The sequence below is a fragment of the Bos mutus genome, chromosome 12, assembly GCF_027580195.1.
Source record: "Bos mutus isolate GX-2022 chromosome 12, NWIPB_WYAK_1.1, whole genome shotgun sequence".
Lineage (NCBI taxonomy): Eukaryota > Metazoa > Chordata > Mammalia > Artiodactyla > Bovidae > Bos > Bos mutus.
The window spans coordinates 19,461,671-19,533,759 of NC_091628.1; the positions used below are offsets into that span (position 1 = coordinate 19,461,671).

At 38.9% G+C, this 72,089-nt stretch overlaps 1 long non-coding RNA gene across 3 annotated transcripts; it reads left to right on the forward strand.

The window, feature by feature from the left end:
* Window positions 1-18,144: 18,144 nt before the first annotated feature.
* On the forward strand, window positions 18,145-58,194 carry LOC138990189 (uncharacterized). Of its 3 annotated transcripts, none has more exons than XR_011466295.1 (4): window positions 18,145-18,484; window positions 35,943-36,064; window positions 36,793-36,893; window positions 58,035-58,194. It is a non-coding gene; the product is annotated as an uncharacterized lncRNA (long non-coding RNA). The 3 variants fall into 3 exon arrangements; XR_011466296.1 differs by lacking the exon at window positions 58,035-58,194 and adding an exon at window positions 48,112-48,241; XR_011466294.1 differs by lacking the exon at window positions 58,035-58,194 and adding an exon at window positions 46,393-46,582.
* The last annotated feature ends 13,895 nt before the right edge of the window (window positions 58,195-72,089 follow it).

Here is a 72,089-nt window from a genome sequence, read left to right on the forward strand (position 1 = left end):
CTTTTGAGGTATCAACTTTTCATTCTTACGATCTTCTAAGAAAAAAAAGTCATTTTGAAAGGTGAGGTAAAATAAATGTCTCGCTTAAGTCAATCTGAAAATGAATCTGAGTAAATGGAAATATTTACATAACTTAAATTAGCTTTCTTTTAATATTAGATAACAGACAACAAGAATTTCAAAAGAACAAAAATTATGCATTTTAACATAAGTTAATGATTTTTCCCCCCTCACCTCTCATATTTTGTTTTCATTAATATTTTTGCTTAGGTACATTTACTTTCTGACACTGCTCTAAATTCAATTCATATAGTTTTTACATAAAGCATTATTGTATTTAACAAAGATATTAAAAAGTTCTAAACATATCTCCTAAACTCTTAAATCATCCTGCAGTAGAAGTCACTGGTCAATTTCTACATTTCTAACTTTATCAATGAAATGAGCAATTTCATTGATAAAGTTAGAAGTAATTTATTGAGGCAGCAACTAAATAGAACGGTCAATTTGGAGCCAGAAGACTCAAGATGGAACTCTGGCTCTGTCCCTTATAAGTCAAGATCTTGGATAAAATATTTTAGTACACAAAGCCTCAGTTTCTTCTTTGTAAAACGGACCTATTAATGGCTACTTCATGAACCTGGTGTTAAGACTCTAAAATCTTAAACTTTAATGAGCACATCGAGAAGTGAACAAGTATTCAACAAAAACCTGCTGAATCCAAATTTACAGTAGGATTTGAAATACACTTCTGGCAGACTTAGGGATTTAGTGGCCTACAATTCAACATGAACCAACAGTACTGATGACAAACAGAAAGTGGAATCAGGATACATAATTTAAGTATCCTATTCATAAGACACATACTGTATTTTGTACCTCAAACCACACTGAGTATGCTGGGTTCAGTTCTATAGACAGTATTTTTAAAGAAATACTGCCCAAATGTGGCAGATCCAAAGTGAAATATTCAGGATACTAATGGTCTAGAATTCATATTGTGAGAACCAGTGTAAGGACGTGGGAATGTTTAGCTCAAAATACAAAAACTATTTTTAGAAGACAAATCAGGGCCCAAAATTAAGTTATATGCTAAACTGAAACCTGCTCCCTTACAAGACTTTTATTTTCTATTATCACAGAGTTATTACAGATATAAATACAATTTATAACACTAAGGAAGAAGTCTATTTATTATGGTTCTAATTCTAATATTCTGAGGGCTAAAGTAAGATGAATACAGACCAATTTAAAAACTGACTTATAAAAAAATTCACTGCATTTTACTAACCTGTCTTATTAAGGATTTGGAGGACAAACTGCCAATTTTAAGTTCTGACTATAGAGCACCAAATTCCAGAGGCATAAGAAACAACTTGTAGAACCAAATTAAGGAAAATAAAACTGAAAGCAATTTTAATAAATTTATCGGAAGTAACAGGAAGAGTACAACTGACAGTCTAGGCAAAAAGTCAGGTGTGATTGCAGACAACTGGATATACGATTATGTCAATCTGCATTCAACTTATTCCTATTTTTACAGAGAGGTAATTTTGTAGACTCAAATTTCAGACAAATAGGCAAGTGGTAAAACTGCAGAGAACAGTCTGGGATGTTACCTACTATATTTATGCTTAGAACTTGAAATCCCTATTATGCTAATATTTTAGCTATTATACTAATAGAGTTCATTAGATTTGTGTACTTATTTCTTACTTAAATCAAGGCTTGTGCTATTAAATTCGGCCTTGCCTTCATTTCCTAAGAAAACATCCAAAGTCAGTTCATAAATAGTATGTTTTCTATTATTCTTCTTTGAGTCATCCATCTTGAGCTGAGAAGTTGTTCAGGGTGGGAGAACAATGTATTTACTCCCTTTCTATAGTTTTGGCGTTAGAATTCAAATTTTAGCTATAATTCTAGCGAGATAAAAAACACAGCATTGCCTTAATCATTAAAGCTCAAATTTAACCCATTCTCTTAAACATATATATGTCAAATAAACAAAATTTGAGAACAGGAACACCTGGTATTTGGTTAAGCATTGTCTGCTTCTCAAAAAGTTATTTGAACAATGACTGGAAAATGGCTGTTACATATCATGAACTATCTCTGTTCACAAATTATAAAACAATATATATAGCTTTAAAAGTTTAGATTTGATGTTTACTAAATATCAGTTGATGATATTATTAAGTTTGCAAATCTTTCTTCACCACCAAATTCTGACAGTACCTAGCACCCTATAACATTTTCTGCTTCAGATTATAATATCCTTTACTAATCCAAGTGCCAAAAGAGCAATTTGTTTTTTTCCTCTTTTGGCACACATCTCCCAGAAATATTCACATTGCAAAATTATTCAAGATAATTAAAATTTCCTCATGAGTGGTATTTGTTGTTGTTTAGTTGCTAAGTTGTGTCCGACTCTTTTGTGACCCCATGGACTGTAGTCTGCCAGGCTACTCTGTCCATGGGATTTCTTCAGGCAAGATTACTGGAGTGGGTTGCCATTTCCTACTCCAGGAGATCTTCCTAATTTACGAAGTCAAGGTCAAAATTTTTTGTGGTAGATTAAAGAGACAGAAGCAATAATATTAACTGCTGACAATGAACCTAAAGATGCTATTTTATTTTGCACCAAATGATATATTATTTTAAATTCACAAAACAGAAATATATAAAAATCAAAAACATAGCTCAAGAAAGGAAAAAAGTAGGACGAAGTGTGACTATTTCTGAATATTTTATGTTAAGCAACAGAAGTTTAAGAGTTTAAAACTGAAAACCAAACTTGAAAAATATTTAATCTCTACTCAACTTGTAGAAATGAATCCAAAACACTATCATTTTTTACAGTATCAAACATATGAAACAATACTATTCCATAACTTCTGGAACATCTATGTTCCACAAGTAAATAGCTAAAAAAAATACCTTAAAGAAACAATGGCATTAAAATAAACATGAGAGAGAGAAGGAATACACACACCACCATGAAGAATCAATGACCACTGTCACTATGGGCCTATTTTTCTGGGTATAGTTTAATTGGAAACATCACTATTTTAGTATCTAAGACTAAAGGGAACTCCAGGCATATTACCTAAAGAAATAAGAGAAAGCATTCCAACTATGAAATATAGCAAATGACCTGTGTTTTAAAAGAGGCTGGAGAGTATCCAAGAAAAGCTGCTTGCTTAGAAATTAATAAAACAGATGAAATGAGCTTAAGAATGTGTCATCATCAGTACTTACAAATCTACTGGAAATTAAATGCTATCTACTGCCTTTTGAAAAGTGTACTGCCCTCCAGTCTACAGTAAGAGTGCAATACCAATTGAAAAGATTTCTTTTCCTAAGAGTTAAGTTGAAGAAAAAGCTGAGCTGGCTTCCAAGGGACCAATTATGAAACCCAAGCCTGGATTATATAGGATTCTTTGGGGATTTGCAAAGGTTTCCATTCTAGTTTTCCAGAAACAAAAATATAAAAGGAAAAAATTAGAAAAAGAAGTGATCTATGGCATTTGGCTACTACTCTTCAAACTGACTTATTATTATATTTTCAATATTTAATTCATTCCCACCCTAAAACTACTTACTGAGTTCAATGCCTGATCTATGATAAAAAGTCACTCCTTGACACATACACGTTATTTACTGGGTCATTAATGCAATGGTATGAGGTAATGTAAGAGAAGCATCTGAAGCACTAGTTTTCATTTAAATAGGGCCATCCCTCAATATCAAGAAAAAAAAACAGGAGCACTTGAATTTTTTGTTTACAAATGTAAAATTAACTGAAGGAATACATGATAACTAACCTTTTTGGTAACTGATTTCAGTGTCTCAAATTCAAGGACATAAGTATATTGGGCATTTATCATAACCTTGTTTTCGACAGTTTTTCTAGGGATATGATATTAATTTTAGCTAATCTATTAGAATTATTCCCTTAGCATTTGTAAGTTTCCCAAAAGTAAAATGAATCAAGGTAAAAATGTTTCTTATTCTAAGAAGGAGGTGCACATGTGTATATATAAAAGGAAGGAAAAGGGATTGCCTTCCTGTTTTTCCCACCTCTTGAAGTTTAACAGCTAAATTTTAAGCACGTCACAAGAAGTCAGAAGTATAATCTAGTGAAATGTAAGATAAATGAAAATAACTCTCAGGTGGAGAGGACATTCCAATTTCTAAAACCACAAAATAACTGTTAGTAAACCTGAATAATGATGACAATAAGTAGACTACTACTTATTTGTAAGTTCCTTTGAAGGAAAAGGGTTTAAAATTATGATTCTCAGATATAGAGATGGGAGGGCCGAGCTGTAAAATCCTTTCCAAGACAGAAAACTTACCCAAGGCAATGGCATTATTTGTGCTCTAAAATGGAGAAAGTTAGTATCAAACTTCAACATGTTGGGGGCCAGAAAAAGTTAGAAAGTTATCATTCTAGGACAGTAGGAAAAAATTCAGAAATAAACCAAAGCATAATGCCAAACAGTAACTTTTTTATAGCAATGGTAGGAGGGCAGTCAGTTAATACTTACAAGGTAAGAACTGCAGGGCTAAGTAGGGGGCTTGTTATACTATGGTCTTCATTTTATTAATAACCTAGGAAAAAAAAACCAAGAAAGCCTCAAAAAACTTTGATCACATTATATAAGTTAGAAAATTTTCAGCAAGTTGACAATCATCGTTTTTTAGTCCTTATGTAGCACAGGACAAATACAGGTTAGAAATACCTAGCAGCATTTATATATTAGTATTTCATTTCAGAGTACTATCACTAATTTTTAAAATTCATTTCTCTATTACTATTACCCTCTTGAAGTTTAAAAGTTGAATCTGTAAATGTAACTAAAACTCATACTTTAATGTCTAACTTGGAATACACTGAGGCTTCTGGAGGACATCATATAATTGCAGATATTTTAAGATAAATTCAGTACCATACCTCCACACTTAACAATCTCTTTTTCTCACACACATACACATGAAAAGTACAAATCCATATATTACCCAATTCCAAGAATTCTACTGTAATACACTATAAATACTAAGCTTAAGTTGGAGCTTAAGATGCATGAAGAAATTTCTGAAAACAGTATGCTATGATCTATGGTCAAAACCAAAGAAAACAGAGTCATGAAATTGCTTGAATTAAAGAGTAAATGAAAGAGTAGTGATAAAAAAAGAGAAACTGTTTCCATGGTCGTCCTTTAGTTATAAGAGTAGGAAGATTAAATGCCAGCAGGCAAAGAAAGGAAACAGTAGAGCTCATCTTTAAAAATAAAAGAATTTTAAAATATCCTAGCAGCTTAAGTTGGTTAGAATGTTTGATTTCTGTGGGCCATGGTTATAAGTTGTAGTTTATACACCAACTAACTGTTAAACACTTACAAGACACAGAATACAATAAACCCAAATCCATGTTCTTAATGCAGAATTCCAATTGTACATCTTACTATAGAGAATCTTCACCAAACATGACTGTACATATTAAAAACTTATCTGAAAAATAAATACTTCAAATCCACAGAAAAGTCAGCAGAATAGTAAAATGAATCCCCATATCCCACCCTTGGCCTTCCAATGAAGCTGTATTGAATTCTAATATTTGGTCATGCTTACTTTGCTTTTATTTTTTTTAATAAAAGACTTTACATATAGCTGAGTCCCTTTTGTACCATACCTTGGATCCCATTCCCTCTCTAAGACATAATCATAATCCTGAATTTGGTATTTAATTCCTATGCATCCTTTTACACTATTACTACAAATTCAAGTATTAGAAGACATTCATCTGTGGTGATCCACATGGCTCTCATTTTAATAGCTGGATAACAAACATTTTTCATCACATGACTATGTCACAATTTGCCATTCTCTGTTGCTTAACATTTACATTGCTTTCAATTTTTTTCTATTAAAAGTAAAAATAAATAAGCCTTTACTACAAATGTCTGAGTTTATATAAAACATGTAGGAATGAAAGTGTTGAGCTAAAACCTATGTATATTTTCATCCTTTAGCAGGGTGTTGCCAAATGCTCCCACAAGCAGCATATGAAAGGTTCCCTTTCTGAATTTTCTCCAATACATATTTAGAAGTACATTTAAGATAAACAGCTACTACCTAAATGGAAATTTAAAAAATTCAAGTGATCAATTCCTTCTGTTTTCATCAAGTACAGGTTAAACAGAAGTATACTAAATATACCAACAAACAAACTTAAAATTTGGCCCAAGGTACTTGAACAAAAATAAAGTTTTCATGATATGAAAGAATAATCTAACAATGGAAGAAATACCAAGACTTGATTTAGAGCTACTGTGTAAGAAATGATAAGATTCATTAATTAGTTTTTGAGCTTAGAGGGAAAAAAAAAAAGCAGATAATGTAAATGGCTCATTGGTGTGAAGAATCCTCCCCTAAATAATTTTGGGCAGTGTTCTCACATGTGATACTTCTGAAAACAAAACAAAAAAAAACCCCCGACAAAACATCTCACTTAGCACTTGAAAAAAACACAGATCCCTAAGTCCAGCTCCACAGATTCTGGTTCAACACATCTGGAAAAATGCTTTATTCTAGGTTATTCTGGTATAGGTAGTTCACAGACACTTTACACAGTAATTAGCAGTAATAACAAGATGTTTCCAATATAAAGCATTATGTAACACACTTTTTTGGTTAAGGATAGGTAACAGTAATTAATGTTATCTGTTAAATTACATCAGCATACTAATGAAACACTGTAGTATTAGGGGGAAAAAAAAAACAAAAATCAACCAACCAAACAAAAAGACACCCCATGATTATCTTTTCAAAAGAATGAATGCTATGTAAATGTTGGACTTTAAGAACTGGGGCACTAGGCTTATATGCTAAAACCTTCATTTATAAGTTTTCCAAGAATGTTACAAGTGAAATCTGAACTTTAATAGAAATCCAATATTCACTTCCCTTTAGCTACAACCTACTGAATTTGGAAACAAAAGAGAAAAATACATACACAGCATTTAGATTATGTACATTTGCAAATTCAAATAATTAAAAGTAAAAACAACTCTTCTATACTACTTGAAATTACAGTCTTATTTCCAAAAGATTGAGAATTATCTTAACTTCCCAAATACTAATTTCAGATATAAGACATTATTTTACTAATATAAAAAAGTAAAGATTTATGGGCTTCCACCTGTAGCCCACCTTGTCTGTATACACAATGCCCAAGCAACACAGTTTGTTGTTCTTTTTAGTTACAGTGAAATAAAAAAAAATTTGGCCTTGTTTAGACTGGGCTATAAAATATAGGCATTATGGGCTTAGAATATGGTCCCAAAGTGAAATAAACACTCCTATGACACCACAGTCAACTTTTCTTTCCTCAGTGTATTACCTAACTTGGGTCATCAACTACCATTAATAATTTATTCTAGCTTACCAGCTTAAAAGTGAAAAGCATGAAACATACCATAAATACTTTCAGAATCAAGACAGTTTTCCATTCAAACACATGTAAATAACTGAATAAAATAAAATAAAATAAAACCAGAGTAAATAGTAAAATACAATGTCTTGAGAACTATAAGCCTCTAACTGTTCTCTTTAAGTTGTTTTGGGAAGAAAATACCTTTTCGTCAAAGAATGTATTCATTTTACTATATATGGGTTTCACTGATAGTTGGGCCCTTCCCACATTGTCTGTAAAAGCTGGTGGGTGCAGGCTCCATTGGCCACCATTATTACATATTGATGCTATTCTGTACAACAGCTGACAAGCAGCAGCAATCTCCCAGTCCCTGCTCCAAACTGTGAAGAGCAAGAACAAGGGCTGTTGGTGATACTTATTCACTGTTGCTGCTACTGAAGCAGCAAGCTGAGAAAAGCACATGCAACTTAGCACACAGAAGGAAAAACTGGTTCAGCTCAACCTATCTAGCAGGTCTGCCTGTATCACTACATGATAATATTAGTAAGAAGCAATTTTTTCTTTAAAAAGTGGGATGGAGAGAGAATTAAAGACAAAATCGGTGTTTTGATTAGAAAGGGAACCTGTAATGTATCTACATACATCATTAATTTTTTTCCTTAATGACACTTCAGTTCCTAGTTTAGATTTAACTGCTTAATTATCAAAATTCTCAGAAGAGTGTGAACAAGGTTCAGGGTGAATTCATAAAGAATATCTACCCTACCCGTTATTCTAGAATATAAGAAAGTATCTAAACTTTAATCAAGAGATGAAATTATATTATGCCTATAAAGAGCTCCAGTCTCCCAGGTTCCACATATCTAATCAGCATCATATGTTTGACATCAGATACTATTAGCAAGTAAGATTTTACCCCAGAAGCTTTTACAAAAACTCCAATTATTAAAAAAACTTTCCACATGTAATTAACCTTTGAATGTGTAATACAAAGCTAAAAACTTAGTAAGTACATAATATCAATTGATGACTAACAGAAATATTTGTTCTGTCAAATTATCTTTAAACTTAAATGTGATTCTATTTACGGACTCATAATTTTAAATTTAAAAAAAAATTTTATTCTTTAACATCTTAAGTATTTCTGATTCTGAAAAATACTTAAGTCAGAAAAATTAGGACATTTGTAAATTTTTTAGATGCAAGAATTGGCTGGTAAGTTTAAATAGCTAGTCAAGAAGGCTAGGTGTGAGATTAAAATAAAAGTATAAGATAAAGTAATAGTTACAATTTGAATACTTTATTAAAAACCTCAATCTTAATTTTTATCAAAAGAGAAAAAGTAATTTTTCCACTTAGCAGCAGCTCAATAACAATATTAATAACAAAATTAATTTAAAAAAATTCTGAGGATCACAGGATAACAAAATTATTAAATATATTTGTTTAGTATGAAAGCTTTCAATAAAAAGAATAACAGCAAATATTAACAATTTTTTAAAAATTAAGACATTTAGAAACAGTAATAAATTAAAAAAACTATTACCCAATCAGTCTTAGTAACTACATTTGAATCAGGCTGCATTTTTCTCTTCCAAGTGACTCTAACCATGAAAATAGGAAAGTAAAACTAAGCCAAATCACATATGTTAATGAAATATAAAAAGTGGTTTGTGGTGCTGAGAACTGAAATTTTACTTCAAAATGCTATTAAAAAAAAGTTAAGTCCAGACATTAATTAAACAGTGCTTTTTGAAAATACTCATCAGAAAATACAATTCTGATACATTAGGTCTATATGAAGAAAACAAACAGATTAAGGATCTATTTACTAGTCAAAAAAGAAAACATACACACATGTACAAAAACTACTTCAAATAAACATTAAAAATTTTTTCATTAAGAAATCTATCTACTCTTTAATGAATCCTTGGCAACATGGTAGACCTCAAAGAAAATGGTTACAGCTGACAAACTTTTTAAAATATAAGTTATCCTTATATGCCAGCATTATACATCAGTAACAAATAATGAATAATTTCAAGTCCCTTCATATGTAGATACGTTAAATTGCCTCTATTCTAGTTTATCCAAATATTCTTTTCCCCTAAGGATAACTCTTTCAATAAAACTAGAACACTGACAGTATAACTGTATTTTATGAAAAGCTAAGGATTTTCCTTAAAATAAACGTTATTTAATCCTGAAAATGCATTTAACCAAAAATATAAATATTTCACAAATAAGACAAATCACTGAAAAAATATAACAGGATAAATCCTTTTCATCTTATCTTGTTATAAAGAACTACATGTTAAGGTTTAGATAGATAACCAGGTTTGTAAATTTAAAACAGCCAAAATTCTTACAAAATGTCCTTTCAGGGGTAAAGGATAGCCAATCACATACAGCAGTAAAAGCCCTTATTAACCTGTCTCCTAAAGTAACACACACTACTAATTATGTTAAAGTTTCTTACTCTGAAGAACTGACCAAATAAAACGGTTAATATCTGCACAATTCTTTTAGATATTCTTAACTAAGCTAAAAATTTGGAAGTTTATAAGCTATATAGATGGGACAGTTTTCTAATTCTGAATACTTGTATCCAAACAGTAAGTTTTGACAATTTCAGAGATCACAAATCATAAATTCTCTAAATTAGGAATAACTGTGTGGATTTACATCTTTTTCACAATATAAACTCAAAAGCTGTCTCTCTTCCCCCCTTTAAGGCTGTGTATAAAGATATCTTGATTGAAGGTGATAAGCTGAACTTGGATTTTTTTTCCCTCTTAGATAATTATATTTTTTCACTCTTCCCCAGAAATTGTATTTTTTACTTTTCATTTTCATATTCTCTCACCTAGAATACACTGGTTAAGTTAAAGGGGAAAAAACTGTAGTCATTTTCATTCTATCCAAATTAAGCTGCTTTTTAAAAATTCACATTCTCAAAGTAAAGTTATAAAGACTTTCTGCATCTTGTATTTATCTCAAGCAACCACTTTACAGTACAATGACACCAATATCTGAACTTCACTTTTATATCAAACTGATTTCTATCAAATTTTAACATTTTACTTAAAGATAACTGTTAACAGATTCACATTCCTGGATTATCAAATGAAACAGAAATATCTGATTTTTTATTTTGATATGTATCTCAATGTTCAAACATTTTAAAACACACATCTGATAATATACTTAAAACATTTTTTAAAAAACACTTTTTAAAGATAAAAACAGTTCTAGGACCATATGATAAATACACTTCACTCTTAAGACTAAATTACACTTTTCTTACTTTGTAATTTCCTGTATCTTAAATACATAAAGCAAGCATTTTTTAGGTGAAAAAATTAAAAAAAAAATTAGTGTGTAATTTTTTTTTAGTAAACCTCACTTTATTTAGCAAATAGCATTTTAAAAAACATTATGGCTAATAATTTTTCATGTAATACTTTACTACTCAAAAATTAACCAAAGAATACACTGTAATACTGTTCAATGAGTTATCACTACACCAGACTACAATTCAGAAGACAGCCAAAATTTTATTAGGTAAGTATCTGAAAATTTCAGTTAAAACTATAAAATAAATCTTCTTTCAAAGCAAATAAACATGCTAGAAAAGTATAAATCATTTTATCTGTGATAAAGTATTTTGGAGGTAAAGACAACAAGTCACTGGAAGTTTTGGAATCCTACAGTTTATTTTTAAACCGTTTGCAACTTTTGATATGAACAATTTAAGTATTTTACTCAGAGTCCTATGAGTAAGAGGCTAGTTTCTGCTTAGGAAAGTGGGTTTTTCAGTTTCAACCAAATTGCCACTTTTGGTTAGGACAGTACTTGGAATACTTCAAATCTCTTAAAATATTCTCATTATCTGATTTTGCAGCTCCATCTACTACTATACCTGTCAAAGAGCAAAGCAAAGCACCAAATTCCATCTGATTTAAATCTACCATTTTATAACATGAAAAATCCACTATTTAAGTCTTTTACATATAACAATGTCATAATAACCTTAAGAAGAAAAAAGAAAAAATATATATACATTCATTTTTAGAATAAGTAAATTCACTTGGAGTTGGACTAAAGACCAAATGATAAGAACATTAATTATATATACATTAAAAAAACCTGAAGTTTTAATAAATCAAGAGAACTCAACTGTGGCCACTTCACTGGATGATTTCTATCTATTAATAAATCTTTATTGATTTTAGCTTAGCAAAAAGTTCTAGCTTTACAAACTGTCTAGCTCAATTATATTGGATATAAAATTGTATGCTTTTAAAATTCATTAGTGTACCTTAATCTCCTATTATGTTCCAATGCATTATATGTTCAATCAAAGAAGTTAGCTTGTTCTCCAGAACTGGCTCTCTCCTAAAGGTCAAAACCTGCAATAAAAATGTCATGTATTATAGCATGAAGACACTCAACAGATTTCCGCCTCCTGCAGTTTCACAGTTGATCCCTGAACACAGAGGTAAGATCTTCAAAACAACCCCAATTTTGCCTATGTTCAAAGAAACCCTAACTTGACAATAACGTTTTAAAAATAGAAATATCTTGATTAGAAACACCTGTGATATGCTTTATCATCCGAAGCCTCTTCAAACAAATCAGATTAATATGTTTCTGCTTTCATTTCTCTTTAGGGCATTCATTTTGAAAGCAGTGTAGATGAGTGTGTGTATTTATGTAGGTAGTTGTTAGGGGACTGGTCAAGATGACTCCATAAAGAAAATAGAAATATAGTTTGTCAATGCTTCTTAAACTCATAAAATCCACACAGTTTAAAAAGTTTTCAAGGGATAGAGACAAAATTTTAACTACTTTTCTTCCCAAATTATGTTTTAATGACAGAAATTACCACTATTTTTAACTTTAGTCTTTTGTCAAGCCTGACTGAATAATAACACTGCTGTTTCCAAATGTTTTAAGATGTTACAATCTAACAGAAGAAAATTTAGCATTTACTTTTAAGACATATTAAAATATTTGTAAGTAATAAGTGGATGAATGCTGAGCTACTGTTTTGTTTAATGTGTCCAAGTAGAGGTGGTGTAACTATATGTATGTAAGGGTGTTTTCATTTGTTTTACCTGAATCTTAATAACTTAGTGATGATCAACTGTATAAAAATATTAGTTAATTACTAAAGGCTTATAATACATATATGTGAACCACAACACTGAGTTTTCCACTTTTATTTAAAATAAAACAATCCTTTAATCCTCTGAAGCCAAATATCTGATTGTTTAATGACAAAAAACACACATATATAACTTGCAAACACTAATCCTGAAACCATGACATTTAAAAATACTAGAATAATTTCTACATAGTGTTCCTCAAAAGATACAGTTTTCTATATATGAGTATACAGAAAATGAAGCTATCTTAATTTTAAAAATCACAGAATAATAGAAGAAGCCAATATGTATTCCATGCCAAATGTTAAGATTTTAAATAGCAGGGAAAGAAAAAATACTAAATAATAAAGTACAAAGAGGTTCAGACAGAAGACAAATATTAAACCAAATGTTTATGATAAAAAAGATGTTAAAAAATCTTGAAATAGTAAAATTCAAATCTATTACAAAATACAGCTTTTTACACTTTGAACCTACAAGTCTTTCCAGTACAAAGACTCTTTAGTGAAATGGGACAGGATTAAACAAAAGTGTATTTAATGTCTCAGAATTTGATAAAAAATATTGACTAAAATTCACATATCTATTTAATATCAATTCTACTACTTTAAACTTATCCTTCTAAAAGAAAGATGCTTTAAAGTATCTTTAAAACAGGCAAAGAAAAAAAAAGGCAAGAGAAAATCATTTCCCTACCAGAAAGCAGTGTTCTTAGGAAGGTTCTAGAGTCATTTGTTCATGCAATTAATAAGAAAAATCCATAAACACATATTAGTAATGTGATACTCTACAACTGATTTACTTCTGTTAATATTAATAATGATTTTAAAGTTCTAGTACTGTCACTTGTAAAAAATGCAAAAGTGGCTTAATCTCATTTTGACACTTATTTGAAAGAAAAGTGGTAGTTTATTATTGATTTCCTTTGGTCTTAAGGGATTTGAGGCTACCAAATCTCAGAAAGTCATAGTCTGAATTTTAACAACATGCCAAAATTGTTGCCTGGCACATAGTGTTTCTAAGTTTGCTGAATTAAAACAAAGTAAAACTACATGTATAGTAATACTCTGACAATTCTTTCTAAGATGGTGTTTTCTAGTTATAATCAGACACATACTCTGTTTCTTCTAAAAAAGGGTTAAAGAGAAATCAGTGACGATTACTCAAGCTTCATTTAACAAAAGGAAAAAAAAAAGGACAGTCAATTTTAGGCCAGTATTTTAGAGTAGACAAATTTTTTATAGAATAAAATTTCAAAATCGTGTGTAAGTTTATACTGATATTTTTAACTGGAGAAAGCTTATGTATCATGTAGAAGAAATATCTAATATAGTCACTGGGCATTCTTTTTCTTTTTGTAAACCAAATCAACTGACTAGTATTTCTGATTGAAGTTATTTTGTGACATTCTGAACAGTTACTACATATTGCTTTACATAAAGATAAAAATATGTATGTCTCCACAAAACCAAAAACAAACAAAAACGCAGTACACAAAGCATGATGAAAGAAGGGCTCCAGAATATGAAAGCTATTTTGAAATTTTCATCCTTAGCTCTAGATGAACATTAAAAGTGATTATTAATTTGATTAGGAAAAAAGCTGTGTTACACACAAACACCTGAGGCTACATTTTGTAAATGTACAACTAAGACAACTTATCAGCATTAACACAAAGTCTAAAACTGGACTTTTATAAAACAGAATGAAGGGCAAACAAATGAAGATCAATGCTACCAGGAAGACCTTGCCTTCTCTAGTTCCCTCTGCCCCAAAACATTCAAACATAGCTTTAAAAAGAGCTGAATGACATATCAACACTTTTCCTCACCATTGTTTTCCTGTGGTAATGTAAGACTTTTCTAGTCCTTACAGTAAAAAATAAATTAGAACTGTCCATTTTTGCAGAGAAATATAGTTAATATACTTAATATACATCTGTTGAAACTACTATCTACATGCCCACAAGCCTAAAACCAAAATCTTCCTCTTACTAGCACCACGTAAATGGGAAAATATTGTGAATGCTGTGGATTTTATTTAGGTGCTAGTGTGTTCTCAAGCTTCAGTGTAGTATTTACAATAAAGGAATCTCTTCACTTCTTTTCAAGATGTATTAAATGTAACAATCCCGCACCTATCACCTCCTAAAACAAACAAAAAACCCCATAAACCAAAACAGTATGGTTAAATTTAACCAGCCTGGCGGAATTTATAAAGTCTTTCCCCACCCCACCCTCAAAACTCTACAAGTCACATAACAATTTGAATGAAAATTAAAGCTCAAAACCTAAAACAGCAAAACCTACTGACTCTGGTATTTTAGGTAAAATTACATTAAAAATAGAAATAGAGTTTCATACAATTTCATTAAAGCAAATTTTAGAGAGGATAATTAGCATCTCATGAAATTTTCAACAGATGATTCAAAATAAACAGCTCTGAAAAAAAGTAATGAACATAGGTTGTGTCGTTCTAATCCCTGTGTTGAAGGCAATATAAAATAGTATGATTTATAAATTCAGCTATTCCACTTATTAACATAAATTATATTTATAGATTTACAGAGATTTATAAAAAAAGTCCTAGGATCTTTCCATCTGAATATTTTCTAACAATGTATATTTGACCTAATGTGAGAATACAAACTCTTTAAGTTTCAAAATTTCAATTACTAGTCATAAAAAGTATAAATTTCTATTAAAAAATATTTCAAAACCCATCTATGGCTATCTTGTTTATCAGTGAGTTAACTGATTTTCTTTGTAAACCACACCCGCCTTTTATCAAGATACAATTAAACGGAATGACAAGCTTTGTAATAAATAGAAATACATTGACGGTTGTCTCAAGCAACATCAAACAAAAATCAACTGAAAATCAAATACAACACATCCACAGTGTTGTATGCTATACATTTCTTCATAATGAATTTATGAATGAAATCATACACACTGCACCTGTGCTACTTACCTGTTGTATTGCCTAAATTAAGCAACATATATTTCTTGTAAATAAGGTTTTAAGTCAATTGCAATGGCTAAATTAGCAAAACCTATATATTTAAAATTATCTGTGAAACGTTTAAAAAATGTATTCAATTTCTGTGGGAAATGTGGAAAAGCTCGTTCTTAACATTAAGAAAATTAAAGTTTCTTTTCATGGAAATAAAAGAAACAATTCTTCCGTAATCTGCATCTGACAAATACATGTAGCTTAAGATGAAAATTTTCTGTCAGAGGAACAAAAAAAACACCCAAACTCAGTTTTTAACCAATAGAGAACAGGGGCAAATATATAAAAGTCTTGTAATCTCAGCCAGCAGAATTACAATTTTGCGAAAATTGTCTTCTCTAGGTTTTACTTTTAATATACATTTAAAAATCACTCGAAAATCCTTTATGGACGAAAAAAATACTACACACCAGCTTTTGAATTCCTCGTCTTAACGTTTCATTACGTGGTTTTCTAAAAGTGTAATTTTTTGGAAAGTCAAGAATTATAATCTAGTGTTCAACATTCAAACCCCCCAGTCCCGCTTCCTTCCAGCCAATCAGGGGGTAACAAGTTCGGTGTTTTGGGAGCTCCGTTAGACACCATTTGAAAAACATCACATTGCGCTCTCCTATTCTCTTCGGGGAAAGATTCTAAGTGAGGGCGGGTCCCCCAATCTTCACAGAAATAAGAACTCAATCAATCGTTACATCAATTCCAGGGGCGGGGTGGGGGAGGTAAACTTTAGGCAGGCAGTCCTAAGAAGTGTGTGACTGAAAGCGTTATTCCTCTTTTTCGAACAATTGAATAGCTGCTGCAAAAATCAACTCCTGCATATTCGCAACCCAGAGTCGCGCGCCCCATACGCAATACATCACACCAGCAAAGGGTTAATCTAGGGTGCCTTCAGCGCAGAAAAGGATTTAAGATCCAGTACATTTTTAATGAGGAATTTTACAAAGGCCATTATCTACCTATAAAGTATTAAAGTTAAAGCCGTCACTGGCTCAAATCATTCAAGTGCAGTCGAGCAAAAATTGGTAGAAACTACGAGGAGGAAAAAATCACTAAAGGGAAAGGCAAATAACAGCCCTTTCCCCTCCGCCTCGAAGTCAAGAGCGCTCCCAAGAAAAGGTGGGGATTGCAAAATTACCGTTAAGTTCTCCGGGGAAAGACTTTTCGGGAGGAAAACATCAACAGTTTCAAAGATTGCCTTTTTCCCCTTGCGACATGTTTCAAAGGCTGGAGAAGGAAAAAGTCTTCTAAGAAACGTGCGGCTGGGAGAAGGAAATCGCAAGGTCGAAGCCCCATCTTTCATCTCACCCAAGAACACTCCCCCCCCCCCCGCCCCAAGAAAGGACGACACCGTGAGAGCAAACGACCAAAATCCCGAGCAAAAAGCGAAAGTCCAGCATCTTTCCTAGGAGCCCGCTAAAACCTCAAAAGCCTGCCCCCGCCCCATCTTGCCCAAATTGGAAAAGCCAGACCCGGGTCAGCGCTACCCCTGCCGGGACCCAGGGGCGCGGAGCCGGAGGGCGGCGTGGACAGACTCACATCGCGAGGGCATCTCCCGCTTTGGCGTCACAGACGACAATACACACGGCTGGGTCCCGCGGGGAGGACTGTCCGCGTGTCGGACCGGAGGCACCCGCTACGCCGGGTCCTCAATTTTCCCCCGACCTCAAGTTTCTTGTCACGGGAAGACGGCCGCCGCGGGCCGGGGAAACTGCGATAAAAGACGGCTCGGTTCGCCCACGGCGGGGGAGGGGGCGCCCGTCCCCCTCCGCCTGTCAAGGAGCCGCGGCCGGCCGAGCCCCAGCGCGCCGGGGCCCCGGCCCCGGGCGGGGGTCCCGCTGACAGATCCGCTGGGCGGCGGCCGCTGAGCCGCAGCGCGTCCGCGTCCCGCTCAAACTGCAGCTCCCCTCCCCCCACGCCCGCGACTCTCCGCGCTCCCGCCACATCCCGCCCGCCGCCGCCCACTCAGACAACCCAATTACCCCCCAACCCTATCTCCTTGCACTTTTTTTTTTTGCGATTAAAATGAAGGGGACCCACTGCCCCACTCCCTGCACCCCCCACCGCCTGCCGGTCCCACCACTGCCACCTCCCGAGTCCCGCTCTGCTACTTCTACAGGCTCTTACCCGCTGCGCCAACCCTGACGAGGCTCCGCCAAGTGCCCTTTGCTCTAAGTAAATTTTTGGGATTTTTTTAGTGATTTTTCGGCCGAGTCTTAAAGGCGCTGTAGTCTCGGACAGGTTACTCCGTCTCTGCCGCTAGATTGATGAGATCAGGCATCACTCGAAAATGGCGCCGAAAGCGCTGAGGCTCCTCATTCAAATTCGTTAGAGCCAACCCCGCCGCCCCGGGGCATGCCGGGAACGCGGGCTACTTCCACAGCTGTCAATACCGCCTCCTAACCCCCACTACGCTAGCTTTCCCGACACTTCTGCTCATGCGCAAACTCCTACTCCTACCCCCCTCGCCTTGAACATGCGCAGAATCCTCGCGTGGTCGCCGATCTCCCTTCGCTTCCTCAGCCGCGGTAGTCCTACCTCTTTTCCTGCGCGTGCGTGCAGCTCCTGTGCTCAGCCGCGGGGCTGGAGGGGCCGTGGGGACTGTGGGCCTGAGGGTCCATAGGTGACATTATCAGTCGGTAGACATTTATTCTACTGTTCGACGAAAACAAACAGGGGTACAGCTTAGGTGAAAAGAGAAACAGCTTATTGCCAGGGTCTAAACTCCTAACAACGGAATGTGTCTGGGAGCGTGTGTATGGATACACGTGTACTTTAGAGCAGCCCCGCCTGTTTGCAGAGCTCTTGCTGTAAGTCATCGCTTTACGGGAGCTATCGCACTTAAGCCTCAAAACAACTTTGTGAGGTAGGTACTGTTATTATTTTCCGTTTGCAGACCAGGAAACCAAGGCCCAAAGAGTTTAAGTAATTTCCCTAAGGTAGCACAGGTAGCAAGCACGTGAACGAGTCCGCCCGCATCTGTCAGATTCTGGAGGCCGGGTCATTCTCTACCTTGCTGTGCAACATTTGATTGAATCTAGTCTCTCACTGTCTTCTCGTTCTTAAGCATTCTGCCGGAGTTTGGAAAGGTGAATGGGTTATGGGCAGTTTTGGGGATCACTTAGTGGGATTTTTTCAAAGGTTGGTAAGGGAGCTTAATCTAGCAAAGATGGGTTTCTATTGTGCCACGCATTGGTAAAGTAATAACAACTAGATACATTGTATTGACTACTCTGGGCTGCCATGGTGCTAACTAAACGCTTTACGGAATGATCATGTTTATTGCCCACAACAGCTCTGTGAAGTAGGCATTATCTTTATTTTACACAAGAGGATACCTGAGATTCAGATTAAGAAACTCTCCTCAAAGTCTTAAAACTACTAAACAGAAGCACAAGACCTCGGCAGATCTATCCAATGTCAAAAAAACTGGGCACTGTGGTAGGACGGTAAAAGATGATAAGCTGTCAATATTAAATACCTTCTTTAAAAACCTTTTAACTATTCATTTGCTTGAGAGAATTATTTCACCTGTTGCCAGGCTAGTTAAGATTAAAAAAAAAGACTCCCTTTGATCTTAAATGATTACATTTTAAGATTATTTTAAAACTGGTTGCTTTTTTCCTGATCCCAAGTTATTATGAATTCTCTAAAGAATCCAACAGTTAAAAATCTGGGGCATTGTTACACCTTTTCCTAGTTTTTATTGTAAAACAACTTGTGATGAATCATAAATGTTTTGAGTATACAAAGACATACATCATTGTGAGAGTTAAAATTAGACGAGTGTGAAAATGCCTCAAGTACTAAGAAGGAAGGAAATGGGAGAAGGTAGCATGGTTTGCGTTACTGAGGTACAATCAGAAGAGAAATGGATTTTAATAATTTAATAATTTGACATCATCAAGTAGTATCATGGCTGCATAGTATGTGACTTACATCTCTATGGTACTTTTTGTGCACTGGTTAAGTGAATGAACTCTGGAACCAAACTGCTTGGGTTGGAGTTCATCTGTTATTTACTAGGTTTGTGACCCTTCAAGAGTTACTTTTTTCTCCGTTTGATCTTTTGTAAAAGGATTAATGCTAATACTTCATCCAGTTGTTTTAAGGATGTGAATGAGCTAATATATTAAAGGTATTTGAACAGTGCATGGTATATTAGTAAATGTTAGCTATTGTTGTGGGTCAGTCATTAACACTAATCTTTGAAGATGGTTTCTTTAGAGGTGTTTCAAAGACCAGATTACAGTTAGGGCCATTAGGAATTAGCATTTGTGTTCAAGAGCCTCTTAAAATGATAAATCAGCCAGGCAAATTATTTTTGCCAAATGGAGTGATAATTTCTGTCAGATGAATAAAGATGTTAATTTGTTTTGCCATTCCATAAGAGTAACCTATAAAAATGGAATAGTTTTACTGCTCTAATTATTAAAGGGAGAAAAGGGGAAAAATCAGGCCACTCTATAAAAACCATCCAAATTTATATCATCTAGAGATAAATACATATTGTTTGTAATTTAACAATATACCTGTGGAGAGAATCAACTAGCTGCAGTCTGGATACGTGGTATATTTGGGGGAACTCATTTGCAAGACTGTACTAGAACATCATGAATTGGTACAATTTTTATCCAGTCCATCCACTTTTAAGATTTATTCTGTCAGGAGAATTCTAAAGTGCTGATATTAATAAATAATAACATTTATTGAGTACCTACTAGGTACTGTTTGTCAGCTAAGCATGTATATCCATTTTCTCCTTGAATCTTCATAGTAACTCATGAGGTAGGTGTAATTATTGTCTCCATTTTGCACAGACTAAAGTTTATATAGAGGTCACTTTTAGAAGAATTAAGTCCTGTTTGTTTCAGATCCTATTTAACAAAAAAGGATTTTAAAATCCTTCATTAAAGTTTCTTGATTCACTAACATGGGAGAAAACAAAATCAAGTAACTTGGTTCTTATGCCTGAACAAAAAAAAACCAAACGGGAAAAAAAAAAAAAATGGTTTTGAAAATGAATAATTTTATGTTTGACCACAAGGGGGTGCAAATTCCCGAACTGGAAAGCAAAGAAAAAAAAAGCACTTTTACTTCAGATCTTCAGATTCACAGGTAAAAAACTAGTTAAGAACACCTTCCTTGAACTTTAATACTTCACACAGTGATACACTTGATGAGAAGAATGGACTCAATTATTTAGGGACTCAATTGGGGCGGAAGTTTGCAGCTTTCTTTCATCTTCAATACAGTGAAGAGTTAGCCAACCTACGCCCACCCCTTTCCACCCACCTAGTTTGTTTCTCTGCGTACTCTTCTTGACTTGTCATAAAACTGAAGTCATAATTTAAAATTTGAGGTTTTACTTTGGAAACTGCCATGCAATCACCAGCAAATGAATGGTAAATATGGGTAGTGTGGAGAGCAGAGGTCTTGTAATTTCAATGCTTTTTTTTTTTTTTTTCTCTCCTGCTGTTTCTTAAGCCTACGCTGCAACTGATGGAATGTTGGCTTCAACATATTAGCTTATTTAGATAAACTGTGAAAGTTACAGGTCTGTTCATCTTTTAAGGAAGAATGAAGCCTCTTAAAACACTGTGAACAGTAAACTGAAAACTCAGTATACTCTGGTGGTGTTTTAAAAACAATTTGCATAGATGCAAATTGCACAGATGTAAAAGCTACATAAATAGCTTTTATTTTCCTGTTGGTCTTGTTTTTCTGAGGTGGACTTAATTTTTTTAAAAAAACTTTTTTTACTTGGAAATGATTTCAAATTTACAAAAAGTTGCAAAAATAGAAATAGTTCAGAGAACACTGGTATCATTTACTTCTCTTTTGCAAATTCTCTGTCTCTCTCCAAATATATGTGTTTCTTTATATGCAATTTTTTTCTGAACCATTTGAGGTTAAGTTACATACATCTTGGCCCTTGATCCCTAAATACTTGTATTTCCTATCAACTTCATAAATTTACATTGAAAAAACACTTCAATCTACCATTGATACAGGCATTTTGTAGGTTGGTCCTTGTAGCACTTCCACCTTCAATATAGGAGCCAATCTGAGGTCAGGTACTACATTTAGTGGGTCTTGATTCTAGCTTCTTTTACTGGAACACTCTCACAGCCTTTCTTTATTTTTTATGACTTTGACATTCTTAAATATAGTTTCTCCCTCCACCCTCCTTTTAGAGAGAACATTCCTTATTTTGTTTTTTGTCTGATGCATCCTCATTAAGTTAAATTGAGGTTTTGCATTCTTAACTAGACTATGGCACAGGTGATATTGCGTCCTTCTGAGTACCACTTCTGGAAGCATGTGATGGCCATATGTCCCTCACCGATGATGTTTATTTTGATTATCTGGTCTTTATGTGGCTAGAATTTTCCAATGTTTGGTTTATTGGGTTTTTTTTTTTCTTCCTGGCAAATAACCAATCTGTCGGAAAATACTTGAAGATACATCTTACTCATCAAAGTTCCCATTTAAATTTAGGATATGTTACTGCCAATATAGTTTTACAATGATGGTTGTAACATGATTCAACAAATCTGTTAAGTCCTTTGATATTGACCAGTCAGTCCACAGCATTCTACTGCAAACAGAGGGCCCTTTCTTCTCCTCTGTTTATTATCTGCAATTAACTTATGAATTCCTGTGTTTTTCCACTTCTGTATTTTGTTTCCTTGTGTTCTATCTATATTTGTATGTGTATATTTTGTACATTTTTTTCTGAACCATTTCAAGGTAAGTCACACACATCATGACCTTTCACCTCTATTTTAAAGTCTGTATTTAATTAGTTTTGGTGTTTGAATTGTCCTAGATTCAGCTAGTGGGAGCACCTTTATTCTGGGTCCTATGCCTTTGTGGCGGAGAAGGCAATGGCACCCCACTCCAGTACTCCTGCCTAGAGAATCCCATGGACAGAGGAACCTGGTAGGCTGCAATCCATGGGGTCACTGAGGGTTGGACACTACTGAGCGACTTCACTTTCACTTTTCACTTTCATGCATTGGAGAAGGAAATGGCAACCCACTCCTGTGTTCTTGCCTAGAGAATCCCAGGGACGGGGGAGCCTGGTGGGCTGCCGTCTCTGGGGTCACACAGAGTCAGACGCGACTGAAATGACTTAGCAGCAGCAGCAGCAGCATGCCTTTGTGGTGTGCCTACATCATTTTCTGGGAATACTTACTTGCTTTCCGGTATAGTAAGATGTTTCAATTCTAGCTCCTGCCATAACCCTGGAGTTAGCTTTTTCTCTAAATAACCCTGTTTCCTCTAAGTGAAGATGGTCTTAGAGACCAAGGTTAGGTTCATTGCTGCTTCTTGGACCTTTTAGGAGACAGAGTTAGGAAATATATATGTGTATATGCACATTAAAATATGCATATACTAATATATGTATCTGTTAATAACATGGGCTTAATTTTAAATTTATTATAACTGAGAAGATATAGCAATTTATAAAGTTCTGAATAAAGTCAAATCACAATTCACATGCAATTTTCATGTTCCCTTAATAAATGTCTATAAATATAATTTTATAAGGTCACAATGTGAAATAGTTTTGTCTTTTTCCACTTAACATGTAAGAAGCATCTGAGTTACTATGTTAGTTTTACAATCTCATTCTGAATTTCTCTGCTACATTATCATTTAGTAGATTCTACCATTCCTTACCGGAGAAGGCAATGGTACCCCACTCCAGTACTCTTGCTTGGAAAATCCCATGGAAGGAGGAGCCTGGTGGGCTGCAGTCCATGGGGTTGCTAGAGACGGACACGACTGAGCGACTTCACTTTCACTTTTCACTTTCATGCATTGGAGAAGGAAATGGCAACCCACTCCTGTGTTCTTGCCTAGAGAATCCCAGGGACGGGGGAGCCTGGTGGGCTGCCATCTCTGGGGTCGCACAGAGTCGGACACGACTGAAGCGACTTAGCAGCAGCAGCACCATTCCTTACATGTCACTTTTATATTGATGCAACTGAAAAATCTGAAACCAATAGGTAATATCAGATTTATATTTTAGAAATTCACTTTAACAAGGGTACTGGAGAACAGATTAGAAAGTGCAAGAGCAGTGATAGAAAGTCCTACAGAGGCTATGGTATTAGTAGTATCCAGGCAAGAGATAAAAAGTACTTGAAGCACAGATTAGAAATGATGGTGAAATGAAGTATAAACAAAACTGGATTTACTTCTCCAGTTTTAATGTGTAACTATTTACAGGTAAGTGTTTAGCATCTATTCTTGTTATGTAGGGCTTTCCTGGTGGCTCAGTCAGGAAAGAATCCACCTGTAGTGCAGGAGACCCGGGTTTGACCCTGTGTCATGAAGATGCCCTGGAGAAGGGAATGGCCACCCACTCCAGTGTTCTTGCCTGGAGAATTCCATGAATAGAGGAGCCTGGTGGGCAATAGTCCATGGGGTCACAAAGAGTCAGACACGACTGAGCGACTTAACACTGTGTTATGTATTATTTAAGGTCCTGAGCATCTAGGGGTGAGAAAAACAGCCACAGTTCCTCTCTCTGTGGTGTAGTCTACTAAGAGAAAAGAGGATTACGTTAATAATCATACAAATTACCATTGTGATAAGTACAGGATGCCATGAAAAATATAGGATGCTATGAAAGCATACACAATGGGGACTTAACACTGGAGTTATAAGGCCTTTCTAAGTGGGCAGGGTGGGGGGGGGGGCTTCCCTGGTGGCTCAGATGGTTAAGAATCTGCCTGCAATGCAGGAGACTGGGGTTTGATCCCTGGGTCAGGAAGATCCCCTGGAGAAGGGAATGGCAACCCACTCCAGTATTCTTGCCTGGAGAATCCCATGGACAGAGAAGCCTGGTGGGCTACAGTCCATGGGGTTTCAAAGAGTCAGACACAACTGAGCAACTAACACTTTCAAAGGAGGGACAGTTAAACTGAGACTTAGGAATTAGGTAGGCCAAAAAATTGGAAAAAAAGGAGCATATGTTAATGTCCTGTGCCAAAAGGACCAGTAAATTCAATGCCCATATGGTAAAGCAGAGTAAGCTAGGATGGAGAAAGTTGAAGCTAAGACTAGAGAGGTTTAGGAGCCTTTGTATATGGAGGAGAGAGAGAAGGAAGCATGGTAGTAGGGCTTCTTGGTTTCTGGTGTACCATTTCCTGAGATAGGAAAAAACAGAACAGGTTTGATGGATTTTGACGTGTGAAATGTTGATTTTTATATGCCTCTGGGTTAAGTACAATCCTCTCATCCTCTGGAGAGATAACTGGATATTAGGATTGGTGTTTTGATTTGGAAGTCTGGAACTTTAGGGGAAGTTCTGGTGTGCGCTCTTATCTGTAGATTTACTAGTATTTTATCTATTTACTACAACTTGACTAATTGTAGTTGTAGATGGTAGTTTAAACTGTGGGATTGAATGAGATCACTGCAGGAGGTATGTAGAATGATAGAAAGGTTCAACACAGAATCTTGGAGAACATTGTTAGCTACATAAAAAATGTATATACACAGGAAAAATTTTGCTATAAATGGTAAAGACACATGACAAATCAAAAAATATTTTTTAACATATAAAGCAGATAAAGGGTTAATAAGAGGTCTAAAGAAAAACAGAACGGTTAACAAATACACAGCGAAAGAAGAAAAATAAATACAGGTTTTTCTTGTTTTTCTTTTTAAATAAGTTCTTGGAGAGGTTTTGTTTATTAATCCAGCTTTAAGTACTTAAGGAAAGCAGAAGTTATAGAAGTTATAAAATTCTAAAAGCTAAATATTCAAGAGACCTTTAAAAGCCTCCTTGAAAGTGATTGCTGGTAAAATTTACAAAGACTAACCAGAGCTTCAAGTTGAATTTAAAAGTCAAGGAAGAACTAAGTTTTTTAATTCATAACTTTGATAAGAATTTAAATGACCTCTGAATATTCTTTTCAGTGCACAAAAGCCATTTAAAAAACCCCTCATATTGATGGTATGAGTGAGGAAAGGCTGGTGGCAATGTAAGTTAAAGCAGGCCTTTTGAAAAGTAATTTAGCAATAATAAAAAGGGTGATAGAAATATTCATCTTCCTGCCAGAAATTCGAATTTCAGGAATCTAGATGAAATAAATCTGAACTATGGGAAAAGATCTATACAGGAAGATGCCAAGAATATTAAATATAGTACTAAGTAGCAGAAAGGGAGGATTGGGTTGGAATGTCCAATAGTAGTAAGATTATTAAGTAAATTGTGGGGAAATGACTGGATTTACTATCAGCATCATCACAAAATGATGCATACCAACTGGAAAACTGTTTATAAGTGCAAGATGTAGAGGTGTAATTAGGATGATTAGAACTACTTTTAAAAAATACATAGAGGGGAAATACAAGAAAAAACTTTCAACCCATATCAAGGTTTTCTGATCAAAGTTAAAAATATACACGTTAAAATGCCAGTCTAAAATTTGGCATTTTGATACTATCAAACGATCCTTCTCTGGAACATGGATATTCTATGAGCTAGTCCAGTGATTCTTAAACGTTCAGAATATGTTTATAATTGCAGGGCCCCCCGTCTCTGGAATTGTGTGCACGTGTGAACTGTTTGCATGTAATTTTATTAGAGTTAGATGATGGTCGATGGAGTTCCTGAAGAAAAGCAGAGGAAAATGGTTCATTTATATGGTTGGCAGGATGCTAGTTCTCCAAAAGAAGTCCACATCTTAATCCCTAGAATCTGTGAATATGTTGTTATGTGGCAAGGGGTATTCAAGTTGCAGACAGAATTAAGGTTGCTACTCACATGACCTAAAAATAGATTATCCTGAATTATCTGAGTAGACCCAATATAATTCCACAGTTTTTCTAGATGTGGAAGAGGGAAGCAGAATAGTCAGTGTCAGAGTGGTAAGATGGGAGAGACTCAACCAGCCATTGCTGGCTTTGAAGATAGCAGCAGGCCACAAGCCAAGGGATGAAGGCAACCTCTAGAAGCTGGAAAAGCCAAGAAAGCAGATTCTTCCTTAGAGGCTCCAGAGAGGCTCCAAATTTCTTCCTTAGAGGCTCTATCTACACCTTGATTTTAGCCCACTGAGACCCATTTGGGACTTCTGACTTCTGAAACTGTAAAAATAATACATTTCTGTTGTTTTAAGCCACTAAATTTATGGTAATTGTTAAAGCAGCAAATAGGAAAATATTGAATGCTGTATGTAAACAGTGACTTTGCGTGTGTTGATATGTGGCTGTGGTAGTGAGTATGCACACGTGGAGATGTAGTTCCTGGTTCTGAGAATTTCGTGACAGCCTAGACCATGTCCTTGTCTGTGTCTGCAGCACAGTTCTGCTTACTCACTCAGTCGTGTCCAACTCTGCAAACCCATGGATGGTGGCCGCCAGGCTCCTCTGTCCATGGATTTTTTTCAGGCAGGAATACTGGAGTGGGTTGCTATTTCCAACTCCAGGGGATCTTCCTGATCCAGGGATTGAACCCAGGTCTCTTGTGTCTCCTAATAAAGATTAATGGGAATGAATGGTACTTAGCACCAATTATTCTGCCACCTGAACAAATTGAGAATTACCTTTTTTTTTACTCTCTTATGTTCTGTGTGTTCTTCTAATCTGTGAGTTAAAATGGTAAGGATATAAAATATTAAATATTTGTTCTATATTGATTGTAAAAGCTCTATTTTAAATTTATTTTTATTTTTAACCTTTTATTTTGTATTGGGGTATAGCCAATTAACAGTGCTGTGATAGTTCAGGTGAACAGTGAAGGGACTCAGCCATACACGATCCATCCTTCCCCAAACTCCCCTCCCATCTAGGCTGCCATAAACATAGCAGAGTTGAGTAGAGTTCCCTGTGCTATACAGTGGGTTGTCATTGGTTATCCATTTTAAATATAGTAGTGTGCACATGTCCATCCTGAAGTCTGTTTTCTAATTGAAATAAATTGATGTTTTTTGAGTAACTCTTATGGACAAAGTGTTCTAAGACTGTTTTGTACTTGATGATTATCATATATTTAAAACATGCTAAAAATAGCTATGCTTAGGAATTTTTCCCTAAAAAATGTTAGGAATATTATAACTAGTAAACTAGAAGAATTATAATAAGGCAAAAAGAATAAGGTTTATTGTATAGCACATGGAACTCGGCTCAATGTTATGTGGTAGCCTGGATGGGGTGCGGTGGGGGAGAATGGATAAATGTATCTGTATGGCTGAGTCCTTTCACTGTTGACTTAAAACTGTCACAGTACTGTTAACTGGCTATACTTCAATACAAAATAAAAAGTTCATAAAAAAAAGAAAAGAGAATAAGGCTTAACAATAATGGCTACTTTGAAAATGTTTCTTATCTGTGTCATATATCTATCCATGGCTATTTAGTTTCTACTATTAGCTTTTAATTTTTCAAATTTAATATTTACCTGGAAATTTTAAATTAAGCCTCTAATCAGATGAGTGTATATATATTTGTATATATACATACATTGATAAAATATTGTATATATTGGTAAAAATACCAAATCTAGGTAATTTTCTGTACTTTTTTGTTTAACGAATTCATTGAAAGTACTGTTTGTCTTTTTTTTAGGTCTGTGAAGTGTCAGACCTCAAAATGGACAACAGCTGTTTCATTAGATATAGCATCTAGTTCTCCAGTCATAAACCTGTACAACATTCACTGAAATTTGTTGGCAATGTGATGAGTTCTTCCCACATATTCACCCATTTACATTCCCTTTTTAAAATGCAAGTATGTTTTTTATTTAAGATATTGATAATATTTTTGTTCTGTGAAGTAACTTTGATAGTCTTTCCCTGTAACTAAATTGATTAAACAATGATACAGTCCTCCTCAGAAGGTACTTAAATGGTTCATAAGTATATGCTTTAGTTAATTAGGTATCAGTTTATAAGTACTTTATTATACATAAATATTTGGGGAGGACCCTTTAAAAGTCATCAAAGGCAAAAAAAAAACCAAAAAACAGAAACTACTTTTAGAGTAGTTTCTTTTTAGAGTATATCCATGTTAGTTATATGGGAGAAAATTTACACATGGATCAGGAGATATACTTCTGTTTGGGGAAATTTGCTTTGCATGGTTTTGAGCCCTAGTTTCTGAAAGTGGCTTAGGACAGATGCATACATATTTTCAACTCTGATTCTGTTAGGATTTTTCCCTACATGAGAAATTGTTTTGCTTCTGTATTCTTGGCCGCAGATTGTAGGACTGAATTAAAATTCATTCAAGAAAATTAGAGATACCAAGGGAACATTTCATGCAAAGATGGGCTCGATAAAGGAATGGCATGTCCATACAGAAGTGGTATGGATCTAACAGAAGCAGAAGATATTAGGAAGAGGTGGCAAGAATACATGGAAGAACTGTACAAAAAGGATCTTCATGACCCAGATAATCACTATGGTGTGATCACTCACCTAGAGCCAGACATCCTGGAATGTGAAGTCAAGTGGGCCTTAGAAAGCATCACTACGAACAAAGCTAGTGAAGGTGATGGAATCCCAGCTGAGCTATTTTAAATCCTGAAAGACGATGCTGTGAAAGTGCTGGACTCAATATGCCAGCAAATTTGGAAAACTCAGCAGTGGCCACAGGACTGGAAAAGGTCAGTTTTCATTCCAGTCCCAAAGAAAGGCAATGCCAAAGAATGCTCAAACTACCACACACTTGCACTCATCTCACACGCTAGTAAAGTAATGCTTAAAATTCTCCAAGCCAGGCTTCAGCAGTACATGAACTGTGAACTTCCAGATGTTCAAGCTGGTTTTAGAAAAGGCAGAGGAACCAAAGATCAAATTGCCAACATCCACTGGATCATTGAAAAAGCAAGAGAATTCCAGAAAAACATCTATTTCTGCTTTATTGACTATTCAAAGCCTTTGACTGTGTGGATCACAATAAACTGTGGAAAATTCTTGGAGAGATGGGAATACTAGACCACCTGACCTGCCTCTTGAGAAACCTATATGCAGGTCAGAAAGCAATAGTTAGAACTGGACATGGAACAACAGACTGGTTCCAAATAGGAAAAGGAGTATGTCAAGGCTGTATATTGTCACCCTGCTTATTTAACTTATATGCAGAGTACATCATGAGAAATGCTGGCTGGATGAAGCACAAGCTGGAATCAAGATTGCCTGGAGAAATATCGATAACCTCAGATATGCAGATGACACCACCCTTATGGCAGAAAGTGAAGAAGAAATAGAGCCTCTTGATGAAAGTGAAAGAGGAGAGTGAAAAAGTTGGCTTAAAGCTCAACATTCAGAAAACGAAGATCATGGCATCTGGTCCCATCACTTTATGGGAAATAGATGGGAAACAGTAGAAACAGTTTCAGACTTTATTTTTTTGGGCTCCAAAGTCACTGCAGATGGTGACTGAAGCCATGAAATTAAAAGACGCTTACTCCTTGGAAGGACAGTTCTAACCAACCTAGATTCAAAAGCAGAGACATTACTTTTCTAACAAAGGTCTGTCTAGTCAAGGCTATGGTTTTTCCAGTGGTCATGTACGGATATGAGAGTTGGACTGTGAAGAAAGTTGAGCGCCGAAGAATTGATGCTTTTGAACTGTGGTGTTGGAGAAGACTCTTGAGAGTCCCTTGGACTGCAAGAAGATCCAACCAGTCCATTCTAAAGGAGATCAGTCCTGGGTGTTCATTGAAGGAATGATGCTAAAGCTGAAACTCCAATACTTTGGCCACCTCATGTGAAGAGTTGACTCATTGGACAAGACCCTGATGCTGGGAGGGATTGGGGGCAGGAGGAGAAGGGGACGACAGAGGATGAGATGGCTGGATGGCATCACTGACTCGATGGACATGAGTTTGAGTAAACTCCGGGAGTTGGTAATGGACAGGGAGGGCTGGCATGCTGCAATTCATGGGGTTGCAAAGAGTCGGACACGACTAAGCAACTGAACTGACAGTTATTAGTGGTAATATTTATTAAAGAAGTATGAATTACCCTGCTCCCAACCCATTACAATAAGGATACTTGGAAAGGGATAAACCCATTTGTTTCAGTTATCTACCTTCTAAATAATTAGTGTGAAAGTGTTGACCTCAGATGATATATTAAATATAGTGTTCTGAAATATTGTTTTAAAATAATTTAAATTTTCATAGTAAAGGAAAGTTAGCCTATTCATGTTTGGAATCATAGACTTTTATTAGTTAAAGCACACCTATTTGTAATTGCCCCCTGGAGCTGCTGAGAACAAATTCACTCCCATCTATATGTGATAACCCCTTAAGTACGACCATTAGTGTTTTCAACCATGAGGACAACTGAACCTCTACTCTCCAAACATCCTTAGTTTCTTTAGTGGCTTATGATTTTAAACACTTCATACTCTTGGTTTCCTTTTCTGGTTATTCTCCAGTTTAACAGAGCCCATCTTAAAAAGTGACACCCCAAATGGTAGATCTTATACCATATATGGCCTGAAATATACAGGGGTTGGTAAACTTTTTGTCTAGCCATTAAAATGTATGTATTTGAGGAACAGTTTAAATAATACAAAGGACTGGTAAATAATAAAAATGGGTATATTCTTGACTCTGTGTCAAAGAAAAATTGAAGAGATTTAATAAATAAACTTCACATTGAGTGAAGTGGTAAAGAAATTGCAGGAGACACAGGAGATGTGGGTTTAATCCCTGGATCAGGAAGATTCCCTGGAGGAGGAAACAGCAACCTATTTCAGTATTTTTGTCTGGAAAATCCCATGGACAGAGGAACCTGGTGGGCTACAGTCCATGGGGTCGCAAAGAGTCAGACACGACTGAGTAGGCACACACGATAAGTAAACTTTACAATGAGTAAAAAAATTTCATGGCTTTCTCAGAGGCTTTCTTGACTTGGGAAGAACCTTTTCCTAGAAGTTGAGGGGGACAAGAATCTATTGACATTCATTTCTTACTCATTTCTAGTAAACAGAAGTCAAATTAGAACTCTCTGAGCTCTAGGAGATATGACTGAGGCCATGTGACCAGTTCGGCTTCATACTACATTTCTATTATTAATATGTAAAAAATTATTTCTTATAGAAGAAATATATAGGGAAATAAGGAGAATAAAATGCCTCATGTTCTCTTTTGGCAAAGAAATGCTTACGTGTTTTAAACAAATTAACTTTTTAAGGCAGCTCTGAAGAAGTAATTTATTTTAAATAGGTGAACAGTTTATGGCTCTTATGGGAACACTTTTTCCTTACTTTTCTTCATCATAGGATTAGGCCCTATGTTTTTAATTTAAGTCCTTTAATTTTTGCTGTTAACATTTAATTTACTTGATGACCCCATACTGTTAACTTTTGACCCAGTGAACTTGGATGGTATATACAGACCACATAGCTAATTTTAAAGAAACCCTTAAAGAAAAATAATGTTTGAAGTGAAACAGAAGATTAAATTCATGTCAGTGTTCCATGTAGAGAAGTAGTACACATATACTTAACCAAAGAACTTTTTTCCCCTTTTGGAAAATGTATTTTTATAAACACGGGGTTTTTACAATTAGATGTTTATGCTGTTGGCAAAACAACCCCAAACTGGTGTGACTTAACTGCAGTACTTCTAATAAACTGCAAAACCACTGATAGAGTATAGTAGATAGGAAACCTTTTCCTGACAAGAAATTCTTATAGCATGTAGCTAAATCTAACGGTCCTTTCATCTATCTCTACTTATACTCAGTTTCCTTTCCTATTATATAAAATTGAGATTCCTAAAGTTTAATCCTTAGATGTGAAAAATGTTAGCACATATCAGTTTCAGTTCAGTCACTCAGTTGTGCCTGACTCTTTGTGACCCCATGAATCGCAGCACACCAGGCCTCCCCGTCCATCACCCACTCCCGGAGCTTGCTCAAACTCATGTCCATCGAGTTGGTGATGCCATCCAGCCATCTCACCCTCTGTTGTCCCCTTTTCCTCCTGCCTTCAATCTTTCCCAGCATCAGGGTCTTTTCCAATGAGCCAGTTCTTCATATCAGGTGGCCAAAGAATTGGAGCTTTAGCTTCAGCATCAGTCCTTCCAATGAATATTCAGGACTGATTGCCTTTAGGATGGACTGCTTGGATCTCTTTGCAGTCCAAGGGACTCTCAAGAGTCTTCTCCAACACCACAGTTCAAAAGCATCAATTCTTTGGTGCTCAGTTTTCTTTATAGTCCAACTCTCACATCCATACATGACTACTGGAAAAACCATAGCTTTAACTAGACGGACCTTTGTTGGCAAAGTAATGTCTCTCCTTTTCAATATGCTGTCTAGGTTGGTCATAGCTTTTCTTCCAAGGAGCAAGTGTCTTTTAATTTCATGGCTGCAGTCACCATCTGCAGTGATTTTGGAGCCCCCCCAAAATAAAGTCTGTCACTGTTCCCACTGTTTCCCCATCTATTTGCCATGAAGTGATGGGACCGGATGCCATGATCTTAGTTTTCTGAATGTTGAGTTTTAAGCCCGCTTTTTCAATCTCCTGTTTCATTTTCATCAAGAGGCTTTTTAGTTCTTCTTTGCTTTGTTAATTATAATAAAGTTCAAAGCTTCTTCTAAATTACTTGATGTAAAGATACTTTATGTATAACTTTTATTTGCCCTTAAAACTGGATCTGGGAACTTACTTTTGAACATTTCCTCCCTAAGTATAAAATAGTATATGAGTCCTGTCATTTATTGAACTGTGTAAAATGCAGCTTAATCATTACTATAGATAACTTCAAATATGTCACATTTACTTTATTCAAAAATGAACAGAGAGTTAAGCAATAACTGCTGTGTGCTAACTACCATTAGGTACAGGGGTATTAACAAGGCTTTCTGGAAGTAGTGCCAGCTATATATATTTCTATATAAACATTCATAGAGCTTCCCTGATGGCTCAGTGGTAAAGAATCTGCCTGCCAATGTTGGAGACCTGGGTTTGATTCCTGGGTTGGGAAGATCCCCTGGAGAAGGAAATTGCAACCTACTCCATTGTTCTTGCCTGGGAAATCCCATGGACAGAGAAGCCTGGTGGGCTACAGTCCATGGGGTCACAAAGAGTTGGATATGGCTTGCTGCTGCTACTGCTGCTAAGTCACTTCAGTCGTGTCTGACTCTGTGCGACCCCATAGACAGCAGCCCACCAGGATAAGGATATGGCTTAGTGACTAAATAACAACATAAAACCTTCATGGTTTGCTACTAAGATAACATGATTGTTGTTCCATAGTGTAAATACTAGAGGGAGTGTTAGAAAATGTGCTTTTATTTTATTTTTTAAATAAATGGAAGTATTTTTGTGTAGTTTTATAGCCATGGAGGGAAATAATGAGATTTTGTGCTGGGATGTTATGCCTGGAATAGAAATAAGAGTCTTGAACGACTCCCTAGTCCCCAACTTGTTTGTACAGTACAGTTTTACTGGAATAGAGACAAATGGAGGAGGAATGGGGCTTCTATGTATGTGTATATATGTAAAAGTGTGAAATGGAAAACTAGGAAAGGGGAGGGAGATGAGAAACTCAGTGAAGACATACTGAATATGGAAGATTAAATGCCAGTGGGGTATCCACTTAGAGAAGTTCACTAGGGAGCTCGGCATCTGTGTGTCTCAGGCTGAGGAGAAAGGCCTGGCTGAAGGCAGATATCATTAAATAGGTGATAGTTAAAATCAGGGGATGCCATTGCTCACAGAGATGGAATTTATGGAGAGGAAATGAGAACCAGCATTATAAATGGACAAATTAAGAGGAGGAAGATAAAGAACCGATAAGAAATAGCAGAGGAAGGGAAGGGAGCACCAACTGAGCTGTGCTTGTGAAGCCGATGGGCGAGAAGATTCAGAAGGAAAGAAGTCAGGAGGGTCAGACAGTAAACACGAGTGGAATAAACTGAAAAACAAGACGGCAGTTTTGTTATTAGTATTGTTTGCCAGAATGTTTGCAGTGCACATTCAGTGTACTGATGGAGGCAGAATTCTGTTTGTGTTGAGTTTAAAAGTATATTAAAATTGAGAGAGGTTATATTAAATTTATATTATTCCAAGTCTCCTCAGCTCTCACTCTCTTTTTTTTTTTTTTGGTCACGCCATGCAGCTTGAGGAATCTTAGTTCCTTGAGCAGCGATCAAACCCAGGGACCCAGCAGTGAAAGCGCTGAGTCTTAACCACTGGACTGCCAGGGAATTTCCAAAACTTTTCATCTCTTACTCAAAATAGAATTAAAGAATGATAGTTGTAGGGAGGAAGTTAAAAGATGGAGGAGATTCTACAGTGAAAAGAGTTTAACATATTTATAAAATGTGAGGAAGAGACAGCAGAGAGGAGAGATTAAAAAGAGAAGGGATTAAAAAAAATAGGAGGGATAAAGGTAAAGCAAGACCTTAAGAGATGAGGAAATATTCAATACTGAAACGGGATCAAGGGTGTAAGTAGAGGAACTGAGCTGGAAAAGAAAAGGAAGAATACTTCTTCCTCTGAGATTAGAGAGGAGGCAAAGATGGTTACATGTGTAACTTAAATTGTGGGACTGAAATGGAGATTCATGGCTGATACTTTTGATTTTTTTTTTTTTTTTGATAAAGGATACAAAAAAGATAAACACATAGGTGAGCTTGAGTAAAAATATAATACATGCTATAAAGAATGGGAGAGGGAGCAAGGTTATAAGCAGGAGAGATTGATGAGCCTGGGAATCTAGGCTGGATAGGAAATGATGTGAAGGTACGTGAAAGATTGTGGTTTGAAGGAAAATGGAATAGTTGAGAATTGAGATTATAAAAGGTAAAAAGCAGGTGTTAAGGGAGTACCTGGAGTGAATAAATTTTCACACCTGTTTTTTGTTCATATGTATTTCTGAGGAAAAGGTATTCAACTATAATATACTTTAATGACTGAATAAGTATTCTGTTATAGAATATTAGGTTGTAAAATAAGCAGTTTCTTATTTGGGAGTCTTTATTGATTCCTGCCAATTTTTCTCTACTGCTAAAAGGAACAATAAAATAATTAAATTTTTGACTTATTTACTTAGAATGCAATCTTAGAATTGGATTTTCTGGTAGGTCTTCATAATGAGCCTTTTTATTTTTGGGCTTCCCTGGTGGCTCAGATGGTAAAGAATCTGCCTGCAATATAGGAGACCAGGGTTCGATCCCTGAATTGGGAAGATCCCCTGGAGATGGGAATGACTATCCACTCCAGTATTCTTGCTTGGAGAATTTCATGGACTGAGGAGCCTGGTGGGCTACAGTCCATGGGGTCTCAAAGAGTCAGACGTGACTGAGCGACTAACACTTTTTCTATCTTTATTTTAGGCCTATTTCTAACAGGCTTGTTTATGTGCATTCTTACTCTATCCTGGACTGGAATCAGAAAATTGGACAATGTTGCAGGTTCTGATTGATGCAGGCACACTGACCAGCCAAAGTGAGAACTGGTAAGTAAAAGTTCTCCTTCATGGGAATAGTGATGGGTGTTTTAAAAACTTGGAATCAAGTATACTTTTTATGAGTACAATAAGAAATGATTCATGAGCTGAATAACAGGATATAGTGGTCAATTTAGAAATACATATTCAAATTAAATAAAAATCTCTATGAATAACCTACATTTGTTGACAGCATCCAATTTTAGGAAAGGTTTTAAAAAATCACGAATAATATCAAAGTCACTGCTCCTCAGACTTTTCCACAAAAGTTTGGTTAATAGCAGAGAAGAGTGAATACCTGCCCCAAAATCTGGCTCCCAAGATAGAATTTTCTTTTTTTTTTTTTTTAATTTTCTTTAGTTTTGCACTGTGTCTTAAATTTAAAATGAAAGTACATTATATACCATAATAGTCCTATGGTTAATATAAAGATAATACTTATAATTTTTTTCAAAATCTCTGAGTAAAATAGATATTTTAGAAGATGATCCAAGTTTATTCAACTTTTAAAACCCTGGAATACTTAAAGTTCCAATTGCCCAAAGCTGGACTTGTACAGGCAAGGTTCTAGGCTATTTCATGGTTGTACAATACATTCGTTTTCAGTTCTTTCTCCTACAGTTTAGCCAAGGCTATTTATAGTAGTATATGGCAGGGAATCGATTAATTAATGTTTACCCACATTGAAACTGAGAGTGTTACAGAAACTGAAAATTCACAGAGTGAAATTTCAACAGACTACACTACAAGAAATGTTAAAGAAGTCCTTCAGACAGAAGAGAAATGATACCAGGTGAAAAGACAGATTTACACAAAGGGATGATGAGCACTGGAAAAGGTAACTACGTAAGATTTTTTTCTATTTACTTCTCTTTTAAGATAATCAACTGTTTTAAAAAAAATAATACATTATGGGGGTTACAACATGCACAAGTAAAATATATGAAAACAATAATAGCATAAAGTCCAGGAAGGGAAAAATAAGAGTATGATATTTGCTGTACATATAGTAGTGTAATATCACTTGGAAGTAGACTGATAAGTTATATATACAGACTATAAACCCTAAAACAACCAGTAGAATAATAAAACAATATTAGATAGTAAGCCAACAAATGAGAAAAAATGGAACCATAAGAAATTCAATCTGAAAAAAGGCAGAAAAAGGAAAAAAGGAACAATAAACAAATGGAACATAGGGTAAATAGAACAAACAGAAAACAGCAAGATGATAGACTTAAATCTAAGCATATCAATCATCACATTAAATGTAAGTGATCTAAAAATCCTCATTAAAAGGCAAAGATTATCAGATTGGATAAAAGCAAAACACTTTATATACAAAACAATGTTAAGAATGAAAGGATGGAAAATACCATGCTGATGCTGACATTAGTCAAAAGAAAACTGGTGTGGCCAGATTAACATAGCAAAAGAAGTAAGATTTCAAAGTGAAAAATATTACAAGAGATAATGAGTGTCATTTCATGATAATAAATGGGCCAGTTAATCAGCAATACATAACAATCCTAAATGTTTATTCCCTAAATAACAGTTGGTTCACAATATATGAAGCAAAAACTGATAGAACTGCAAGGAGAAAAAGAAAAATCTACGATTATAGTCAGAGATTTCAGTATGCCTCTTTTAATAATTGCTTGAAAAAGTTGAAGCCTAACAAGGATGTAATAAACTTAAATAACACTATCCAGCAATATTACCTAATTGACTTCCTAGAACATTCCACTTAAAATAGCAGAATACACATTCCCTTTCAAGTATACACGAAACGTTTACCCAGAGTGAGCATATTCTAGGCCAGGGGTCAGCAAACTATCAGCCGTACTGCCAAATCTAGCTTGGTTTTATATTGCCCTGTGAACTAAGAATGGTTTTCATATTTTGAAAGGTTTCTTGGAAAAACAAAAAAATTTTGACAGAGTTTTTGGCCTGCAAAGGTTAGAATATTTACTTCCTGACCCTTTACAGAAAAATTTTTCTGATCTCTGTTTTAGGTCATAAAATATGTCCCAGTATATTTTAAAGTAGCCAAATCATGCAAAGTATATTATGGCCACAAAGGAATTAAATAAGAAATCAGTAACAGAAAGCTAACTGGAAAATCCCTAATATTTTGAAACAAATATAATCTATTGATTAAAGGACTCAAAAGTGAAATCAGAAAGTGTTTTGAACTGAAGGAGAATAAAAATACATTATCGAATTCTGAATAAATGAAATGCCTGTATTAGAGTATACCAAAAAAAGAAACCCTCAAAGCAATGACCTCAACTTAAGAAGAGCAAATTAAACACAAAGAAGCAAAAAAAAAAAAATCACGAAATAAATCAGATTGAAGTGGAAATCAATGAAATGGAAAACAAAAATCAATTGAGAATATCTGTGTGATGAAAGCTTGGTTCGTTGAGGTCAGTAAAACTGATAAACCTTTAGCCAGACTGGTCGGGGAAAAAAAAAAAAGATAAGACACATATCAGGAAGATTGGTAATCGGGAATAAGAGAGGTGACATCATTACAAATTCTACAGGTACTTAAAGGATAATAAGGGAATATTATGAACAACTTTAGGCAAACAACAATAGCAATTTAGATGAAATGGCCAAAGTCCTTGAAAGATTACAAATTACCAAGCTTACTCAAGAAGAAATAGATATAATAGAAGAAATAGATAACCTGAATTGTAATTTTTCTGTTGAATTATTAGTTTAAAACATTCCTACAGGGACTCCCCTGGTGGTCCAGCGGTAGAATCCACCTTGCAACGCAGAGGACAGAGGTCCAGTCCCTAGTGGGGAAGTCAGATCCCGCACGCCTCAGAGCAACTAAGCCCACACCACAACTACTGAACCTGATGCAGCCAAATAAATAAATAATTTATATACTGGAGAAGGAAATGGCAACCCACTCCAGTACTCTTGCCTAGAAAATTCCATGGATGGAGGAGCCTGGGGGCTATAGTCCACAGAGTCGCAAAGAGTCGGACACGACTGAGCGACTTCACTTTACTCACTTTTCACTTTATATATATACATTCCTACAAAGAAAACTGGTGCATAGGGCTTCACTGACAAATCCTTCCAAAACATTTAGGAAAAGAAAAATAATACCAGTTACACATAAACTCTTACAGAAAAGTGAAGAGGAGAGAATACTTCCAAACTTGTTCTTGGAGGCCAGCATTACCCTGATACTCAAACACTATGAAGACATAACAAGAAAACTCAGGCCAGTCTTCCTCATACACATAAATTGAAAAATCCTAAACAAAATTTCATCAAATAAAATCCAACCATATATAAGAAGGATAGTATTATTATTGGGTTTATCTCAGGAATGTAGGATTGGTTTTAACATTCAAAAATCAATGAGTATAATTCACCATTTTAAACTAAAAAAGAAAAACTGATCATCTTAATAGATGCAGAAAAAATGTGTGACAAAACCCAGTATTCATTCCTGATTTTAAAAAACTCAGCAAACTTGGAATGCAAGGATATTTCTTCAGTCAGATAAAAGGTATCTACACAAAACGTGAAATAACCTTATATCTACTGACGAAAGATGGCATGCTTTCTCCCTGAGATTAGGAACAATACAAGGACTTCTGCCCTTACCACTTTTACTCAGTATTGGAAGTTCTGACCAGTATAATCAGGAAGGAAAAAAGAAATTTAGATTGGAAAAGAGGAAATAAAACTGATATAATCATCCATCTAGGAGGATTCCCAGGTGGTTCAGTGGTAAAGAATCTGCCTGCAATGCAGGAGATGCGGGTTTGATCCTTCAGTTGGGAAGATCTGGAGAAGGGAATGGCAACCTTCTCCAGTATTCTTGCCTGGGAAATCCCATGGCCAGAGGAGCGTGACAGGCTGCAGTCCATAGGGTCACAAAGAGTCGGACTGAGCAACTAAACAACAATAAATCATGCATCTCTTCCACTTGGTGGAACTGATGAAGAGCTACTAGGATAACTTGAGTTTAGCAAGACAGTGGGATATAAAATCAATATATAATAATCATTTATATTTCCACATTCTAGCACCAAACAATTGAAAATGGAAATGTGAAAAATACACAGCATTTACAGTAGCATAAAAAATAAGTTCTTATGAATAAATCTGAAAAAAAGCACTAAAGTCCTAAAAACTGAAAAGAGCAAACAGCGCTAAGAAGAATTAAAGATGACTTAAGTAACTGGAGAGATTTACCTGACTCATTGGTTTATATTAATATGTCTGTTCTCAAATTGATCTAAAGGTTCAATACAATTCAAATCAAAATTCTAGTAGGCTTAAAAGTTAAGCTTATTCTAAAATTAATTCATATAGAAATGCAAAAGATCTAGGATAGCCAAACAATTTTTATTTGTTTGTTTATGTATTGTTTTTAGATAACTTTTGGAGGCAAAGTAGATTATTAGTTAAGAAAAGTAGCATTGGAATCAAACAGATCTGGACTTAAATCCTAGCTCTGCCTACTTACTATCTACAGATAATCCAGGGAAACAAAGTCTTTTAATTTTATTCATTAAGTTTATTATTCTCACTCACTAAGGGGTCTGCTAAAAAGGAGAGAATGTTTAGTAAAGGGCATCTTTGACCTGAAGGAAAGATTCCAAAGCCGGGTTACTTCTTTTGAAATTGCTACCTCATCATACACAGCCATTTGATGTTGTTTATTGCATTCCCTTTTTAGCCCATAGGGTTTCAATCTGTTTTTTATATAATACTGATTTTCACATGTACATCAACAGGCCCAATAGGTTATCAGGAAAGCTTGAGTCCTCTGTCTTCTAGTGATATCCTGCTTAGATCTGACATTAGTTTCATTTTTTCCTTCAAGCTATTTTTTCCAAATTTCTTGGCTATTGTTGGTGATAACACATATTTTGGAACCTTCAAACTTGCGATCTTAGGTTATGTCTTTCTTTTTTTTTTTTTATTTTTTAATTTTTTTTTAAACTTTACATAATTATATTAGTTTTGCCAAATATCAAAATGAATCCGCCACAGGCATACATGTGTTCCCCATCCTGAACCCTCCTCCCTCCTCCCTCCCCACACCATCCCTCTGGGTCGTCCCAGTGCACCAGCCCCAAGCATCCAGTATCGCGCATCGAACCTGGACTGGCAACTCGTTTCTTACATGGTATTCTACATGTTTCAATGTCACTCTCCCAAATCTTCCCACCCTCTCCCTCTCCCACAGAGTCCATAAGACTGTTCTATACATCAGTGTCTCTTTTGCTGTCCCGTACACCAGGTTACTGTTACCATCTTTCTAAATTCCATATATATGCGTTAGTATACTGTATTTATGTTTTTCCTTCTGGCTTACTTCACTCTGTATAATAGGCTCCAGTTTCATCCACCTCATTAGAACTGATTCAAATGTATTCTTTTTAATGGCTGAGTAATACTCCATTGTGTATATGTACCACTGCTTTCTTATCCATTCATCTGCTGATGGACATCTAGGTTGCTTCCATGTCCTGGCTATTATAAACAGTGCTGCGATGAACATTGGGGTACACGTGTCTCTTTCCCTTCTGGTTTCCTCAGTGTGTATGCCCAGCAGTGGGATTGCTGGATCATAAGGCAGTTCTATTTCCAGTTTTTAAGGAATCTCACACTGTTCTCCATAGTGGCTGTACTAGTTTGCATTCCCACCAACAGTGTAAGAGGGTTCCCTTTTCTCCACACCCTCTCCAGCATTTATTATTTGTAGACTTTTGGATCGCAGCCATTCTGACTGGTGTGAAATGGTACCTCATAGTGGTTTTGATTTGCATTTCTCCGATAATGAGTGATGTTGAGCATCTTTTCATGTGTTTGTTAGCCATCTGTATGTCTTCTTTGGAGAAATGTCTATTTAGTTCTTTGGCCCATTTTTTGATTGGGTCATTTATTTTTCTGGAGTTGAGCTATAGGAGTAGCTTGTATATTTTTGAGATTAGTTGTTTGTCAGTTGCTTCATTTGCTATTATTTTCTCCCATTCTGAAGGCTGTCTTTTCACCTTGCTAATAGTTTCCTTTGATGTGCAGAAGCTTTTAAGGTTAATTAGGTCCCATTTGTTTATTTTTGCTTTTATTTCCAATATTCTGGGAGGTGGGTCATAGAGGATCCTGCTGTGATGTATGTCAGAGAGTGTTTTGCCTATGTTCTCCTCTAGGAGTTTTATAGTTTCTGGTCTTACGTTTAGATCTTTAATCCATTTTGAATTTATTTTTGTGTATGGTGTTAGAAAGTGGTCTAGTTTCATCCTTTTACAAGTGGTTGACCAGATTTCCCAGCACCACTTGTTAAAGAGATTGTCTTTAATCCATTGTATATTCTTGCCTCCTTTGTCAAAGATAAGGTGTCCATATGTGCGTGGATTTATCTCTGGGCTTTCTATTTTATTCCATTGATCTATATTTCTGTCTTTGTGCCAGTACCATACTGTCTTGATAACTGTGGCTTTGTAGTAGAGCCTGAAGTCAGGTAGGTTGATTCCTCCAGTTCCATTCTTCTTTCTCAAGATCGCTTTGGCTATTCGAGGTTTTTTGTTTTTCCATACAAATTGTGAAATTATTTGTTCTAGCTCTGTGAAGAATACTGTTGGTAGCTTGATAGGGATTGCGTTGAATCTATAAATTGCTTTGGGTAGTATACTCATTTTCACTATATTGATTCTTCCAATCCATGAACATGGTATATTTCTCCATCTATTAGTGTCCTCTTTGATTTCTTTCACCAGTGTTTTATAGTTTTCTATATATAGGTCTTTAGTTTCTTTAGGTAGATATATTCCTAAGTATTTTATTCTTTCCGTTGCAATGGTGAATGGAATTGTTTCCTTAATTTCTCTCTCTGTTTTCTCATTATTAGCGTATAGGAATGCAAGGGATTTCTGTGTGTTGATTTTATATCCTGCAACTTTACTATAGTCATTGATTATTTCTAGTAATTTTCTGGTGGAATCTTTAGGGTTTTCTATGTAGAGGATCATGTCATCTGCAAATAGAGTTTTACTTCTTCTTTTCCAATTTGGATTCCTTTTATTTCTTTTTCTGCTCTGATTGCTGTGGCCAAAACTTCCAAAACTATGTTGAATAGTAATGGTGAAAGTGGGCACCCTTGTCTTTCTTTCTTTACTTCCCATAGGTAAACAGTTGCTACACTTGTTAGTTCTTCTAGTACTTCTCTACATTGGTACTTAATACGTTCCTTTGCATTTTGAAAATTGCCCATTTAATCCAAGCTCTTAATTGTCATTTATATTGTAGCCTCTTGTATTGCAGCCTCTTGTAGTCTCCCTAGTCCCCCATCCCATCTTATCCTCTTCCCCACTAGCTTACATAAAACACAGAATACTTTCCATCAAACAGTCTGTAAAGAAGTATTGCTGGATGAATAAAGAAAACCTGTTTAAGTATCAGTAGCAAAAAGGAATTTACATGGAGTCTCCTTTCAGCGATTCTACCTGAAAGGAGGAGAGCAGAACCTTCAGGAATTGAATCACAACTCAGACAAACACCAAGTGGGAGATGTTTCTGGCAAGAGACTGATAATATATGATAGTAACCACTGGAAAGATAAAAGGAGCCATAAAATTGAACTTCCACTAGCCATTCTTTCCCTTTTTGCTCTCTGCACACTTCAGCTGGGAATCTTTATGTAGGTAGTAGTTATTTGACTTGTGTTATTCTGGTTGTAATAAAGTTATATCTAAGAGGCTAAGAGAGCTGACCAACTGAGAAGGGAAAGCAGTTCGTTCTGACCATAATGACAAAAGGAGTTCAAGGCGCACCAAACATCTTTCTCCCATTTAGAAACATCCTAGTATTTAAGCACATAAATACTTGGGCTTCCCAGGTGGCGCAGATGGTAAAGTGTGTGCCAGCAATGTGGGAGACCTGGGTTCAATCCCTGGGTCGGGAAGATCCCCTGGAGAAGAAAATGGCAACCCACTCCAGTATTCTTGCCTGGAAAATTCCATGGACGGAGGAGCCTAGTAGGCTACAGTCCATGAGGTCACAGAGTCGGACACTACTGAGCAACTTCACTTTTTTTAAGCACATAGGTGGCTCAGATGGTAAAGAATCTGCCTGCAGTGCTGGAGACTTTAAGCACATAGGTGGCTCAGATGGTAAAGAATCTGCCTGCAGTGCCGGAGACTGAGTTTGATCCCTGGGTTGGGGAGATCCCCTGGAGAAGGGCATGGCAACCCATTCCAGTATACTTACATGGAAAATTTCATGGACAGAGGAGCCTGGCCAGCTATAATCCATGGAGTTGCAAAGAGTCGGATATGACTGAGTGACTAACACTTTTTACTTGAGTATTTCAGACCCAGTATTTAATTTCTCGCTACTCTCATATTTGTGTTCTTGTTCCCATCATGTCTGTGAGATGACCTGCCTGGTCCTGCTCTGTAGCAGTTTTGTGTAGTGTTGCATCTCTAGTGCCTTGAACAGTGCCTAGCATATAACATACAGGAAGCACTTTGTAAATATGGTATTTGATGAGTAAATGAATGGTTATTTTTTCTCTCTGGGAATCCAAACCCATCAGCACTTTCAAAACATCTATGTAAGATTTTCTGATTCCACTAAACTTCTGTCCATTAGCCATCTAGTTTTAAGTTACTTTTCCACATCCCCATAGCAATTATTTGTAGCTTGTACTTGATTAGTATATTCTTATTATGTTACATTTCACATATTCCTGTATCTATTCTATGTATGTTGTATTTTCAACTAGAAGATAATGCCTCAAGTGTCAAATACCATATGTGCAATTCAGCAGGGCCTCGTGTGCTGCAGAAAGGTAGACCCTCAGTAGGTAGGCAGGCTGCCTCCTTGTGAAACATATTCTCTAGGTCTGTGTGATCTGCCTTGAAAGGAAGTTTAGATACATAGGTTCTGGGTGTTTTTTTTTTTCTCTCATATATTGTGTGACTTTGAGTAAATTCATTCCTTCAGTGTTCGGTTTAAGAACAAGGTCAGGAATGGTTTCCTAAAGAAAAACATTTTAGACTTACAGCAGCATTTATATGTTGGTAACATTTCTCCAGAAATATTTAAGGTAATACACAAACTGGACTGGTCAATTTTAATCTTTTTCTTGGAATTTCCATAGAAAAGTTCAGGTAGCAGACACACTGAAATAGTGTTACATAGAAAATACTAACTATAGAAAGAACCATAGTTTCTTCATAGGGAAGTCAGAGATAATATCCTGAATTTTTGCACTACTTAAACAACTCCTTAGTTGTCTCACAACAGAATTAATGTAGGGAAACACATTCAAGGAGTTACTGAAGATCGGAATAAGATGGTGCACACTGTAAAAATGCTTTCTGTAATAGGTTTTCAAGTATTTAAAGACTCATTCACTCTCTGGCCTCCTCCTCCATCTACGCTGTCTTCTGGCAACAATAAAGTTGTGCAACCTATGCATGAAAGCAGTTTCTAACAATGCAAAATCAACAGCAGTTTTCCGGTCATTTCCATTCCCTCCTCCATGAAAATGAACAACATTTAGGTTATTCCACGTGTTTTTTCCATGCCCCCCAAAACAGTTAGGTTGCCAAATAAAACTGATCAGGTAATGAATTACTGTTTGCCTTCATGTAATTGGTCTAAGTACAATACACATAAAATCAGACATTAACGTGGTAATATGAGAGGAAGAAAAATATCAAACCATAGGATTGAGTTTTAGTTTTACTGACATTTACATATCATACTTCCTGTTTATGATTTCAGAAGTGCAGCCATGCAGTGCTTCTGTGAAAAACTAACTGGGAACAGTTTTGAGGATTAAAATGGCAACTTACTCAAAAAAAAAAAAAACCACACTAAATTTACTATTTATAGAATTACTATCTGTGTTGTGTAAAAAAAGCTGAATATCTTCAGACATCATTTATTCATAATTAAAAGGGAACTTGATGGCTTTGTGCCTTTAAAACAAACAGCCCAGTTGTAAGTCTTAGTCCTGAATTTGAGTAGGTGATGGGATAACGAAACCAAGCCAACCTCCTTCTATATCTCATACATATATATGTCTTGATACAATAGATGTATAAAAAAGGTAATTCTTGCAAACATTTGCTTTTTTCCCTCATTTTGAGATTTCAGTTGACTGTTGTTTTGCATTAATTAACAATTAGTTCTGCCTGAAGGAGGGACCTGCCTCTTGAGAAACCTGTATGCAGGTCAGGAAGCAACAGTTAGAACTGGACATGGAACAACAGACTGGTTCCAAATAGGAAAAGGAGTACATCAAAGCTGTATATTGTCACCCTGCTTATTTAACTTCTATGCAGAGTACATCATGAGAAATGCTGGCTGGATGAAGCACAAGCTGGAATCAAGATTGCTGGGAGAAACATCAATAACCTCAGATATGCAAATGACACCACCCTTATGGCAGAAAGTGAAGAAAAACTAAAGAGCCTCTTGATGAAACTGAAAGAGGAGAGTGAAAAAGTTGACTTAATACTCAATATTCAGAAAACTAAGATCATGGCATCTGGTCCCATCACTTCATGGCAAACAGATGGGGAAACAGTGCAAACAGTGACAGACTTTATTTTTGGGGGCTCCAAAATCACTGCAGATGGTGACTGCAGCCATGAAATTAAAAGACGCTTGCTCCTTGGAAGGAAAGTTATGACCAACCTAGATAGCATATTCAAAAGCAGAGGCATTACTTTGCCAACCAAGGCCTGTCTAGTCAAGGCTATGGTTTTTCCAGTGGTCATGTATGGATGTGAGAGTTGGACTGTGAAGAAAGCTGAGCGCTGAAGAATTGATGCTTTTGAACTGTGGTGTTGGAGAAGACTCTTGAGAGTCCCTTGGAGAGCAAGGAGATCCAACCAGTCCATCCTAAAGGAAATCAGTCCTGAATATTCTTTGGAAGGACTGATATTGAAGCTGAAACTTCAATACTTTGGCCACCTGATGGGAAGTACTGACTCATTGGAAAAGACCCTGATGCTAGGAAAGATTGAAGGCCGGAGGAGAAGGGGATGTCAGAGGATGAGATGGTTGGATGGCATCACTGACATGAGTTTGAGTGAACTCCAGGAGTTGGTGATGGACAGGGAGGCCTGGCGTACTGCAGTCTATGGGGTCGCAAAGAGTTGGACACAACTGAGCGACTGAACTGAACTGAAGGAGGGAAAGGGTAGAGATGAATCTAATTCTTAAGTAGAAGGCCTTTTCTTCCACTACTAACTTATTCTATTTGAAGCATAATTATATGAGTTAATTTAATTTTGGTGACGACTTTAGAATTTGTGTATGTATATATGTGGAGAGAGTGAGCACCCAAGTGGGCAGTGACTGTTAACTAGTATCAAAATCCATGCTCTCACTTCTGGGCCATACACATAAGTCTATCTCCAGCCTCCCGTGCAGTTAGCTGTGGACATGTGACTTAAGTTACAGCCAATAGAATGAGAATGGAAGTTAACATGTACTACTTGGAGTGTGTGTGTGTCTGTGTGTATGTGTGTGTGTGCGGGTGCGTGCTTGCGCACGCATGTGTGCTTTAGTCATGGTCTACTTGGAGTGTGTGTGTGTGCTTGCGCACGCATGTGTGCTTTAGTCATGGTCCAACTCTTTGCAACCCCATGTACTGTAGCCTTCCAGGCTCCTTGTCCATGGAATTTTCCAGGCAAGAATACTAGAGTGGGTTGCCACCTCCTACTCCAGGGGATCTTCCCGACCCAGGGATTGAACGCACGTCTCCTGTATCTCCTGCACTGGCAGGCAGATTCTTTACCACTGGTGTCACCTGGGAAGATTCTCCCCTAAAAAACTCACTTTCCTACAGGCTGAAAGAGAAAAGACCCTTAGGGTGACCTTGGAACTTTGATTCTGAAAGCGACGGTATGGAAAGACCTTGAAAAGTAATTACTGTAGTGCTTGTTTATTTTAGCAAGAAATGTCCTTGAGCCATGATATATTTTGGTGTTGATGATCTGTTTTGGCAATTAGCCTTCCTTAATTAATTCAATATACAAAACTTATATTTGCAGTGTCCATGTGTGATGTACAACTCCTGCGGGCAACGTTTACACCCACAATGTATGTCAGTGCCATTTCCTTAAGCACAATTAAGAGGCTACAGTATGTATACATATGGATATGTATAAAGGTCCTCCCCAGACATTGTGTAACACTGTAGCTCTGCCAAACTAACTCCAGCTTCTCTCTTGGGTTTTATTTTGTAGGCGCATTAATTTGTGTAAAGACACTTCCCTTTTGTGTTTGTGGTAATAAATTAAGGTGGAATGGATCATCCAGTAAGAATCTTAAGGGGAAAATGTGTATTTAGGAACCAAAGCAGGTCTTTTTCCTAGAGTTGTTCAACTGTAGCTAACTACAGACTTTCTTAAAACCTGTTACCCTCTGGCATGCATTAGGCCAGAAGAGTGTGTTAGGAGCCTTCTTCCCCTCTGCTCGCCAAGCTTACTGTTACAAATTATAAAAACTTTTCTGGGCTTCATTTTCCTTATCTGTAAGATGAGAGCTGGATTATATGACCCCAAAGATCCCTTCACTAAAATTCTACTATCTGTAACTACAATGTCCATAGCTATTGGTAGAAATAATTGTTAATGTGAGTATTCTTTCAGATTCCAAACTGATACTATATAGGTGCTTAAAAGTAACTTAAAATTATAAAAAAGATGTTTAACTTGCGGCAATTCACAATCCAAGAGGTACAACAGAGGTTCTACTCTTTTCCCAAACAAAAACTATTAAATTGGAAAGATTTTTAACTCACTCAGGATATTTTTTGGAGTAATTATAAAGCACTTTGTCACCTCTCTGATTCCTTTACTCTGTGGATGAAGTATCAAAGCAGTGCAGAATTTGACATTTATTGAAATAATATATACCATATTACAAAAAAAAAGCAACCCTAAATAGCAGATTGTGCAGTTGTTTGCTGAATTTAGCAGCTAAAAATTTAAGTTTTACTTCAAATTGTATACTTACATTCTAATGTTTCAACATAACAATTAATGCTTTAACAAGTTCAGGATTATGGCCAATCACCCAAGTCACAGTTAACTTTTGCCAGAGTTAACTAAGTCATATGTGACTTAGTGCTAAATCATGTTTTTGTTATAGCTGACAAAAATGAATCTTTACCTGTTTGTCTGCTGGTAGGGATTTTAATCTCATGGATCTAAGCTTTCGTTAAAACTAAAAATATACATTATCCAGACTTGATGCAGGCACAGAATTGGCTTTAATTCACATTCTTTTTCTTTGGGAGAGCTGCAGAAATACGGCCTTCACTCAGGGGTGATGCTGTTTTAGAAAGGAGAAAGGACAGGCTGTAGATCGTTGTCTGAAGTGGAGTTTTTATGTTAAGAGAAAGCCATGTATAGGCTGGAGTAGATGAGAAGGAATCACAGTAACTTTATTTTCTGCAAAAGGAACAAGACATAGTGAGAGCCGGCCATACTCTTGAGTACCAGTAAAGTATGGATTTTAAATATCTTTAGATAATTGCAGAAATTAGGAAAACAATTTTTAAAACGAAGGCATACATAAATAAATTTTGGTATATCCATTTGTTGGAATGTCGTGCAGATGTTATAAACATGTTTTTAAAAAATTAAATAACATGGGGAAATGATCATTATAAACTATAGATAGATTCTTTATTGCTATCAAACAGGAATCAATCTTATTCTTTCCAACCTCTGTATTCTTCATGCTATTTCCTCCCCCATCCCCAGTATAAATAGGAGCATAACAGAAGAAAGGTTTTAAGGACAGATGCATAGACAATGAATTTTAAAGCCAAAAGGGATTTTAGCCATCATTTAGTCAAAATTCATCATTTTGCAAAGGAAACTGACACCAGAAAATTAAACATCTTACCAAAGATCTCAGTATCAGCATTGCTACTTGCTAAAACCTGGGTTTCCTTGCTCCCCAAATTTGGCACATTTTTAAAGGTGGCTCAGTGGTAAAGAATCCACCTGCCGATGCAGGAGACGTGGGTTTGATCCCTGAGTTGGGAAGATTCCCCTGGAGAAGGAAATGGCAGCCCACTCCAGTATTCTTGCCTAGAAAATTCCATGGACAGAGAAACCTTGCAGGCTACAGTCCATGGGGTCACAAAGAGTCAGACACAACTAAGTGACTGAGCACATACACACACCTTCTACTGTAATATGCTACAACTGAGGTAGAGTCAGACTAGATACTTTTGGCAAGGGAGTGTGTAGGGTACAAGGGAATGAGTCATAAAATATCTAAAATATTTTAAATAAGATGAATCATAAACAAGGGTCATAAAATATCTGTAGAGATCCATTTCTTAATAATTCTAAATCTTCAGTTTTTTAACTTAGTACTGCTTTAAAAATTTTGGGGGGTAGAAACTCAGATCACTTCTTTGTCTTACAGGAATAATACTGAGTAACAGAAGCGACTAGATTACAACTTACGACCTTTACTTATTTGTTCATTTGCTTTTGCCTGTCTCTTCCACTAGGATATATCTTCCAGGAAGGCAGGCCTGTATCTTTTTGCTCCCTCCTAGCAACTGTTTGACATATAAAAGATGTTCAGTAAGTATTGAACATCTTTAATTAGTCAAGTGAATTAATAAATGGTAGTACTAAAAAGTAGTACTCCTTATTTACTTTGATTTCTTCTGGAGGTTTTTCCAAATTTTGTGATTCCTTCACCACTGTAAATTAATTTTAGAATTGGGTGAATGTGCCCCATTTATAGCTCTGCATTTCAGTCTAATACCTTTGAACTGTTTTATAATATTAATTTTGGTACTCTTAAACTCTTGTGCCAAATTTGCTAGATTTGAGAATGACCATGATCTGTAATTTTATTTAGGTTTTTATCCACAGATGCATGTGTACACTTATACCATGAATTAGTGGTGTACATGCAGGAGACCCTGGTTCAATCCCTGGGTCAGGAAGATCCCCTGGAGAAGGAAATGGCAACCCACTCCAGTGTTCTTGCCTGGAGAATCCCATGGACAGAGGAGCCTGGTAGGCTATAGTCAATAGGGTCGCAAAGAGTCGGACATGACTGAGCAACTTGTCAATGTCAATGTCAATGTCAAATGTGAGACTGAACTGATGAGTCTGGAGGCAACACTGCTGGGAGAACATATTTGGAAATAGGAAAAAAGAAATGGTAATACCTTGAAAAATAGAAGCATTAGGCTGAAAAAAGTAAATATTTAAACTCCTATCTCAAATTGTGTAAATTTTAAACCTGATGAAAAGAAGTAAATAATATTTTGAAGAGTGGATTTTTCCTTAAAGGTAAGATATTAAAAACAAAGCAAAACAAAAACACTGAGCCTAAATTTAAATATTAATCTCGATTTTAAAAGGTAGGCCTCATACATTTTTCCCTCAGGCTTATTTTCAATATATATGTATGTAGAGAATTAAGAGATTTTTTTTTAACAGCAAAATTTTTATAGATGAAGAAGCCTAAAAATGTTGGCCATGTAGTCTATTTCTAAGAATTGATCTTAATTTAAGATATAATCTGAAATGCTAAAATATATTTATGCATAAAAAGTTCACAGCAACATTGTTTATAAGTAAGGAAAATAGTGTAAGTGACCACCTAACGAAACCCTACTCCACATAAGGATCTTTATGCAGCCATTGAAAATTTTAAGAGTTTTAAATGACTTGAGGAAGCATTTCTGATAAGTTTTTATGAAAAAAGTCAGCGACTGAGGAAAAAAGTTTAAACTTCATATGCTTAAAAAACTTCATGGAAATACGTCAACTGTAAGTCAGTTACCTTTAAATAAAGGAATTATTGGTTATTTTATCTATATTTCCCTAAAATAAAGAAAAATATTTTTTCTTTAAACATAATTTCAAATTTTTCTTTACTTGTACTACTTTTATAATCAGAAAAAGAAACCTATTACTTGGCATAGATATGTTTATGTCCCAGTGATATGTTTTCAGTATCATCACATGAGTATAAATATTGTTGCCAGAAGAAAAGTTTGATATTACTTAAATCCAAATAATGGAGTTTCCAAAACAAACACTGATACATATCCTATAACTTGTAAAATTATAGTGGTTTAGTATAATTTACTAGTTATTTCAACATAGCAGGCTCTCAGTATGTTTGCTGATGATATGGTTAGAGAAGGGACACCTCAATTGATTTACCAAGTTCCTTGAATCTGTCAGTTAGCAACTCTCCCACCAAGAGATTAATGATATAGTCTGGTGTCAAAAAGCTGTCCATAAAATCTCCCTTAGTTTGTGTGGTGCGCTTTTGCAAAGTATTATTTTGTACTTCAAAAAGAACAGCCTCTTAAGTGCTAATTTTTTACAGACACAAAGGGAGAAAAATTGGTTCTTACCTTGTTTATACTGGCTAGCTATGAGTTTTAAGTAAGATTCTGTGATCTGACACCACCAGTAAAAAAGGTTTCTTGTGGAAATAACTGGCGACAATACCTACCTTGTAGGGTTGTTATGGTTTAGAAATCATGTATGTAAATGCCCAGTATAGTACATGGCACACAGGCATTCAGTAAACAGTGGCTATTATAATAATACAATATATAATATTACTATGATTTCTTATGTCACATTACTATATATAGGGTGAATTGAAAAAACATGAAGTGCAGTCTACTTAAAAACATTCTAGACTTTCGGATAAAGATGGGGGAGTGAAGGCAGATCACAAAATCTTCCTCCCCAAATACCTGACAAAACAGTTTGTGCAAAAGAAAGAACAATAAAAACTCCTTTAAAAGCATTACCAGAAGTAGCAAGAAAAAGAAAATGTCTGCTACCTAAGCCAGTGAAGGCCAAAGTAATACTGTCATTTCAAAATAAATAAATTTGGAACAGCAAGAAATGAAATAAGCATGGTTGGAAATCAGAATCACCAAAAACAGACTGGCAGCTGGAGCACATCCTCTAGTCAGTTCATCAAGATGATGGTGCCTCCTCTCCTCTCTCCTACGTCTCCCACATTTCCCTGCTCCTCACTTCAAACTCTGATTTTATTGATAAATAGATGCTCTCACAAGATAAACTCATCTTTCCCACACTGTACCTATCGACCTGCCTTCATCTGTACTCAAATAAACTGTCTTCTGTAAAGGGTTAGCGAGCCCTGCTCTTAAGTAAGGCAAGCCCCTCCACTAGTGTCCTGAAGCCCACCCGTTCTTACACAGTCAAGGATTGTGTCCCGTGACTATCCCCTCCATTTTCTGCATCCTCAGTTTCTCTCTATTTGATTATTCCAATCAGTACTTCCCTGGTGGCTCCGCGGTAAAGAATCCACCTGCAATGCAGGAGACACAGGTTCGATCCTTGTCAGGAAGATGCCCTGGAGAAGGAAATGGCAACGCATTCCAGTATTCCTGCCTGGGAAATCCCATGGACAGAGGAGCCTGGCGGGTCCAAGAGTCAGACACAATTTAGCGACTAAACCACCACTTCCAAACATACTATACTACTTCCCCTTCTAAAAATACTATCACCCTAGATCTCATATCCCCCTCTGCTTTCATGGTGAGTAGGAGCCCATTTTTTTCTGCTGTGCCTTATAGTAGACTTTTAAAAGGTTGTTTGTACTTGCAGTTTCCACTTCCTCACTGTATATAATCTCTTCAATCCATTCTAATTAGATTATTGTGTCCATAGCTCCACCTAAACTGCTCTTGTTGAGATCACCAATCACCTTCTTGCCAGATCATGTTCTTCTTCCCAAATGTTTGGGACTCCCAGGCATGCATATTCCTCACCCCTCTTTTTTTCTTTATCAATTTTCATTCCCTGCCCCTCCCTGAGTCATCTTATTCAGTTTTTCTGGTTTTAAAATGTTGTTTGTCTGTTTTTTAGGACTCCTTAAATTTGTATTCTATCCTTAATACCTTTGTTGAGCTCCAAACTCATATCCAACTCCCTTCCCAGGAACTCCACTCATATATCTAATAAGGACCTCAAAATTAATTCATTCAAAACAAACATGTTAGAGGTAGAGAATGGGCTTGTGGACACGGGGTGGGGAAGGAGAGGGTGGGATGAATTGAGAGTAGCCTTGACATATATAACTACCATGTGTAGAATAGGTAGCTTGTGGGAAATATCAGCTTGGTGCTCTGTGATGAGGGGTGCGTGGGGGTGGAGGGTGTGGGGGTGGGGGTGGGAGGTAGGCTCAAGAGGGAGGGGATGTATGTATACTTAACAGCTGATTCATGTTGTTATAACATTGTAACAACATAACATTGTAAAGCAATTATCCTCCAGTCAAAAACTGAAGAAATTAAAAAACAAAAGCAAAGGAATACAAAGATTAATGAATGAGAGATCTGAATAGTCTGGCTAAAGGAAATAGATTTGGGGAAAATGATAAATTTTGCATTTGTTTGTATTTACATAGTAAATTGGCAATAACATACCCAAACATTGATTTTCTTTTTCCTCTCAGTTTACTTCTCCCTGAGTTTTCCCCATGTCAATAAATGGCGTTATTTTCATCCAGTTGCTCAAGACAGAAACCTAGAGGTCATCCTGAATTTCTCTCTGTTCTAGTTATTAGACTGTTAACTTTTAGCAATAAACCCTTCCCTACTCTGCTTTGTGCTGCTGTGGCTGGGCCTCTGCAAGCTACATTTTTACTTTTTTCAGCTGAATTCTTGCTATAGTCTGTAAGAGGCATTAGATAAAAGACTAAAAGTAAGAAGACAGAAAAAGAACGTGCTCCTCCTCGTTGACTCTCCATACCTGCCGGCATTGCCCACTGTAGACCTTCACCTGACAGCAGCAGTTAGCCCCAAATTTCAACCATCTTCCACTCTCCTGGAAGCAGCCTCAGCGTACCCTCTCAGAGCTACTAGTAAGTGGGCAACACCTCCTACCCCAGGCCAGGGTTCCAGCTCTGTGAGTCCCTGCTTCTGGTTCCTGTGCATTCGTGCTCGAGCTAAGTCGCTTTAGTCCTGGCTGACTCTGTGCGACCCTATGGACTGTTCCCCCTCCAGCCTCCTCTGTCCATGGGGATTCTCCAGGCAAGAATACTGGATTGAGTTTCCATGTCCTTCTCCAGGGGCTTTTCCCGGCCTAGGGATCAAATCCGCATCTCTAACGTCTCTTGTGTTGACAGGTGGGTTCTTTACCTTAGCACCAACTGGGAAGCTGGGTTCTAGTAACTTCAGGTCTTCCTCGGTTAATCCAGGACTAGATGACTTCCTGAAGTTATTACTCTCTTATCTTAGTGCTCCCCTTTTCCTTTTTCGGTTAGACAACACTTGATCAATTTTTTATGCTCAATTTACTGTTGTTGAAATACTTAGCAAAAGGCCAGAGTGCCTCCTCTAAAGCAGTGGTCCCCAACTTTTTTGGCGTCAGGGACCAGTTTTGTGGAAGATGATTTTTCCACAGACCAGGGGTGAGGGGTGGTTTGGGGATGATTCAAGTTTATTACATTTACTGTGCACTTTATTTCTATTATTACTACATCAACTCCACCTCAGATCATCAGGCATTAGATCCCAGAGGTTTGGGATGCCTGCTCTAAAGCACATATGGTCCCCCTCTCCTTGTCACAGAACAAAATTCAGCCTCCTCTCTCAGGCCTCCAGCCTCTTTTGTGACCTAGTGTGATTCTCTGATCTCATCTCTCACCAGTTTCTGATTTCTCATCTGGCTCTTATCATTCTGTCTTGAACACTCTGCGTTTCCATGGGGCCTTTGCACTTGCTCTTCTCTGCCTCTGCATTGCCCAGGTCTTTGCCTAGCTCACTGCCTTGCTTCATTCACGTTTATTCTCAAGTGTCATCTCAGAGAGACCTGCTCTCACTGCATTATCTAAAATGCATGATTCCTGCCCACAACCCTCCCTTTCCTTACTTGGGTTTCTTATTATGATCATTACCTGATTTTGTTATATTTATTTCTCCCTTCCCTATTCTCAAGTAAAAGCTCCATTGCTTCATACTAAGGATGGGATGTGATCTCATTTACCACTGGTGCTGGCACTCAATACATTCCAGTTGACAAATGAATTTAATAGTGAATTGCAGTGAAAATGCAGAAGAAAAGTGGACCAAGGTAATTGCAAAGAAGATAGTATGCAACTGAGACAAAGACAACACAATATAGCTGGATTCCACTCCCTGAGTACATAATGCAACAAGTGAATCAGAAAAACCACTTAAAGATTAACAGAAGAGAATTTCCACAAAATTATGAAAGAACTGAATATGCAGAATAACATATTCAAAGAAAAAGGGACATAAATATTCGTTATCAAGATATATACTGGTTAAGCTATTAACAATGAAGAATGAAGGAAGAACTTCAGACCTCTAGGCTAGAAAACTAAGTAACATGTAAGAGGGAGGAAATCATGCTGGCCTTAGACTTCCTCTAAGCAATATTCAAAGCAAAAATTGTTTGCAGTTTTAAGGCAAAGCCAGCAAGACCCCAAACTATGATATCTAAATAAGTGTCATTCGGAAATTGACTGAGAAAGGCAAATACAGCATCCATGAATCCCTGGTAGGAAAAAGAACAAAACTACTTATTGAAGAGCAGATAAGTGATGAATCAAAATTAGTAAGTAGGAATTAAGAATTGAGGTGTGTTGTGACCACTGGATTTTAAAATAGAGGTCATGACCAAATGACCAAAGGAAGTTAAAGTTACAAAACAGAAACATTAAAACCTTCACTTAAAATAATGACCAAAATAATATATTTTTTCACAGCAGTCAACTTGTGTCTCTAAATTGAAAACATACAGATAAAAAAGTCTCCAAACTCTTAATTTTTTAAACTGGATATTTTAGGAAATAAGATCTCTTGTTGCAAAGAAACAAATTTTCTGGAAGTTCAGCAGTTCCTTCAGTTTATCATAGTATTACCATATTCAAATAAGTTTAAATTTAATATTTAAAATATTTTAAAAGTGTACACATTCTCATCTTAAATAAGATTATTTATTTGTATAAGTGCATAGAAATATGCCTGCCATGATGATCACTTAATACTGATGGTAAAGTCTGGGATCTGAAGAGATTTAAAAATCTTTCTGTAACTTTCTATATTGTTTGAATTATTTATAAAAGAACATGTATTGTTTTTATGAAACCAATAGAAACACTATCCTTAAAATACTATTATATACAACACTGCAAATACACTTAATACTACTGAACTGTACATTTTTAAATTGTTAAGATGGTAAATTTTACGTTATGTGTTTAACTGTATTTTTTTACCACAATTGAAAATAAAAAATATTGTTATAAAAGTTATGATATAAAATTGGTCCAGCCATTATGGCTTTCCAGATGGATTTTGACTATCCAAAGTTCTCCCCAAATAAACTTTTCCACCAAACATTACTCCTCAAGTTATACCCTTCAAATAATACTCTCTATTTGCTTATATCTGATCTGATATAGTTTTAGAAACAGAGATCATTCACTGGCAGATGTTGTTATATATATGCAAAATAAAAAGATGCATGTAAAAAGTAACTGTTGTATGACTATTAAATATCTTAGTGTTATAAGAATGTAAATATGTGTCATTTGATTTATGTATTTGGGAAGAAATCTTTTAATGATTTTTTTCTGATGGTGAAAATATATGCTCATTTTAGAAAATGCAAAAAAAAAAAAGGTAAAAATTACCATAATTACATACTATACTTTGGTATATTTTCCCCCAACCCTTGAGGAGAAATAGTTTTATAACCTAAAAGATTTATCTGTACATTAAATTAAACATTAGCATTTCTCTGTGGTATTCAGTATTTTAGTGGTTACAAAAATGCCATTAGATTGATGTACCTTGGTTTATCACTCCTTTACTATTGAATATTCAGATGGTCTCCCATCTAGAGATACTGTCATAAGCATATATAAATCTTTGATTTCATATGATTTTTTGTTTTTTCAGGATTGGTTCCTGTAAGTGAAACTACTGTATCAAAGATTTAGACATTTTTGACTCCAGAAAGGTAATATAGTAATAGATGGGTGTGTAAATTACATTCTTAGTAACAGTTATTAGCACTTATTTTCAGTCTCTGCCAATCTGATGGAAAGACTCTTTCTGTAATTTAGATAAAGTTGCATTTTGCTCATACACTCATATTAATAACTTTACCATTTTAGGGACTTACAGTTCTTTATAGAGCCTTGCCAAGATATTGAAGAAAATATATTTTGTTATTGGCTTTGGCAGCATTTAAGATAAATTATATTTTGAACACATAGAAAGGTGAGGAAAAAAGAACATAAAAAAGGATCCAAATTATTTTACTTAATAAAAAGTAAGATTGTATTTAATTTTTTTTTTTTTAGAAACAGGAAAGTTTTATTATGATCATTTAAGAAGCTTAATAGGTATATAAATTGATTTTCCATTATAGAAATGGAGAATACTGCTTCTTTTTACATTTCCATTAAATATATATGCAATTAATTATTTCTTGGGCATAAAGGAAGTTCAACACAGTACAAGAAAGGAGAAATTGTACAGGCCATATTCTGACCACAAAACAATGCTCTGTGATGACCTAGATGGCTGGGATTGGAGGTAGGGGTAGAGTGGAGGGAGGTCCAAGAGGGAAGAGACACATGTAGTCTTCATTTCTTAATGTAGTAGTAGAGCAATATTACTATCAACCAGCAACATCTTGTATTATGTTGTAAAATAAAAACTTGTATTTTATTTACGGAAATCATATTGAATTTATTGCTTAAGGTGCCATTTTTACTAGAGAACTTTTCAGAATGCTTCGAAATACTTAGTCTATACGGTTAAGAAAAACATTCTCTGGATAACTACTTTGAAATAATTTCCACAACCCTGCCTTCATTCAAGAGGCCTAGAAACAGACTGGCTCACTTCCAGCTTCCTTACTTGTTATCTCTGCTATGAAGTCATTCTGTGGATAGGTTAATAAGCATTCTGGCAAACAGCAAAATTGCATCTGTAAAACTATATGGCACAGTTTGGCTGGGGTTGTTCCTCCTTCGGAACTGCATTACGTAATTTTAAAGTGTTTACTTAAGCTCCTTTGGGCTGCCTCCATGGTAGCTATGAAGTCACTGAGAATTAGGAACAGTTTGGAGCCTGATAACAAAGTCTATTAGTTTAATGTGAACACTGTCAAATTTTTTTTTATCATTGCCATATAAGGAAGTTTAAAAACAAAGATATTGATTCATTTTACTTTTTAAAAGTGCTTGCTACTTCAAAAATTATGAAATATAACACAAAGCAATCATAAATGTACATTTGCTCATTACCTAAATGTGCTTATTTTAAAATCTGTACATCATGAATTCACAGTGTGATTTTGACCCAATAGAACTATAAATAATTATGCAAAATTACCTAAATGTATAGAGCACACCCCTTAGGAGAGTATGAATTATTAAAACAGCCTAAGCACTATTCCTTCTTTAAGTCATGAAGTTTTCTATGAGAACATCAAAGGTATATAAACTGTAATAATATCAGCTTTGGGAGAATTTAAAAAGATACCAGGTTATAAGAAAAGACTATTTTATCTTGATCAAATAGAGAAAGGTATTTTCAGTTCCTTAGAGAACTCTTAAGCTCCTTTACCAACCAAATAACAGTATGTCATGCAGTTCAGGCAGTAGGCATTGTAAAAGTGAAAGAAGAGCTATTCCAATTTTGTATGGTCATAATCAAGTTTTCTGTCACTTCAAGGAAACATGCAGATTCTTATACCTAAAACCTCAACCATCGCTTTAGAATTATACTGAGTTTTATGAATCAACAAGCCCAAGTAAAAAAGATCTTGATATCTAAAAATGTATAACCCTTTTTAAGAACTGTCATTCTGTCTTAATTATATAACATGAATTTATTATAAAATTACTTAATGGAATAATCTCCATAGCATTTTGCTTTTAAACTTTGAGAAGTCACTGATGGTCTTGCCAATGAGCCAGTAATGTCCAGTCAGGGACAGTTTAAGGAGGCAGTGGAAAACTTTTAGGACCTGATCATCTCTTTGAAAAGTGCAGCCACTGGGAGTGTCCTACCTAGCTTTGTAGAGACAGGAGTCTGTATATGGAGGCCTGACCTGGAGGGGAGGGGAATGGTCATGCAGGAGAAAAAGGGGGGAAGATTATGAGATTGCCCACTCAGACTGGCTCTCAGTTAGCTTTGCTGTAATGATGAAATACTTGGATTTTTATATTCCATTCTAATATCAAAAAAGGATATTTATTTGATATGTTTAAAGAGTTTTTATATACAACGTATTGTTTAAATCTGTTTATCTGAAGTTAAAATGTGTGGTGATTTTAAACACATGGCAAATTCTTTGACGCTCTTCCCAGTAAAAGGCAGAGTCTGATTCTCCTAGAATCTGTATGGCTTAAGTGCTACGCCTCAGATGAACAGAATGTGATGGATAGCACTTCTAGGATTAGGTTCTACAGCTTCACTTGGCTCTGTCTTGGGACCCTTGGAGCCCAGAGCCATGCTGTGAGGAAGCCCAGACCACAGGGAGTGGCCATGTGCAGGTGTTCTGGCTGAAAGCCCTAGCTAAGATCCTAGCCATCTGTGAGCAGGGATTGCTAGATGGGAAAGTGAACACGCCTTCAGATGATGCAAGCCTTTAGCCTATGAGCTGCCCCAGCTGACTCCCTGTGGACTAGAAACAAGCTGTCTTACAGAGCCCTACCCGTAACTGCATATTCATGAGCAAGTGTTGTTTTTAAAACCATTACGTTCTGGGGGTGGTTTGTTTTGTATCTGAGTTCCTGCTTCCATTAAATCTCTAGCTCAGGTTAGCTGTGACAACTGGGAAACCTTCCCCCTCACTTTTTGTTGTTTCCCTAGCCAGACTGAGATCTTAAGCACTTCTGGGTACTAACTGTGTATGATTAAGTGTGGTTTCGAAGGGCCATGAGAAACAAATACCACCCTTATGGGAATTCATGCTAGCTCATGTCTCTTTCTTTGAAGGTCTAGTGGTTGAGCAGGGCAAAAACAAAGCTTGATTCCATCTATCTCTCCTTTTCTTCTTCTCTGGCTATCCACAGTTTTTAAAAAGAGAGGAAAGCAAGATTTTATCCTCTCCTGCCCTCATGTCCCTTCTGAATTCAAATCTTTGGGAAGGTGCTTTTTCGCTGGAAGGGTACACAGCCTTTTCAGTGGATTTTCAGCCACAGCTTTTCATTCCTTTTCAAGGAAGCAAAACAGAGTTCTTCCTCCTGCACCAGAGGCCCATTTCTCCTCCCAGTCCACAGCCCAAACCAGAATGGGGATCCCTTGATCTGTCAGTCACTTTCCCATTCCACCAACTCTTTCAAATTAGCTTTCTTGAACGCCTCTCCTATCCCCACTGCCACTGGGTATACAGCAGTGGTCCTAGTTGATTCTTAGATCACAGGCTATTTTGTTTTCCATCTTCCTGTCTCCAGGACCCCAACTGGTGTAATTTTTTTCAAGGACCTGTATTCTTTTCATACCTGACCATGCATCTCCATTAAAAAAACAAAATCCTTTTATGGTTTTCCCTTTTCTGTAGGTTTAAATCCTGAGGCCCAATCATTTACACACAGAGTAAACACTTGAGATTGTATGCTGAATTGTAGTTGAGGTCTGTAGGTGCTTTTTACTCTGGAGAGAGACCAGATTGCTTTCCCTGGGTTCTCAAAAGGGTATGCTGCTGCTGCTGCTGCTGCTGCTACTGCTAAGTTGCTTCAGTCGTATCCAACTCTGTGCGACCCCATAGACGGCAGCCCACAAAGCTCCCCCATCCCTGGGATTCTCCAGGCAAGAACACTGGAGTGGGTTGCCATTTCCTCTCCAATGCATGAAAGTGAAAAGTGAAAGTGAAGTTGCTCAGTCGTGTCGGACTCTTAGCGACCCCATGGACTGCGACCCCATGGACTGCGGCCCACCAGTCTCCTCAGTCCATGAGATTTTCCAGGCAGGAGTGCTGGAGTGGGGTGCCATTGCCTTTTCCATCAAAAGGGTATGCGTGCCCCCAAAAGCTAAAAACTTGTAGGTCTCAAGCTACATTCCAAACTCCCCAGCTTGGACTACAAAGTCTTGTGTGACCTGGCCTTTCGTCCAGCCTCCCTTCTCTCCCTTTTCACAGCCCACCCATTCTTACTTGGCTGTAGTTGTTCACTACAGGCCTTTGTACCTGCTACTTTGCTTATTCAGCTTGGGAAAACTCTTTCCTTAGCTGGTCTAACTTCTGCCCATCCAGGAAACTGTCTTCTTTCTTTTAAGAAGCACCTCAGGTCAGCTACCTACAGAAAGCTATTCAGGCCAAGCAAGCTGGGTGTGAATTCCTGCCTTCCTGAAGCCAGGCTAGCAACTGCTCTTTCTCTTAGCATCTACCTCTTGGATTTCCAAACTGGGGTGGAGGTGGGAAGAAAATAAAACCGTGAAGTAAAACCTGTAAAACAAGCAGTGACTAATAAAATTGTTTGTGCAGCACTTACACTGAACAATCATTCCAGGCTGTAGTATACACTTTTGTAGTGCTTTCTTAGGAGAGAGAGATTGGGTAGCAAACATGTAATTTATATTTGCCCCAGAGTTTTGATGATAAATACAACAGACACCTTCCTGTTAAGAGAATTTCCTACAGGAATTTTCAGCATCATCCCATTTTCCTTTATCTTACGCCCAGCCACAAATGGTGTATTTAACAAATACTGAAATTAATAAACAGTTCTGATATTCTGCCATCTACTAGGATTGCTGGGTCATTTATCTGAATTGTTTCTCCTTGGTTCACGCAACATCACCGCCCCCAAAAAAGGTCTAACACATCGTGAAGTGTCCTTAAAATTCTCCATCTACCCAGGAAGACGCTCCTACTTTTTTACACTGTGTACTTGTGAGGTCTGCTTTCTCTCACAGCACAGGCTTTTCAAAGTCAACCCTTTTACTCGTTCAGAAAAAGTAAAGCCTTAATTGCTGCCTCGAAACAAGAGCTCTTTTCCCTCCTCGGGTGGACGGATCTGAGCGAAGTGTATTTCCCTGCTACTAACGCATCAACTTATAAATAGCGCTTACCGCGCTGAGTCACCAAAACCCGGAGTTTCCCCAAATAGCTTTATAACGACTGCTGGAATCGAGTCCTCCAGAACGGTGACAAACGCCTGTCACACACCCGCAAGGCTGGACGCTAGGCTTGCGCCGCTGAGCGGGGTCCCCAAACACCTGGCTGTCGGAGAACGCGGGCACGGCAGCCTATGTCCCAGCCTGGAGTTCAGAGTCGGACCTCAGGAGCGCGCCGGGCGCTCTCGGGACGCGGCAAGACTTGGCCTTGACCGTCCGGGGCCGTCCCCGCCCCCTCCGGAGCTGGGAGCCGCAGGGGGCCGGCACCAGCCTCCGCGCGGTGCCGGCCCGCCCGCTCACACAATGGGGCGCGTCGGGGGAGGGCGGCCTCAGCCACCGCTCTGGGCCCGGGCCCGGGGCTCCGGGCAGCTGGGGACGCAGTCAGGAGCTGGGGTGGCAACGAAAACCCCCTCCGCCCGTCTCCCGCCCGCCCACTCCCACACTTCGAAATGGCTGCAGCCGCCGCTTTGGGGGCTGGTGGGGGGGAACGGAAGTGCCACCCCCTGCAGTCAGGGGATGGTGACGTCACCCCTACTGTCAGCCTGTAGCGGGGGCGTCTGCCCATCACGTGACCCCCCCATCCCAGCCGAACCCCGCGCGCGCGAGCGCGCGCTCCCTCCCCCACTCGCTTCTCCCCAGCTTTCGCCCTCCCCGCTCCAGCGCGGCTGTCAACAGCGCCAGCTCCGCCCCCTCCCCCGCGCCCAGTGTAACCGCCACGGCGGCGCGGCGGGTGCTCGCGCTCGGGTCCGGGCGCCCCGGAGGAAAGCGTTGCCTTCTGTCCTCACCTCGCCCCCCCTCCCCTCAATCGCCGGCGCGGCGGGTCGCGTGGGCACCGGAGCCAGGGGTGTGCGGTGGCGTGCGGCGACAGCGCTTCTCCGCTCAGCCCTCCCACGGCAGCTGCGCGGGACGAGGTGGGGACGCTAGGTCCGAGGTCCGAGGGGGCGAGCTGGGCTCAGAGCCCCCTGGTCTTGGCCCGTCGTCCCTGGGGGTTCGGTATCCCAGGCAGGAGCTGCAGCAGGGAGCCCGCCGTCGATCGCTCGCTCGCTCGCCCGCCCGCGCCCCCGCGGCGCTCCCGCCTCCACTCCTCGCCGCCTGGGCGGCGCAAGCTAGTCCTGGCTTCGTCTCCGGCCGCGGCGCGGCCACCGGCTGTACGACTAGGGGGGCCAGGCGCTGACTGTCTCCGGAGCCCCTCGGCCACCCCGCCGTGCACTGCTGGGCTTCCAGATTGGGTGGCTGTCACTGCTGCGCCTCGCTCTAATTTTTTCCCCCTTTATTCCCTTCTAAAAGTAGAGGCTTGGGGGAGGGAAGAGTAAACCCAGCGTAGAAAGGGGCGGTGCGGACTGACCTGTCAACGGCGGAGGAGGAAGACCCCCCGATCCGGGCGAGCTCTCGAGCCCGCGCAGGGACCGGAGCCCTGGGTTCGCGCGGAGAGGCGGCGGCGGCGGCGGCGGCAATGCCTCAGCCAGGTGTCCCCCCTCGGCCGGGCCCGCGCTGCCGCGCCCGCCCCCTCCCCCGGGCGCCGCGCTCCCCGCCCCATCGCCAGGGATCAGGGAACCCCCCAGCTCGATTTTTTTGTGCAGTTTCAGCAAAGCTCCGAGGAAGTTGGTCCTTTTGTTCCACTATTTATAGATTGCGTCAACATTGCGAAAAGGAGAAGGCGGAGCGGTGGCCCCTCCCCCCTCCCCTCCTCCAGCCGGCTCCTGGGAGAGAAAAGCCCCAGCACACGACCTAAGTACACAGCGCGCCAGCCGCCCGCCCGCCCCCGGCCTCCCGCTCGCCGCCTCCCCCTCCTCCCTGCCCGGGCCAGAGCGCTGCCAACCCCGTCACGTGCCCGCCCGGGAAAACCAGCTCCCCGGGGCTCCGCGCCGCCCACCAGGCTCCGTGGCGGCGGCCGCCTAGCTCAGCTGTGCGCCTGGCTCGTGGGCTCCAGCCAGTGACCCAGGCGTCGCGCACAGCGTGGGCACCCGCACCCTAGTCACCCGGGGAAACCCGGGGTCCGCGACTCTCAAGAGTGCTCGCCAGCCTTCGGCGCTTCCGCCCTCCTCAAACCTCCCCGCCACCACCACCCCGCCCGTTCTCTGGAGCGCCACCGCCCTGGTCGCCGAGTGTGCGCGCGTTCGGGCCTCGCTGCGAGCCGGGGGCCTGACTGGGCCCTCGCGCTCCCGCTTCCCCAGACGAGAGGATGCCAGTCCCCCTTTCCCTTTTTCTCCCCCGCACGATCGGCTGCGGGCGGGTGACCGAGGGAAGCCGGGGTGGCTGGCGGCCGCCCGAAGGCTGGCGGGCGGAGCGCGGGAAGTACGGTGCGGCCGTTCCGAGACGCGCGGAGACGCCCTGCCTCCTCCGCAGGTGCAGCGGGGCGTCGCGCGAGCTCAACTTAACTGCCTCCCGGACATCTGCGGACCGAGGAGTTTTGCAGATCTGAGCCGCCGTGAGGGTACTGGAGTTTCTGAGGAGTTACTGGAAGTTAGATCTGTGACAAAAAACATTCGAACTTTCTTCTCAAACCTCATGACGAAGTGATAGGCCCCGCCATACGCCCCGAAATGAAACTGAGCTCCCTTGCTGGCCTAAAGCTTCTGTTCCTGAACTAGATGTAAACAAGGAGGGCGGTCAATACTAGAGGAAGGCCTTATTTAAAAAAAAAAAAAAAACAAGTGCAAGTAGCTGGTTTGAGTGTAATTTACCTTCGCAGCTTCCGGTCATTTCCCTTAGTGATTTATTTAGATCTTAGTTTAACTTTTCAGAGTCGGAATAAAAATAATTTAGCCTTCAGATCACGGGTGGAGAAAAGTTCGAACTGAGCTGGGACGAGTGCAGGAAACGCGTCGGACCTTTCTGGGCAGCTGGACAGTGTGGTAAACAGTCTGCAAGAGTTATTTTCTAAGGAGTTTGGAGAGACTGTTCCCTCGCATTCACCCTCGTTCCGGCTCAAGTGCAGGCCGCCGGGGGAGGAGGGCGGGACTCTGCCCCGGCCCTCGCCCGGCAGCGGCACTTCCCGGCCCTGCGCTGGGCGCGTGCAAACCTAGGAGAGCTTTCGCACGGGCCACTCGGGGCAGCAACAAGTTTGCCTCTATTTAAGAAATCTTCCCAGGTTTGGCTTTTTTTTTTTTTTTTTAAGCGGGAGACCTTAGGCCATGAGTTAATCAGTTCAGGATACATGTGCTTTGCTCACCATAAAGAGAGAGGCGAGATAAAGTGAAGCGAGCCTGTGCAGTGGTTGCTGGGTTTTTCCAAAGCGCAGAGCTGAGTGGACGAGCAGCAAATGGGACGGGGCGTTAGTGCCCCCTCACACCTGATGGTACTCAGAGCTTGGGGTGGGAGCCGGATCCCGGCTCTCGAACCTTCTCTCTCGGTTTCCTTCCAATTTAGTGAAAGGCTCCGGCCGCCCCTCTTCCGGCCTTTCTACCCTGCCTATTCGTCTGTATCTGCAAGACACAGTCCTCCTAAGCAGGCGAATTCGTTTCCGCGCCAACTTTGTTGCTTCAGTATCTACAAATCACGTTTCTTTACACGAAAAAAACAAGCCAGGGCCTCCTGGCCCTTTTCGCCCATGCAAGGGACAAGGGTACCCAGGCCTCAGCCTGAGCCTCCCCCTCTCCCCGCCCAGCCTGGGACGGAACAGCGGTGTCCCCATCACTTTTGTCAGGACACGAGTTTTCCACCCCCATTTTGTTCTTCCGCAGTCGTCCCAGCTGCGGAGAGAAGGGAGCGAAAGCAAAACGAAAGCACCCGGGGCGCATCAGTCGCGGCGGCTTCCCTGAGCACGGCCGTGGGAGGTCAAGGTCTGGGGTCGGGAGGCAAGGGTGGGCACGGGGGCTGCGTGGAAACCGGGTGGCGGGTGGTCCCCGCAGGGTCCCCGGGAGCTGCCCGGAGCGCCATCGCTCCTCCTCCCCCTGGGAAAGGCGTCCGCGTGTGAGAATATACCAGCCCCGAAGGGAAAGTTTGGCCTGGGTCTTGGGTTGAAATTCGAGACTTATTGGGACCGAGCGGAGGGGACCCAGAGGCCCAGGAGTGTGGCGCGGGGGCGAGCTTTGGCCCCTGGCGATTGATCCGGGGGAGAGGCCGGGGCGGGCGAGGGCGCGCGGAGGCCTCCGGGGACCGGAGGCCCACGGAATTGTCGCTCCATTCAGATTGGATAGGCAGCTTGCTTACCCGCAAAACCCAGAGTTCTTGGCCGTATAAAGACTTGAGGAAACTTTGGTGACAACCTCCGCGCCCGCCCCCCTCCCTCTCGGTAGTCACTGCGGGGACAAAGGCGGCCTGAGCAGATTTGGACAAGGCGCGGCCTCTGTGGGCGGCCTTCGCGGCCTCAGACTTCTTCAGTTAAGAAGAGGATGAGTATCTTTACGAAGTGAAGTTAACCACCGCCCCCCCCCCCCCGCCCCCCACGGGTGACAGCCAGAGTCTGATCTGCTAAAAGGCGTCCCGTTCCCCCTACCTTCCCTTGCAATGAACCAACACGGGGACAGTGGCCTGCAAGATGCTCACCCTGTCACTCGGGTACACTTATGTAGCCAAAAGTGCGAAAAGCCCCACCTTGCCCTAATAAACAACTAACTTCATTCTTGCCTGGCACCTTTCTTGTCGCAATAGCTGTGGGTTTTGGCAAGTGTTAAAAATACCATTTGATCCTAAATGAGTCAAACGTGGAAACAGTTTTCTGTGTGAGTAGTTTGGGTCTGTGCTTTCTCTCACTGGCACCTAATACACGGCGCAGCCCACAGCCGTGACACCTCAACCCGTGCAGGGGCGCTTTCGCGCCGCACCTTTTCACTCCTTAAATAAGTAGACTTGGAATTGTGTGCTTGTGTGCATTGTTTAGGTCCTGCATCGCTGGTTATTCATTTCACCAAAGGACTAAAAAACGGCTATACTTTTAAAAGATGCAAAATTGAATTATTATAAGCGAACCTCGGGAAGGCAGTCTTAATTTCCTGCTGATGTTATACCGGAAATAGGCAGTAGTCAATCCCAGACTAATTATGTTCGTTTTTATTCCTTTCCTGTTCACCACAACTGCGAATACCAGAAAGTTCTGTGAAAAACATGGCCCACTCCACCCGAATTTCTTTATACAATGAGAGGAAACTTGCAGGTGAAATAGACCCTATTTCAGACCCTATTTCAAAGGCTATTACTTTGGGAAGGAGTCTATTTCTTAAAAAAAAAAAAAAAAAAAAAAAAGCCAACTCAGCAAAAGCTATTTTTTGACTCAACAGGGTGATTAAAATGCCTGCTTTCACCATGCTCGCCCTTTGGTTTCATATGTGGCCACTGTTCTCACTTTCTTGCAAGTTTCCCCCCTTGTAACTTATTTCTGTGAAACAGATTCCATCAGGTTATCTTGCTAAACTGGGCGTCTATAGATGAAATTGATCTTTTATATACTCCACCTCACTTAAAAAGTACACACACGGCTTTGAAAGCCCGTAGTTGTGTTTACTTCGCACCACCCCCACCCGCCTTTTTTTAAAATTAAATCTCCGCATTCGCAAATGATGCTTTGCCTGGGGTAGAGTATCTAAAACGTTATTCGCCCAGGCAGTCCCTTGAGGCATCGAAACCCCAACCTTGCGCAGGCCACTGGAACCCGCACCATAAACCTCGATTTGGAGTCCAGTTTGGAAACAAATCCGTGCTTTTCGCGGTGAAATGGGAACTTGCCCAAGCGATGCATCTGGCTTTAGATTTTATGGGGAATATGATCTGGAAAAGGGAACGCCTGTTTCAGGCGCGGCAACGTGCCCCGCTCAGATCCCCCGGGGCTTCCTCCTGCTCAAGAGCCCGCAGGGCCTCAGCCAACCTCGGGGCGCCCGGGTTTGGATGAGCCCCACACCCTGGCTTTCTCCCTTTCCGGCTTCGCCTGGGGTCGCTCTCCGCGGCTGACGAAGCTGTTAGACCCGAGGAGAAAGTTAAGAGACTGAAGATCAGATGTCCTTAAAGGGGCTGGGGAAAGGGAGAGGCTCTTCGCCTTTGGTGCCGAGAAACTCGGATACCTCGCGCTTGCCGCGAAGCGAAGAAAACTGTCCTGGGGGAGCACCAGTGTTCCCGAGATTTTGCCAAAATTTGGAGAGCCCGGAGGTAGCGTGTCCCCCACCCCCGCCCGCCACCGGGTTGTTTCACAATCCCCTCCGGGCTGCCTTAGGCGAGGGCCCGCGCGGGTGGGGCGGGGTGGGGTGAGGTGGGGAGGATGGGTTTCCTCCGTTTCCGCCCCCTCCGCAGCGGAAACGTCGAAGGGGTTAAAATGGCGCGGCGGAATGCGCGCGAGGAGAGGTGCCAGTGTTCGCCCCCGACGGGCGGGAGAAATGGGGTGAGGGTGTGGGATCCCCGGAAAGGGCCGGGAAAGCGGGGACCAAGGGGAGGTGTGAGGCCAGAGTGTCTGCCACTGGGGGTGGGTTTCAAGGCAGTTGCCGGTCGTAGTGGGGACCTGAGCGGCAGTAGGGAAGCTAAGCAATGGTTAGTGCCCGTCTTGGCCCGCCCTGGGGCAGGGTTATGTCAGGAAAGCGTCCTGGCACCGAGCTCCAGCCCGAGGAGACGATACTCCCCCTCGCGCGCACTCCGCGAGCGGGGCCGGGCGGGCGCGGAGGGGCGGGCGGTGCGCCGCGCGAGCCCAGGGCGCTGAGGTCGGCAAGTCGCCTTCGGAGCGGGCGGCGGCGCTTCTCCAGTCTACGTGGAAAAAAAAAATAAAACTAAAGAAGCACCCCTCCTCGGCAAGCGGCCCTTTAGCCCTGGAAACGAAGATAGAAAGGGACTCAGGAACCGGAGAAGCTCAGTATAGTACTTCCCAAAGTTTCCAGGTTTGTCCAGCGACAGGGAATCCTGAGAGCTCTCCAAGAGCTGAGCCCATTTCCCCTTCCAGAACAAAACTAGAGGAGCGTTCCTCCGGAGGAAGGCTGCAGTTTAGGTCCCGCGGGGAAACCGAGCAGCCCCCGCCGGCTGACTTCGGGCTCGCTTCTTCCTAGGGCAGCGGGGAGTGCCCTTTCTGAGCCGCCCGGGGCGGCAGGCGCGCGGCTCGGGGCGCGCTCGGCGCTGGGCCCAGCTGCGGGCTCGGACGTAACGGCAGGAAACTCCTCGTCCCGTTTTCAGTCTCCCAGTCAAAACATTTGGCTGAATCTCGAAATAACTTTTTTTGATAGTCCGGAAAAGAAGCACGACAAATAGACTCACCATCGAGCCTTGCGTCAGCGAACCATTTCCCCTGGAGTACAGTGAGATTGGTTTTTTCATTAGTTGCAGGAACTGAATTTTTGATGATTTACCTGCCTGCTCAGGCTCCTGGGTGTATTCTCCTCCCCTTCTTTCCCACTTCATCTGGTTGTCAACTCGGTTCTCTCTCTCTCTCTCTCTCTTTTTTAAAGCTCCTGATACTCAACTTCATCATATCCTTTGTAACACACGAAGCCTCTAGTCTAACTCAGCCTCTGTCAATGGTCAGTATAAGCCACAGTGTTTGCGTCGTCCTTACAAAACGAGTCATGTTTTCGGTTCCTTTGATCCACAGAGACGGAAAAATGTTGGTTTGCATGTTTCCCTCGCCACCCCCCATTGCTTTCAGTGACGGCGCTCTCTTCCTAGTTACAAGTTCCCTCTCCTGCCAAACATAATAAAGATTTCTTTATTTTTACACGGACCTAAAGAGTTAGGAGAAATTCGGTGAGTGCTGACTCACCTTTACTCCCCCCTCCCCCACAGGATTAGCACTAAACGCTGTAATCAGTTAAACCAACAGACTTTAATATCATTAAACATGGATCTCTCCATTAACCTTGGCAATAATGTCACTTCGAAGAAGGAAGTAATAAAAACGAAATTCTTGCGAATAAAATAAAATTATGGTAGCTGTCCACTTGAGGTCTTGGATGCAGAAGAAAGGGTTTGGTCTTTTTGAAAAGAGCACCTAGTGATCAACAATTATTACTATGAAATAAAATTTGTAAAGCCAGTTCTACCAGGGTGTCTGCGCATAGTAGGTACTCAATGAGTATTTCGTCTTCTTTTCTTCTCCACATCCTTGGAAATTTTGGCAGGAGATACAGACTTCCCAGTGGCTAAGGAAATTATGCTCAAACTTCGCTTCTGGTTCATGAAATCTCCACTCACTCAAAAAAAAAAAAAAAAAACCCTCACAAAATTTACCCAGGGAACTTTAACAGCTTATTAAAACTTAATGGAAATAGCTAGACAAAATAAAAAGTATAGTGATTACATACGTATAAATCCGAAACATTAAATTATTTCGAACTTTCTCAGTGGCCGTAATAGGCAAACCATTACCATTCGATTTCGTTTACCGATTTCTACAGTAAAAACGAAAATTGTGGGCTCCTGCTCATTTCTCGCGTTTCTGCTAGAGCAGCCTTCACCCACACACTAATCTATCTAGACCTCATATTTTTCATAGCGCAAATTTTACCGGACGCTGCTCGGCTATCCACTTTTAAGACTTGTGCGCTCTCTCTCTCTTTTTAATTTAAAAAAATAAAATGAGAAAATAGAAAAGAAGGCTGTAGCACTCACGGGCGAAGGAAACCCACCTGCCCGCACGTCCCTCCCGGGTGTCTGACTCTCGGGAGGAGAGTCGCCGGGAGCGGCTGGCGTTGGGGATCTCGCCCGGTCATCTGGTCCGGGCATATTTCCTTTGGGGCCCATTCGCCCGGAGTAAACAGTCACGTCGTAGTGAGTTTCCTAGCAAGTTTGCACTGCTCTTTAAACAACAGAGAATTCCCGCACGTTAGTCACCGCTTTCAGGCTCATCTTTCAAATTGTTAAGTATTTTTAAAAAGTGTCCCGAGCAGCTCTTTGGCCCTTTCTCCTACATGACGACGAGGGGGGTCACGACGGGTGACCTTGATGTCTGTGGCAGGTCTCAGCCTCCTGGAG